The following is a 72,089-nucleotide window of genomic DNA, read 5'->3' as shown; positions in this document are numbered from 1 at the left end:
AGAAAATTTAAATATATTACCGATCGTTGAAATTGCATATCCGAGTTTGTCACGAATTTAGCAAAATTGAACTTAAACTGAGGGAATTCAATCTCATTATGTGCTCCACTTCGAAGATCTTCTGGCAGACGTAAAAAGCATGGAGGGGATGGAACTTGAACTTGCCCTATAAAGTTCCGTGGAAATAATTCCTCAATAAAAAATTGAGCTCCTCCCAGGAAAGCTAATTTTAACCACATTCTATTAGGTTGGTCATAATAGGTGAGTAGATCCAACCATCCTTCGGTAAAGTAGAGATTATTGCCCCTTCTTTAAACGCTTACATCCATGTAGTTGGAACCCGAATTAGTGAAGACAACTCAATGAGGTATTTCATGGATGTGATATATTGTAAACGATTGTGGTAAAAGACAATCGAACTAGAACATTAGACGATAAGAATAACTTAGAGTAACAAAAATTAATAAATAATCAAAAGAATAATATAATAGAATGAATATATAAAAAATATTATAAAAAATTATAAATTGTACCTTAAAAGGATCAACTTCAATAAAAAACGAAAAATACATTCTTATTCTATAAAGTAGTAAAAAAAATATAAAATTATGAGTTGACTCTCAAATTTAGATTCATGTACCACAAAAAAATACTATATATAGACTTTAGTAAAACAAAAATAAATATGTAAATTATTTATTATTAAGGTAATTTTTATTAAATACAGTAATTATGCATCATATATTAATTTTGTTAAAATTATATAATTTTATCATATCATAATTAGAATCATTATCTTCTATCATGATCAGAGAAATTTCAGACAATAAATAAAAATATTATACCTAATATATACAGATTGAAATAAAAAGGGAGTAGAGTTATATTATCATGGACGGATTTAATAACTTAAAATGTTTGAAATAAGTATCATAAGAAAATAGATTTATAACGGGTTAAAGTAATAAAAAAATAATTGTACAATTATTATATGCTAATGTTAAAAATAATTTTAATCCTATTATAATTTTTACAATTACCCGTAATAAATTATTATAATTTTAAGTTGTTACTTTACCCACGTAATAATTTTAATTTTATCAATTACAATTTATTATTATTATTATTATTATTATTATTATTATTATTATTATTATTATTATTATTGAATAATGAATAATGAATAAGAATTAAAATTATATTAATATTTTTATAATTAATATAATTAAAATAACTAAAAATATTTAAAATCAATTTGCATTATTAATATTATAAGATTGGATCATTTTATGATTAGAATCAAATATTCTTATCATGATTACCATGACCGGTATTATTATTATTATTATTATTATTATTATTATTATTATTATTATTATTATTATTATTATTATTATTATTATTAAAATGATTAAAAGTATTTTTAATTGATAATTGAAAAGTAGTTTAATAGTGCATTAAATATTGATTTGATATAATTATAATGAAGATATGTTCCTAAATTAGTATAATTATATATTATTCATTAAATATTAATTATAATATAATTATAATAAAGATATTTTTTATAAAATAATTTAGAATAAATGAAAAATTTCATTCATTTTGGAAGAAAAACGGACTCACGAGAGATCGACACGTCACCTTTATTAGTTGGAAAAATCCAATTTTAATATATTAAGTAGATACCTAAAATTCTTCCGTTAATATATACTTTGAAGATACATATTAATTTTATTGTAGTAAAATATTAATTTTTATTTTAATAAATAGATTGTATACTTAATTGAATTTAAAATATCTTTTATAAAAATTTCATTAATAGTTTTAACATGGGTCATATAGTATATATTAACTGAATACTATTTTATTTTTTATAGGATAAACACAAACATAGGTAGGAAAATGAAGGCATGATAAACTAAGCATGAGAATGGGCTTTTTTTTTTAAATTAAATAAAATTAATTTTTATTTATCAATTTAAATTAGGATACAAAAATTTATCAATGAAATTTAGTTTTATTTTCGTAGCTAAAGACTACAAAAAATAAATTTGTATGATGTTTAGTGATTGTGCAGCAAAAATAGCACTGTTTTTTTTTTTTAAATGTTTTTGCTATTGCGGCTAGCGAAAATGAAATAATTTTTTTCTTAATTATTTTTTAATTATTGTTAGAAAAAAATAAAAAATGGAGAGAGAGAGAGAATCATTGTTAGTCCATTTCCTTGAGTGACCCCTTCTGCGTAGAGTATGTCCCTTTCGGAAGGTTCGTATTCAGTACTAGCTAGATATCTCTACAGCCTGTAAGAAACAAGAACATTATTATCTAGCGGTGTGAATATCATTCATTTTTCTAAAATCCTAAATGCAAAATAACAACTTTATGCGAATAAGTGAATAACTCTTTTACATATTGAGTAAACAACTAAGAGCCTCACAAAAGAAGGGAAAAAGGAGAGTTAATGTTCACTTTAGTTCTTAAGATTGACGAGTTGTATTGATTTAGTTTTTGATTTTTTAATTGTTATAATTTAATTTTTTAAATTTTAAAAAATATACTAATATAATTTCTCGTGTATCTTTTGTTATTAGAATTCAACATCATTAATGACGTAGCTCAAACATTGCTACGCTAGACATATTAAAACGACGTCATATGCGTTTTGGCACTAAAGAAGGCACTAAATAACGTCGTTTGAAAGTTTGAACAATACTAAAACGTTACTCTCCTCCTTTTTAATTTAGTATTGTTCAAATATTGAAATGACATTATTTAATGTTCTTTTAATGCTAAAATATGTACAACATCGTTTTAATATGTCCAACATGGTAAAACAAAGTGGGGCTTAACTTGAAAAAGGACAACGAAAATAAGTCACCATAATGAAAGAGTTTATAAATTTATAAACGCTTTTTTTTATTTTATGGGAATAATATGTTGTGTCATTGGATTGGTCAAGAGATAAGTTAATTTATCCGACTAAATCCTTAAAGTGGTCCCCCAGATTCGATCCGTATACCAATTTAACTTTTGAAATTCTAATTGCACCAATTTAAACTTTTAGATTGAACTCCGGACAACATACTAATCCCTCAATCTATTTTCGACGTGAGTTAACAGTCGAAATGCAAATATAACACCACTACTGTCACGTGGCATCATCACTCACCCCACATCATCATCCCTATCTCCATCTCTCTCTCTCCCTCTTCTTTTCCCACTCTTTACCATCTCTCCCTCTCCTTTTCCTCTCCCTCAAAGAAGATGACGATGATATGAGTGATGATGTCACGTGTTAGTAGTGGTGTCACATCAGTAATCCAGTTGTTGACTCATGTCGAAAATAGACTGAAGGATTAGTATGTCACATGGAGTTCAATCTAAAAATTTAAATTAATGCAATTAAAATTTCAAGAATTAAATTGGTATACAGATCAAATATGGAGGACCATTTTAAAAATTTAGTTTAATTTATCTATTTTTCAATGTTCAAGTTTTAGAAATGAAAATAGTCGAAATTTCTACTTTTTCACACCAAATTAGACAAATACTATTTACCAGTTATAAGGAAAAATTAGGAGTCAATATTTTTAATAAAAAATATAAAAAATTAGTCGGTGTTAACTTAAATAATAAAAAAATCTAGTATCTGGTTTCTAACAATAAATTTATATTACGAGAATACTATTTGTTTAATTATTAGTATTTAAAATCCCTAGTACCAAAAAACACGGCATTGTAAGTTGTAACCACAAATTTATACTGAGCAGTGAGCAGTGAGCAATTGAGCATTGTAGCACTTGGTGACGAAGAATTCTGCCAAATTTATGACTGTCATTTCCATATGGTTCCTCTTTCATGAGACTTTACCATGTCCAATTGTCCATGTGACATTAAATGTGCCATCATGAAATGACTTAGTAACTTGCACAAACCCAGGCATTTCTCTATGACACCAATGTGTTTATTTTCATTTGGTAGTTCCCACCCACTTGTCTGACACCTCTTATGTGTAGTCTCACCTTCTCAATTAATGCACCAATTGCTAACTCAAGTAATTGCTCTTGGATCTTCTACAATCTATACCACCAATTTCTGATTTTGATTTTTTTGGTTTGATCCATCAATTTTGTTTGAATTAGATCGGTTTTAAACATCTCTACCCGTCACATTCTCGAGATATAGTGCCTGTTACACTCATAAGACATAGTGTCCATTGCATTTTTTGAGATAAAGTGTTCTCACACTCTTGGGATATAGTGCCCGACACACTATATCGTAAAGTGTGTCGGGCACTATATCTCATGAGTGTATCGGGCACTATATCCTAAGAATGTAGGAACACTTTACCGTGAGAAGTGTATCGGGCATTATATTCCATGAGTGTGACAGACACTATATCCCGAGAGCGTGGCAGATGCTATATCCCAAGAGTGTAGGAACACTTTATCCTAGGAAATGCGATGGACACTATATCTCATGAGTGTGGCGGGGCACTATATCCCAAGAGTGTGGAGGCATGTCAGAGAGACGATATCCGGGTTAGCTACCGGGTGTGTCGGGTTCTGGCAAAGCAACCGACATGTGAGCTCACAGCCAGTAGGAAAGCCATACATCATATGCATTTGTCTGTCTTGTTTGAGTTTGCATTACTTGAGTTTGCCTATTTGAATATCTATACTTATTTGCTATATGTTTCACTTACTGTAACCGCACTCTATCTGTGTTTTTCTTGTTTGTTTGTATGTCTGTGCATTTGAGATGCTCCTCGTCTGGCGGAGAAGTGACGAGGGCAGTTTCACCAGAGTTTTAGAGGATTGAAGGAAAGAGAAAAGTGAGGGATCAAGTTAGGATCGAATTAGAACCTTAAGAACCTTAGAATACCTACCTTACTTATGGTTTTCAGTTATAGTTAAGTTTTAAATCTGAGTGTTAGAGTTTTAGGATTGCCTTTGACTTTTCTGAGACCTTATATATTATATACGTTGGTACCTTTACCATGCTAAGAACTCCCGGTTCTCATTCCATACCTATATTGTTGTTTTCAGATGCAGGTCGAGGGACACCTCAGTGAGCATCTGGAGTTCCCTGTTGCAAGCGAAGTTGGGATGCTATATTTTGATATTTTGCCATGTATATATATGTGTATAGACTTCTCTTCTATATATGCTTTACTTTTGTTCCTCCTAAAGGTTTTCATGGGAAAATCGGAGTTTGTTTCATGTATTTTGAGTTGTTTTGGGATGTATATATACGTATATAAATATTCTCCGGCTGGCCTTGACTTCACAGGTCGAGCTTGGGGCTTGATATTCTGTATCTTTTGATATTCCACTCTTTATGTATATTTCTTTTCCTTGCTTCCTATTCAAGTTTCTGTTTATGTGAGCGTTGCGCTTTTCGTTTTGTGACTTTTGTTTAAACTTTCCTTCAAAGCTCCTCGTTATGAATTCCTTTCAACTATTACTATGTATATATTTTATTTTAGAGGTCGTAATACCTCACCACCTCTGTAAGCGTTAAGTTCTATGTAGTAAGGTATTACAGACCTCACCCCTGATCCCAATGAGAGGGAATGTCAAAATCAAAACCCCCTAGCTTTGGTCGTCAAGAAGGTCAAAACACTGGGGCTCGGCACTTCGTCGGTCTTGGAGAAGATTATGTCCATGCTATGCAAGAAATGTGTCATCGTGTTCAAGAATTGGAACGCCAACTTGCAGAACGATCACAATCGCGGCAATCCCAATCTCGAAGTCGTACAACGAGAGGCCGGCATGATAGTTGTGATAGAAGGACCCCGGAACAAGGCCATAGATGACGTCAGGAAGATGACTATCGTCGTTCTCACTCATCCCAAAAGAATAGGAGGGAGTCTCGTCCCGACGTAATAAAGGATGTCGTAATCTAAAAAGGAGGTCAAGAACTGAATCCCATTCGACTCCGTCTAAAAGGAGGAGAACTCCGCAAAGGAATCCAAGTCCTAAAAGGTACAGGGACACCCGACAAGATGTCATCATGGGACAGACCTCATTTTCTACTCACGTCCTACAAGTTTGGATGCCGAAACACTTTGACAAACCAACAAATATGAAGTATGAGAGATCGCTAATTCTCAGAAGCATGTTGATTCCTTTGAAGCAAGAATGAACCTAGAAGGATTAGAAGATGCTATTCGATGCAAAGCTTTTCCGGTAACATTATCTGGACTAGCAATGGCATGGTTTAACTCCCTACCCTCTGGAACCGTCTATTCTTTTGCCGACATCAAGTCAAAATTTCTTGCACATTTCACCACCAAAAGAACTCAAGCGAAGCATTCGATCTCGTTGTTTGGTGTCGAACAAAGAGTTGGAAAAGCATTTGAGATTATTTGGATCGCTTCAATAAAGCGTTGCTAGAAGTTAACATACAAACTCTCAAGGTTGTGTGTTTATGTCTTATCGCAGGATTATTGGAAGGCGATTTCAGGCGACATTTGACCTCCAAGGATATTAAGTCTATAGAGAAAATCCACAAGATCACCTTAGAATATATGCAAGATGAAGATGTCTCAAAGGTGGTGTCTACTAAAAAGAAAGAATCCGACTCTATCACCTAATAAGGCCAGTAGCTCGAAACAATCATCTATGCCGAAGGCTACAACACCACGAGTTGAAAAGTTCTCCACCAATACCCTTTTGGTAATTTCGTTGACTAAGGTTTATCAGCCAGTGTTACAGAGAGGTATTCTACCTAAGGTAAGACAGATCCGATCTAGAGTTTCTTTGAGTAAGTCACAATATTGTGACTATCATAAGTTCTATGGTCACCAAGCTAAAGATTTTATAAATTTAAAGGATGCGTTAGAAGAAGCAGTTCAAAATGAAAAGCTATCAAAGTTTGTTCAACAAGTGAGACCGCTCAGAAAGTATAATAACGATGAAGTTTGGAAAACAAAAAACTCTAAAAACACCCTATCTATGTGCTTCAAGATAATACTGCCGAGGTCGTGGTGATCGTGGTGAATGTGATTGTGGAAAAGACGTGCCAGTCCCCAGTATGCCTGTCCTTTCCATATGGTCCCTCTTTCATGAGACTTTACCATGTCCATGTGACATTAAATATGCCATCACAAAATGATGTAGTGTGTGTTTGAATTAACGTTTACAAATGGAAGTTTATATAAAATTGATTTTGTAAAATTGATTTTGATCAAAATTGAGTCAGTATAATCTGGTTTATGTTTAGTAATTTTTATTCAAAATAAATTTTATAATAAATTAAATATTATTTGTATTACATTATTTAAAATCATTTTTAGATAAAAAATTATAAAAAATGACATGAATTTAAATAATTATTTTATGTTATCTTATAATTTTATTTTAGATATTTAAATAAATTTTAATATTCTTTTTTTAGTACTCTACTCTTTAATATTTTAATAGGATTAATAGAATTATAATACAAAGCGAATAAAAAACTCCATACAAAAAAGAAATAATAATAACAGTAAAAGAACTCATATAAACAAAAAAATAGAAGTTTTATAAAAAATAATAATATGTATAAGAGAATATTAGAAAAAAAATATTATAAAAAAATAACAAACATATGAATAAGGAAGGATAAAATTGGTATATAGAACATAAATTTTAATACAATGTGAAAAAGTGAACGGAAAAGTTATAATTTGTAGCTTTTAGGGATCGTTTGAAAAGTTTTAAAAGTAACTTTTTTGAGCTTTTGACTTATGAAAAGTAATAATATTAATGTCTGGTACAATTTTCAAAACCAAATTGCGGTTTTCTAAGAACCTATTTAGGAGTTTATAGTGAAGTTAAAAAAAATAACTTCTCTCGTAATACTACTACTTTTTATTATATTTCTATAAAATAAAAATTCAAACACAAAATAACTTATTTATAAGATACTTTTAATATAATTATTTATTGTTTAAACTATTTTTTTAGAAAAACTTAATTAAACTGTTTACCAAATTGGACCTTAGTAAACGTGGATTGAAAATAGAAATCACTCTTACGTTTAGATGATAAAAACATGGTTTAATTAATCTGTTGATCCCTATAGTTTCGCGAAATTTTCAATTAGATCCCTATACTTTTTTCTCTTTTAATTGAGTCCTTGTACAAATTTTTTTTCAATTGAGCCCCTACATTTTTTTTACTTTTATTTGAGTCCCTGCACCAATTTTTTTTAGTTGGGTCCCTATACAATTAAGACAATTACTATCAAGAGAGACCTAATTGAAAAAAAAAATTGGTGCAAGGACCCAATTAAAAAAAATATAGGAACCTAATTAAAAATTTCGCGAAATTATAGAGACCAACAGAATAATTAAACCTAAAAACATTGTCAAACATAAAGATAAAGCATTCAAAGAAGGTTTAATTATTCTGCTGGTCCCTATAATTTCGCGAAATTTTCAATTAGGTCCCTATACTTTTTTTTCTTTTAATTGAGTCATTGCACCAAATTTTTTTTTAATTGGGTCCTCACACTTTTTTTTTCCTTTTATTTAGGTTCTTGTACCAATTCTTTTTTTAGTTGGGTCCCTATAAAATTAAGCCAATTACTACTAAAAAAGACTTAATTGAAAAAAAATAGTTCAAAAACTCAATTAAAAAAACGCAGTTACCTTTTCTCCAAAACCAAACACACCCTATAGTAACTTGCAGAAACTCAGGCATTTCTCTACGACACCAATGTGTTTATTTTCATTTGGTAGTTTCCACCCACTTATCTGACACTTCTTGTTTATTTTCATTTGGTAGTTCCACCCACTTATCTGACACCTCTTATGTGTAGACTCACCTTGTCAATTAATGCACCCATTGCTAACTCAAGTAAATGCTCTTGGATCTTCTATATTATAGTTCCCACCCACTTATCTGACACCTCAGGCATTATTAAAGCAATAGAAGATTTTTTGGCAATAGAAGGAATGCTCGGCAGAAACAAAAGAAAGGAACTTGTGAAAGTGAATTAAAATGGCTGTATCTAATAAAAATTCCAGGTATATAGTAGTATCATCACTCTAAAGCATAAAAATAGCCTGCTTCCAACTGAATCCGATGTGTCTATGCATGAAACTATAGAACCAACAATTTCTAAGTGGAGTATAACTGTATAAGGGTCTGCTCTGTCCAGCATTCATTCAAAAGCAGCAGATAAAACCAAATGAAGCACATATACTCGGCTATAATTCCCATGTGAGTTGAAAGCCTCTCGTTTAAAGAGAATAGTATTTATGTAAAGAGAATATTTTTAATATATAATTTTAAATATAAAAAAATAAAAAAATTAAATGGTATTAATATCTATATAAAAAAAATTTAATCTCTCTCTTTATCTATTTTTAAAATATTTTTTAATAATTTTATATTTGTGATCATTTTTATTAATTAATTACTAATAATAATTCTTAATAAGTTAAACAAAATTTAGATAAACTTTTATTGAGTTTTTATTTTCTATAAAATATGCATATTTTGGGCCAAATAAAAAATATGCATTTCAGTCAATGGTATAATTTTCTTGTTAAAATGACATTATTATATATTACTAAATTTATTAATATTAAATTATTAAAAAGAATTTTATATGATTAAAATTTTAAAAATAAAAATATTTATAAAATTTTTGTATTTAAATAATATGTGAATAGTAAAAAAATAATATTTTTAAAAAAGAATTTTAAATTTATAAAAATAATTGTAGGACTAACTTGATTCATAACTTTTAATTTCAGAAAGTAAATCAAAAGCGTCTTATAAAATTTAAGAACCAAACTAAATTGTTTGTAATGATAATATGTCTGAAATGAGGACAAGTAATGTTATGACATATGGTATACTCTGTAACGTGACACCACTATTACATTGACACCTAAATGGCACATCATCACCCTATTATACTTAGACGAATAATATTTTGACATATGATATTAATGGTTTAGATACTGTTAACAAAAAATAATCGAATAACTAATGAGTCACGAATGTAATTTTTAGGAAATAAATGTAGTAAATTGAAACTCTAAGAACCAATTTGAGGTGTTAATACAACTTGAGAAATCAATTTAAATATTACCTTTATAAGTTTATGTTGTAAAGTGTGATATTTTATCACATATTCTTTGTGTGAGATCAAGAAGATAATTTTAAGGTATGATCACAGTATCTAGAATCTTAGTTTAATTCCTAAAATCTTTTAATATTAATATTTTCAATAAATTAATCAATTTTTTAAAATTTATAATAGGTCTAACGATTGTATGATTTAGATGTTATTATAATTGTTACGTTGGGTAACCGGAGATAATGGGCTGGACTCGTTAGGTTGGCCCAATCGTTTGTGGGGAGAAACCTTTGAAGAGGATCGCGCTTCTGGGCTTCCGTCCGACTTGTGAGTATGAGTGAATGGGAGTGGTACCTGCAAAGACACTCCGATGCCTAAGTCAGCAAGGGTGCAAGCAGATCTAGAGAGTATTGGGGCTTAGAGATACCTGAGGGATGTCAGTGTATTTATAGTGGTGAACCAATAACCACTGTTGGAGTAGTTCCACTTTTTAGGGTGTATAACCGTCCCTTTATCTTAGGGAGGTTACGATATGGCTTCTGGAAGTGGGTAGAGAGAATTTAGGGGCAGTTACTCATTTGAATGAGTGATTATCTGCCAGCTAATCTTCGTTCCCGATTTCTTCAGAGCAAGTCGTGATAAGAACCGACTTCGTAGGGCAAAGGTCGGTGTAGGGTGAGGCTCAATCTTGTGGACTGGGCCTTTTGTTTAGACCTGGGCCTTAGCGTTGGGACATGGTATGAACAGTGCCCCTACTCGAGCCCAATTTCTTTCAAGACTTGGGTTCGAATATTCTACCCGGGGTCGTAGTCGACCTGTGAGGGAACCGACGTAATCATTTGGAACCGACGTGACTTTTGATTTTCACAGTTACGTCTAATCAAACGTCGCGTCCGTTAGAGGTTCGCATAGGGATTAATTATCTTGGTAACGGTACACCCATTAATGACCGCTTCCGTTTTTACCATTATGCCCCTAACGTGTTTATAAATACTTTTCCTTTCTTTCGTTGTTTCGTTTCTGCGATTTTTCAAATTTTCTTCTCATCTGTTCATGGGGAATTCTTGTTTGAAGGCTTTCATCTTTCTCTATCCCTTTTCCAGACAAAGGTTAGTTTTTTCTCCTCTTCTCTTTTATGAAGTGCTTTTGGTTTGCATGCTTTATTTTTTAGAGAGAGGAGTTGATTTGTAGACTTCTGTTTGATTCTGTGCCCCCTTAGAGACCTTGTTCTTGATCTTTTTCTTTTTTTCTTTGTAGGTTTCGTCATACCCTTTTTAGGAAAGAATGTCTTCCGTAGAAACCCTTACTCAATGGGTGGATGTTACCGTTCTGGGGGAGGAACCCTTTGTAGATACCGAGTTTATTACCAATCTTTGTACTCATCATAGGATTTGTACTCCTGAGGAAGATGAGCCGAAGTATGAATTGGTTATCCCGGGTCCGGAAGACCGGGTTTGCTTCGGGAGGGCTACTGAAGCAGCCCCTCATTTCTTCTACATGTATGATAGCATGATTACCCGTTTGGGTGTTTTTCTTCCTTTTTCTGATTTCGAAATGACTGTCCTACGTCACTGCCGAGTTGCTCCTACCCAACTACACCCCAACTCTTGGGGTTTTCTGAAAATATACCAGTTCATTAGCCATGCTTTAGACTTTCCGACGTCCTTGAAGGTTTTCTTTTTTCTCTTCCATATGACTAAGCCCTTTAGTGGGCAAAATAACAAGCAACAATGGGTGTCCTTCCGAGCTATACAAGGCCGGAGAGTCTTCACCCTTTTTGATGAATCTTTTCATGACTTCAAAAATTATTTTTTCAAAGTTCAAGCCTTAGAGGGTCACCACCCCTTTTTCTTGGATGAGAGTTCTTCTCCTCGCTTTCCTCTGTACTGGTTAGAGGCCTTCCCCTGTGAGAAATATGGTTTGGATGACCTGGACGAAGTGGAGGCGGCCATTGTGGCGTTCCTCCGAGAAGTGTGGGGGAGGGCCCCATATCTGGATAGTAAAAAATTTCTCCAGGGGGCTCCGGCCTTTGTGCAGGCACAATTAGGTAGCTTTTGATTTATTTATATTTTCCGACTTTGCTTCTTCCGATTTGTTTTGCTAACTTTGGCTGCTAATTATTTTTTACAGAGATCGCAAAGAAGAATTCTAGGGAGTCCTACCAGAGAGTTCAGGAGGCCCGGGCAAGGTCCCGTGCCAGGACCGGCGGCGCCAGGGTAACTAGCTCCTCTCTTCCTGCTCCTCCCCCTTCTTCCCAAAATTTGGGGACCCCTTCTCGACCTATCGTTATTTCTTCCTCGGTTTCTTCTCAGCCGTCCCCTCCCCCCCCCCCGATCTTTCCCTGAGCCAGAAAAGAAGAAGCGCAAGACTTTAGAGTCTAGCTCTTCTTTTGAAGGTGAGGCTAAAGTAGATGCGCCTCAGTTTGTTCGGAAGCATATCTATCCTCATACCCGTATAGGTATGGATGATGTTTCTATCTGGAACCACCTCACTATTCTGGCTCAGGAGAGTATTAGGGCGGCGGGGGTGTGCACAAAGTTCCTCGATATTTTTGAGAAGACTCCCCTTATCTCTCTGCGCTCATCCCAAAGGGTTGAGGAGCTAGAGGGGAGGATTCTTTTGTATCAAGAATCTGAGAGGAGTCTGAAGGAGGAGGTTGTCAAGTTGAGGGAAGTGAGGGATAATCTTCGAAAGGAGGGGGAGAGGCTGATGGGCCGATGCTCTATGGCGGAGGGCCTGCGACTGAAGGCGGAGCAGAGCTATTCAAGTTTGTTCCAGGACCTTGTGGAGGTCAAAAAAGATCTGATGAGGGTTCAGAATGCTTATGTGGAGCTGGAGGACTCTATTGCTGAGGGATCCGAGGAGGCATGGAGGGTTTTTAAGGAATAGGTTGGAGTTATTGCTCCCGACTTGGACCTCTCACCCTTGGATCCGGATAAGATTGTAGTCGATGGGGCTATCGTGTCTCCTCCTCGACCTGTCTCTGAATCCGAGCTAAAGACTCGGGGTCAGAGAATCATAGAGTCTCCTCCCCGACCAAGTGATGCTCCGAGTTCCTCCAAGGCTCCTGAAACTTCTTCTCCAACTCCTATGGAAGTCTCTCTCCCTGACTCTGGTGGTGCTCTGACTACTCTTCCAGGTGGTGATGGTGATGCCCTTTGAAAAATTATCTCTGGATATATGGGGGCCCGGCCTGTGGGTCCCCCCTTTTTTTAAACTATTTATTTTTTATGTGTTGTGGTAGTAGGCAGTTGACACTTTTTTGGCCTTCTATGGCCATAAACAAAATATTTAAAAATACCCTTTTTTGGATAAGGGTTTAGGTTATTTTTTGTTGGTTGTGTGCATGCTCTTTCTGTTTTAGGTTTTCGAAACCTTTTTTGATCTTTTTTTATTTTGAAAACCTTTTCTTGGCCGGCTGTCTCTTTTAAGCTTCTGGATTTTGAAGTTTTGAGGCAGTCTTTTATTGCTTTCATGAGTTTTCTGACCTCTTTTCGGTATTCCTTGTGCTTAATTTTGGTATTGAATTTTTATAACATAGGTTATTTTTGCGATGCATTTCTTTGTTTCTCGAAATGTCCGATTTGTTAATTTCCGAGTTTATTCACGATCGACTTGTATAACCTCTTTACGCCGACTTGTACCTCGTTGTTTTATCCTGACGACCATCTAGGTCGGTTGATGGGATTTTCACGCTTTGTCGAGCTTAAGTCGGCGCATTTCGTAGAAAGCGAAAAGGAATTTATAAGAGATATTTGAAAAAGATCTTTATTTATTTGCAAAGGTACTTTATCGCTACTAAGGGTCTCGGGGTGTCTGTGACCTCTTAGTCTCTACTATGATGCCTCGTTAAAAACCCTTCTTCAGAAAAAACCCTTTTACTTAGGGAAAAAATCATGAAGCTGGGAAAAGAATACATCAGGGAGTAGAGTTCGCTTTTTAACTGTAGTACCTTTTCATATTACAAGCATGCCACGACCTGGGTAACACGGTGCCGTTTAAGTCAGTCACCTTATAATAACCATTTCCTAGGACTTCCCTAATCTTGTATGGCCCCTTCCAATTAGCGGCAAGCTTTCCTTCCCCAGACTTGTTGACTCCTATGTCATTTCTGATTAAGACCAAGTCGTCTACGGCAAAACTCCTTCGAATGACTTTCTGGTTGTATCTGTTTGCCATTCTTTATTTCAATGTTGTTTCTCTAATATGGGCTCGTTCGCGAACTTCAGGGAGAAGTTCGAGTTCCTCTTTGTGCCCTTTTATGTTTCCAACCTCGTCGTAGAAGTTCACGCTTGGGCTTTGCTCGTTGATTTCAACCGGTATCATGGCTTCTATGCCGTAAGCGAGTCGGAAGGGTGTTTCTCCCGTGGCAAACTGAGGTGTGGTCCGATAAGCCCAAAGCACTTGTGGGAGTTCCTCGGCCCATGCTCCTTTTGCATCCTGCAATCTCTTCTTCAACCCTGCCAATATGACCTTGTTTGCAGCTTCGGCTTGTCCGTTTGCTTGTGGATGTTCCACTGATGTGAATTGATGTTTGATTTTCATACTGGCTACCAGGTCTTTGAAGGTCGAGTCGGTGAATTGAGTGCCATTATCTGTGGTGATGGAGTGGGGTACTCCATACCTGGTGATAATGTTCTTGTAGAGGAATTTCTGACTTCTCTGAGCGGTGATGGTGGCCAATGGTTCTGCTTCTATCTACTTTGTAAAGTAATCTACTCCCACTATTAGATATTTTACTTGCCCCGGCGCTTGTGGGAATGGTCCTAGCAAGTCCAATCCCCATTTTGCGAAGGGCCATGGGGAAGTTATGCTAATGAGTTCTTCGGGATGGGCTACATGGAAGTTTGCATGCATTTGACATGGTTGGCACTTTTTTACGAATTCCGTGGAGTCTTTTTGTAAGGTCGGCCAGTAGAATCCAGCTCGAATTACTTTCTTAGTTAACGACCTTGCTTCAAGGTGATTTTCGCAGATCTCATTGTGTACCTCTTCTAGCACCTCGGTTGTCTTTGAGGTCGGAACGCACTTCAGTAATGGTGTTGATATCCCCCTTTGTAGAGGATATTTTTCACCAACGTGTAGTTTTGTGCTTCCCTCCGGATTTTTTTGGCTTCTTTTTCCTCTTTGGGGAGGATGTCGAATTTCAGGTATTCGACAAAGGGCTTCATCCATCCGAGGTCTAACCCGGTGATTTCAAAGACATTTTGAGCAGCCTCCGTTTTGTCCACGGAGGGTTCAGGGAGAGTTTCTTGGATCAGGCTTCTGTTGTTTCCTCCTGGTTTGGTACTTGCTAGCTTGGAGAGGGCGTCTGCTCAGCTGTTGAGATCCCGAGTTATATGCTTTACCTCGGTCTCTTCGAAGTGCCTAAGGTGCTCCAAGGTTTTGTCCAAGTATTTTTTCATGTTGGATCTTTGGCCTGATACTCTCCGTTTATTTGGGAGGTCACCACCTGAGAGTCGCTGAATATTATTACTTTTGTCGCACCGACTTCTTCTGCCAGTTTTAACCCTGCAATCAAGGCTTCATATTCAGCCTGATTGTTGGAGGCTGGAAACTCAAACTTGAGGGAAACTTCTATTTACGTTCCCCCTTCGTGGACCAATATTATGCCTGCCCCGCTTCCAGCTTTGTTGGAGGACCCATCTAAATATAACTCCCATGTAGTGAATTTTTCTTCTTGGTCTCCCGCGTATTCTGCGAGGAAGTGGTGAGGCATTGAGCTTTTATTGCCGTCCTGGCCTCGTATTTCAAGTCGAACTTGGAGAGCTCGACTGCCTACTGAACCATTCTCCCTGTAATGTCCGTCTTCTGAAGGACCTGCTTTATGGGCTGGTTTGTTCGGACTTTTATCGTGTGTGCTTGGAAATACGGCCGTAATCGGCGTGAGGCTACTACTAAGGAGTATGCAAACTTTTCAAGTTTTTGATACTTTAGTTCTGGGCCCTGTAGAACTTTGCTGGTGAAGTATACAGGATGCTGCCCGACTTCATCTTCCCTTACTAGAGCTGATGCTATAGCTTTGTTTGCTACTGACAAGTATAGTATGAGCTCTTTCCCAACCACCGGTCGGGTCATGATTGGAGGCTGGCTCAAGAATTTTTTGAATTCTCGGAAAGCTTCTTCGCACTCCGGAGTCCATTCGAACTGGCATCCTTTTCTTAATAGGGAAAATAGTGGAAGGGATCTTAGTGCCGATCCTGCCAGGAACCTGGAAAGGGCGGCCAGCCTTCCATTTAATTGCTGGACCTCCTTCAGGCAAGTCGGGCTTTTCATTTCCAATATAGCTTTACATTTATCGGGGTTTGCTTTGATTCCCCTTTGTGTAAGCATAAACCCTAGGAACTTTCTTGCCTCCACCGCGAAGGTGCATTTTGTGGGATTTAGCCTCATCCCATGCGACCTTACGGTGTCTAAGACTTGCGAGAGGTCTGTCAGGAGGTCTGCTTCCTCCTTAGTTTTTACCAGCATATCATCTACGTAGACCTCCATTAATTTCCCAAGGTGGGGGGCGAACACTTTATTCATCAATCTTTGATACGTGGGCCCCGGCGTTTTTTAACCCAAATGGCATCACCACATAGCAGTAATTTGCTCTAGGAGTGATGAATGAAGTTTTTTCCTCATCCGGCTTGTACATCGGGATTTGGTTGTATCCCGAGTAAGCATCCATGAACGACAAGTATTGATACCCTGAGCTTGCATATACTAGGGTGTCAATACTGGGGAGTGGATACGGGTCTTTGGGGCATGCTTTATTCAGGTCAGTATAGTCGACGCACATCCTCCACTTGCCGTTTTGCTTTTTAACTAGCACTACATTTGCTAGCCATGCCGGGTACTTGACCTCCCGGATGAAGTTGGCTTCCAAGAGGGCTTGTACTTGCTCTTCCACCACCTGAGCTCATTCTGCATCGAGCTTACGCCTGCGTTGCTGTATGGGTCGTGATCTGAGGTGTACCGAAAGCTTGTGGGACATGAGTCGGGGGTCTATCCCTGGCATGTCGGAAGCTTTCCAAGCGAAGAGGTCAGAATTTTGTTGTAGGAGCTTTATTAGCCTTTGTTTTAGACGTTCGTCTAGGCTGGCCCCTATGTTGGTTCTTTTTTCTTCCTCTTTTCCGATTTGAACCTCTTCGGTTCTTCCACCCGGTTGTGGTCGCAGCTCTTCCCTTGCTTTGATTCCCCCGAGTTCTATAGTGTGGACTTCCTTGCTCTTTCCTCGGAGGTTTAAGCTTTCGTTGTAGCACTTTCTTGCCAATTTTTGGTCTCCTCGTACCGTCGCTATTCCCTTAGGTGTTGGGAATTTCATGCAAAGGTGAGAAGTTGACACCACTGCTCCGAGCCGATTTAATGTAGTCCTGCCGATTAAGGCGTTGTACGCTGATCTAACATCAATGACGATGAAGTCAATGCTCAGAGTTTTGGAATTTTCCCCCTTTCCAAAGGTTGTGTGCAGGGAAACATATCCCAGTGGCTTTATTGGCATGTCTCCTAATCCATATAGGGTGTCCGGGTAAGCTTTTAGCTCCCTTTCATCCAACCCTAACTTGTTGAATGCAGGCTTGAAGAGTATGTCTGCCGAACTCCCTTGGTCCACCAAGGTCCTGTGGAGGTTGCCATTGGCCAAGATCATGGTTATCACCACCGGGTCGTCATGCCCGGGTACGATCCCCTGCCCGTCCTCTTTGGTGAACGAGATGGTTGGGAGGTCGGGAGAATCATTTCCTACTTGATAAACTCGCTTCAGGTGTCTCTTGCGAAATGATTTGGTGAGTCCCCCTCCCGCGAATCCTCTAGAGATCATATGTATGTGTCTCTCGGGAGTTTGTGGCGGTGGGTCTCTTCTGTCTTCATCATCTCGCTTTTTTTTTCCATGATTGTCTGTCCTATTCGTGAGATATCTATCAAGTCGGCCTTCCCTGGCCAACCTTTCTATCACATTTTTGAGGTCGTAGCAATCATTTGTTGGGTGACCATATATCTTATGATATTCACAGTAGTCGTTGTGACTCCCCCCTTTTTTGTTTTTAATGGGTCTGGGAGGCGGCAATCTTTCCGTGTTGCAGATTTCTCTGTACACATCTACTAGGGAAACTTTCAGAGGAGTGTAGGAGTGATATCTCCTAGGTCTGTCGGGGCCGACCTCCTCTTTTTTCTTGGGTTCCCTTTCTTTTTCTTTTGCTGAGTGAGGGGGTCCCAGTCGCCAGCTGGGTTCCCGTAGTTTGGCATTTTCCTCCATGTTGATGTACTTTTCCGCTCTCTCCTGTACATCGCTCAAAGAGGTCGGGTGCCTTTTTGATATGGACTGTGAGAAGGGTCCTTCCCTAAGTCCATTTACTAATCCCATGATAACTGCTTCTATGGGCAGATCTTGAATTTCCAAACATGCTTTGTTGAATCTTTCCATGTAATCACGCAGAGGTTCCCCGACCTCCTGTTTAACTCCCAGGAGGCTCGGCACGTGTTTTACTTTATCCTTTTGGATGGAGAACCGCATTAGAAATTTTCTTGAGAGGTCCTGAAAGCTGGTAACTGACCTTGGAGATAGGCTATCGAACCACTTCATCGCCGCTTTCGACAGGGTGGTCGGAAAAGCCTTGCAACGTGTTGCATCAGAAGCATCAGCCAGATACATCCGACTTTTGAAATTGCTTAAATGATGCTTTGGGTCTGTAGTTCCGTCATAGAGGTTCATATCAGGGCTTTTGAAGTTTCTTGGAACCTTTGCCCTCATTATGTCCTCGCTGAACGGGTCCTCTCCTCCCAGGGGCGACTCTTCTCGGTCGCCGCGGGAGTTCCAGCTTTTAAGGGAGGATTCATGTTTTGTGAGTTTTTCTTCCAACTCTCTTCGCCGTTCTATTTCCTCCCTGAGGTTTCGCTCTGCCTCTCGTTGTTGTTCTAGTTCCTGTTCCAGTTGCTCCAGACGACCTTGGTGGCCGTGGACCAGCCCCATTAGTTCTGTTGCATGGGGTGGCCCTTCCTTTCTGGACTCTCGTCCTTCCGAGGAATTTACCTTTGGGTTTTTAAGCCCAGAGGTGCCTTCTTTATGCTGGTCGCTGGTTCCTTGATGAAGGGTCAAGTCTGCATCATTATTTCCAATATCTGGATTTTCTTGCTCAGAATCAGATGCTGTATGACCATCTTCTGGTGAGTTGTCCGCCATTACTGGTTGATCTCTCGGGTCCCCGGCAACGGTGCCAATGTTACGTTGGGTAACCAGAGATAATGGGCTGGACTCGTTAGGTTGGCCCAATCGTTTGTGGGAGAAACCTTCGAAGAGGATCGTGCTTCTGTGCTTCCGTCCGACTTGTGAGTATGAGTGAATGGGGGTGGTACCTGCAAAGACACTCTGATGCCTAAGTCAGCAAGGGTGCAAGCAGGTCTAGAGAGTATTGGGGCTTAGAGATACCTGAGGGATGTCAGTGTATTTATAGTGGTGAACCAATAACCACCGTTGGAGTAGTTCCACTTTTTAGGGCGTATAACCGTCCATTAATCTTAGGGAGGTTACAATATGGCTTCTGGAAGTGGGTACAGAGATTTTAGGGGCAGTTACTCATTTGAATGAGTGATTATCTGCCAGCTAATCTTCGTTCCCGACTTCTTCAGGGCAAGTCATGATAAGAACCGACTTCGTAGGACAAAGGTCGGTGTAGGGTGAGGCTCAATCTTGTGGATTGGGCCTTTTGTTTAGACCTGGGCCTTAGCGTTGGGTCAGGGTATGAACAATAATATTATATTTTACATCTTTAATTTACTTTTTCGATTTCATATAAAATCTAGATTTCTCTACCTTAGGTATGATATTATTGGAATCAATTATGTTACATGTACACAAAAAATTAGTCACTAAATTAGTTATTAATATAAAATAGGGTTAAGTACAATTTTGGTCCCTAAGTGTTCATACCCTGGGTCGAACTGTCCGACCCAGGATGACTAGCGATAAAGCGACCGATCTCTTCAGATCAGACCACCCGACCTCTCTTCAAAGAAGTCGGCCGGATCGACATACAAGCCCAACAAAGGGCCCAGGAAGAGGAACACGGCCTGAATCCAAAGGTAGCCCAAGCCTCCAAAGGGAAGGGCGGTTCCCATGAAGATAAGCTGACCTCACCTAAAAGGTAAGATAAGATAAGATAACTAACTTATCTTATCTAAGAAGGTCTCGCCTCATCACTATAAATACACTGGAGCACCCAGGTATAACTCATACTCTGATTCTACTCAATACCTGCTTAATACCCTTGCTAACTTAAGCATCGGAGTCCCTTGCAGGTACCCCCCACCCTCCGAGGACGAAGGATCAGCATTCTCACCAAGTCCAACGAGTCAGACACAGCGACTCCAGCCGCCACCACCAGATCGAACTCCGCAGCTCCGGCCAGCATAGAAGATCTCATCCGAGATCGACCTATAGTTTCAGGTAACCCCGGAACATTGGCGCCGTTGCCGGGAAGCCTGGAAGTCATCCCATCACCATGACGGACGACCACGACAATGACCACGATTCAGATCTAGAAGATAGAACGCCGCACAAGAACGCGGATGTTATACTCAAAGATACTCTGGAGCCCAACGGGAACAAAGATTCATCAAATCCAGGAGTGATAGAGGCGCTTCAAGATCGATTAAAGCAACTCGAGAAAGAAGCCCAACATCAACGAAAAAAAGAAGAGGATCTACATCGGGAGATAAGGAGACGTCGGGAATTAGAAGATAAACTTCTAAAACTCGAAGGCGATCTCAAAACCAAAACTACTCAAACCACTCCAGAGGATAGCTCTCGCAAGGATCAAGATCCATTCACCAGGGAAATCATGAAGACCAAAATTCCAAAGGACTTCAAACTTCCGGAGATGACTCTGTACGACGGCACTTCAGACCCCAACCATCACCTCAGTAATTTCAGAAGTAGAATGTACCTCACTGACGCTTCGGATGCAGTTCGCTGCAAAGCCTTTCCAACAACTCTTACCAAGACAGCCATTAGATGGTTCGACAGCCTACCTCCAAAGTCCATCTCGAGCTTCGACGACCTGGCCAAAAAGTTTCTGGCCAGATTTTTCATACAAGAAGATAAGGCTAAACATGCCCCCAGCCTACTAGAATCAAGCAAGGAGATCGGAAAAGTCTTCGTAACTACATGGAAAGATTCAACAAAACATGCATGGACATACAAAGTCTACCAACAGAAGCTGCCATTATGGGCCTCGTAAATGGCCTACGAGAAGGACCTTTTAGCCAATCTATATCTAAGAAGTACCCTGCATCCGTAGACGAAGTACAAGTACGAGCGCAGAAGTACATCAACGTGGAGGAGAATTCTCAACTTGGGGAAGCCTCGCGGTTCGGTTCCGCCTACCGAGACAAAGATAAAGAATCCAAGAAAAAGGAAGATCGCTCCGGGGAGAAAATAAAAAAATATCATAACTACACCCCTCTTAGGGTATCCTTGGTAGATGTTTACAAAGAAGTCTGCCATACAGAAAAAATACCCCCAGCTCGGCCACTCAAAGGCAAAAGAGGAGGAGGAAATCGGAATGAATACTGTGAGTATCATCGAGTCTGAGGACATTCCACCAACGAATGCTTCGACTTGAAAAATGTCATAGAAAAATTAGTAAGAGAAGGAAAACTAGATCGGTTTTTAGCCAACCGGGATGAAGAGCTAAGAAAAAGAAGAAGGGATGAAGATGCCGGACGGACTGAGCGATCACCTCGCACACCGGAAAGACACGTCCACATGATACACGGCGGATTTACGGGAGGAAGAATCTCCAAATCATCCCGCAAGCGATACCTCAAAGAAGTATACCATGTCGAAGGAAAGAAGGAGGCCCCAGACATCCCAGCAATTACGTTTACCAAAGAAGATGCATCCGGAATCATCTCAGGACACGACGACCCCATGGTCATCACTATCACACTGGCAAACGCCAACCTCCACCGTACATTAATTGACCAAGGAAGCTCTGCCGACATCTTATTCAAAACTGCCTTCGACAAGCTCGGTTTAGAAGAAAAAGAGCTAAGAGCATACCCGAACAGCTTGTTCGGACTTGGAGATACCCCAGTACAACCACTGGGATACGTATCGCTACATACAACCTTTGGAAAGGGGAACTAAGCCAGAACACTCAAGATAGACTACATCGTGGTCGACGTAAGATCAGCCTACAATGCCTTAATAGGTCGGACAACATTAAACCAACTCGGCGCAATAGTTTCAACTCCACATCTATGTATGAAATTTCCAACTGCAAAAGGGATAGCTACAATAAAAGCAGATCAAAGGATGGCGCGTCGCTGTTATAACGAAAGTTTAAACCTCAGAGGCGAAGGAGAAGAATTCCACATAATCGAATTTGGTGGAATTCAGAGGCGAGAAGAACTCCGGCCACAGCCCGAAGGTGAAGTAGAGAAAGTTCAGATCGGAGACACCTCGGATAAGACAACTAATATTGGCACAATCCTGAAAGGAGACGCAAAGGAATCACTCATACAGTTCCTACAAGATAATGTTGATCTCTTCGTATGGAAAGCTGCCGACATGCCAGGCATAGATCCCGAATTGATGAGCCACAAGTTGGCAGTCTATCCGGGATCCCGGCCGGTACAACAACGGTCTCAGGCTGTAGCAGAACAAGTGCAAGCACTGTTAGAGGCAGGGTTCATAAGAGAAGTTAAGTACCAACTATGCCTAGCAAACGTCGTCTTGGTGAGAAAGTCAAATGGGAAGTGGCGAATGTGCTCCGACTACACTGACCTCAACAAAGCCTGCCCAAAGGATCCTTATACACTCCCAAGCATCGACGCTCTAGTAGATGCCTCATCTGGATACAAGTATCTCTCGTTTATGGACGCATACTCGGGGTACAACCAGATCCCAATGTATCCACCGGATCAAGAAAAAACCTCGTTCCTAACACCCAAAGCAAACTATTGCTACGTTGTAATGCCTTTCGGCCTTAAGAACGCGGGAGCTACTTATCAAAGGCTAATGAATAAGGTCTTCTCAGACCACATCGGGAAAATCATGGAGGTCTACGTGGATGACATGTTAATAAAGACACAAAGTGAAGAGACATTACTGTACGACTTGGTTCAAGTGTTCGACACCATACGGAAGCATGGCATGTGACTTAACCCACCTAAATGCACCTTCACAGTGGAAGCAGGTAAGTTCTTGGGCTTTATGCTCACACAAAGAGGAATCGAGGCAAATCCAGATAAATGTCAGGCCATACTCAACATGAAGAGCCCAACCTGCGTCAAAGAGGTACAACAACTCAATGGGAGATTGGCGGCCTTGTCCAGATTCCTAGCAGGGTCAGCGATAAGATCCCTCCCCTTCTACGCTACTTTAAGGAAGGGAAAGAACTTCGAGTGGACAACGGAATGTGATCAAGCCTTCCGAGACTTCAAAGAATTCTTGGGACGGCCACCTATCCTATCTCGACCACGAGAAGGAGAACCATTCATATTGTACCTCGCAGTAGGAAGTCGAGCAATAGCCTCAGCACTAATTAGAGAAGACGAGGGTGGGCAACAACCTATCTACTTCATTAGTAAAGCACTGCAGGGGTCAGAACTGAACTACCATAAAATAGAGAAGTTTGCCTACGCTCTCATACTAACATCCCGATGACTTCGCCCGTACTTCCAAGCTCATACCATTAAGGTACGGACCAACCAGCCCATAAAGGGGATATTACAAAAAACAGATCTAGCAGGAAGAATCCTACAATGGGCAATCGAGTTGTCCGAGTTCGACCTCCAATACGAGGTGCGGACATCCATTAAATCACAATACCTAGCCGACTTCATTGCAGAATTCACAGACACCCCGGAGATCCCCATAGAGTGGAATATATACGTAGACGGTTCCTCGAATAAAACCGAAAGCGGTGCAGGTGTGATAATCGAAAGAAACCAAGGAACCCAACTTGAGCTTTCCCTCAAAATCGGATTCCCGACCTCAAACAACCAAGGGAATACGAAGCGTTATTAGCTAGTTTGAAGCTGGCTAGGGAGGTTGGAGATCAGAAACTCAACATCTATAGCGACTCACAAGTCGTTACCTCACAAATAACAGGGAGCTACCAAGCCAAATATCCTACCATGAAAAAATATTTGGATAAAACCAAGGAACAGTTCGGACAACTCGGGGAATATAGGATCTGCCACATACCCCGCGAGCAAAACGTCCGAGCTGACGCACTCTTAAAACTAGCCAGCACCAAACCAGGGGGCAACAATAGAAGCCTCATCCAGGAAATACTGCAGAACCCGTCAATATCGGAAGAAGAAAAGGTCCTAGCCATAACTGGTCGGGATCAAGGATGGATGACCCCCATAATTAACTACCTCAAAACAGAAGCGCTCTCTACAGATGAAAAGGAGGCAAAGAGGTTGAAAAGGGAGACACAGTACTACACTATCATAAACAACACCCTGTACAAAAGAGGGATCTCAATACCAATGTTAAAATGCGTACCGACCTCCCATACAAAGGAAGTCTTGGAGGAAGTACATAGCGGAATTTGTGGTAATCATCTCGGAGCACAAGCACTCACCAAAAAGGTACTCCGAGCAGGATTTTATTGGCCAACTCTACAAAAAGAAGCCACCGAATTCGTAAAGACATGTCCACCATGTCAGAAGCATGCCAACCTTCACATTTCCCCACCAGAGGAACTCATCAGCGTGACCTCACCCTGGCCGTTCGCAAAATGGGGACTCGACCTTCTTGGACCCTTCCCTCAGGGATTGGACAAGTCAAATTCCTCATAGTAAGGGTAGACTATTTCACAAAATGGATCGAGGCAGAACCCCTAGCCAACGCCACTGCTCAAAGAAGCCAGAAATTCCTATATAGGAACATCGTTACAAGGTTTGGGGTCTCATACTCCATCACCATAGACAATGGCACCCAATTCACAGATGCAGACTTCAGAAAACTAGTGGCTGACTTGAATATAAAACACCAGTTCACCTCCGTCGAACATCCCCAAGCCAATGGACAAGTCGAAGCGGCCAACAAAGTCATATTGGCCAGGCTAAAATGGAGACTGCAAGAAGCAAAGGGAGCTTGGGCCGAGGAACTTCCACAAGTCCTATGGGCGTATCGAACAACCCCCCCAATTCTACTACAAACGAATCACCATTTCGATTAGCATACGGAGTGGAGGCAATGATTCCAATAGAAGTCGAGGAAGGGTCTCCCCGAGTAGTCCACTACAATGAACAAACTAATTCTTAACTTCAAAGAGAAGTGCTCGACCTACTTCCGAAAATCCAAGAAAGAGCTCGGCTCAGAGAAGAAGCACTAAAGCGGCGAATGGCTTCCAGGTATAATCAAAAGGTAGTGCCAAGAGGTTTCGCTGAGAATGATCTCATTCTAATCAGAAATGATATTGGAACAATTCGACCCAGAGAAGGAAAGCTGGCAGCCAACTGGAAAGGACCCTACCGTGTCATAGAAGTACTTGAAAAGGGCTACTACAGACTGTCCGAACTCGAGGGACGAGAACTCCCCAGATCATGGCACGCCTGTAACCTAAGAAGGTACAATAGCTAGGAAAGGTAAAAGATCTCAGCACAAGATGCACTCTTTTTCCTGAAAAGGTTTTTTAATGAGGCATCAAGACTGAGATTTAATCCGACTTAAGGGTACGAAAAACTCCCGCATGTATATATTTGCACTTTCTTTGAATAAAATACATTTCAGATACTCTACAAACTCCCAAGACGCATTAATCTGAAGCATTCATCATCCAATTATAAAGCAACAGATCGACAGAAAGTGAAGAACAGATTCACTGTACGATCTCGATAGGAATGATCGTCCGACGAAGGTGAAAACGCGATTCACCTAAAGGACGGTCAAACTGGGACAGAAACCACCATCTACAAATCGGCAAAGATGAACACAGAATAATGCAAGAAGTTATCGAAAGTGATCCCTAAAAGAACCTGACGAGGTCTTATGGATCGCTATATAATAACTTAAAAAGACTGGCCGACACTAAAAAGTCAGACCAAGTCAACCCAAGTTATCAGCAAATCCCTGGAAAGAGGTCTGGCCAACCCTATTAAAGAGGAATTGCTATAACTTAGAAGAGATCGACCTAACGAAGTCGGTCTCTTACAAGACAAGTTATAAAAGTAATCCCTGAAAGAGACCTAACAAAGGTCCAAGAAAGAGGATTACAAAAATAACTTAGAAGAGATCGACCTAACGAAGTCGGTCTCCTACAAGACAAGTTATAAAAGTAATTCCTGGAAGAGACCTAATAGGTCCAAGAAAGAGGATTACAAAAATAACTCGGAGAAGCCCGACGCAACGAAGTCGGCCCAAACGACAAGAGTTATAAAAGTAATCCCTGAAAGAGACCTGAACAAAGTCCAAGAAAGAGGATTACAGAAATAACTCGGAATAGCCCGACATGATGAAGTCGGCCCAAAGCGACAAAGAGTTATAAAGTAATCCCTAAAAGAGACTTGAACAAAGTCCAAGAAAGAGGACTACAAAAATAACTCGTAAGAGCTCGACATGATAAAATCGGCCACCCGAAAACTTCAAAAAGTAAATCCTAATAGAGACCTCACAAAAGGTCCGACCGAAAAGGATTGCTAAAGATAACTTCGGGACAAAGAAGAGGGCCAACACGCAAGTTATTTATCGAGGTCAAAATAAAAAAGGGTAGCAGGCAAATATGTCATCAAAATAATTGAACTCAAGAGGTTATCAGGGGCAACCCCAAAAGCTCGGAAGCTACTTTGTTTTTCAAAATAGAGTTGCTAAACAAAGCAACTAAAACAGTAGCAGAGTCATAAAATATTATCCACAAAGATAAAAGTTTAAAAGCCCACAGGCCGGGATTTACCAAAAAATAATATACCAAGCATAATTATAGAGAGTTCGGAGGTCCATCAGTAGCGACATCAGCACGAGGAGAAGGAAGACGAGTCTGGAGAGGCACTGCATCCACTGTCCCGTCCTCCCGGTTTAAGATCTGGCAATCAGGATCTGATTCAACTCCGACCGAAGGGGCTGAAGAGGTTGGCACATCAGAAGTCTTGAAAGAAGGCGCAGGGGGAAGCTCGACGTCATCTTCATCAGGGTCATCCGGGACAATCTTGCCATCCTTTACCACATTATCAAGACTAAAAAGGGTCAAGTCGGCATCAGGGGCAAGAATCCAGACCTGCTTCTTCAGGTTCTCATAAGCAGCAGTCACGCTGCCTACAAGGTGACCCTGGAGCTCGGCATAATCAACCCGAGCAGCCTCCAAATCGTCCCGAAGACGCACCAACTCCCTATAGGCTGAAACATAGCTGTCCTTGTGCCTTAACGCTGTGTCCTCAGCCAACCTCACAGAAGCTGCCAAGGCGACGGAGCTGGCCCTCTCACCCTCCAATTCCTTCTCTACTTTTGCCAACTTCACCTCCAACTCCTCTTTCAGACCCTTGATCCGATCAAACTCTGATTTTGCCTCTTCCATGAAGGATTTTGTATCATGAATCGGGATACCCTGAGCAGTTCAGAATATAGCCGCACTCATATGTGCCATCTTCACACTACTCCTAGTGATAAACTCTAGGTGGTGAAGAATAGACACATCATCCGTGGAAAGCACACCATAGGGGGCAATCTGCTGGTCGACAAACTCGACAGCATCAAAATCAGGGGCATCCAGGTTAAAGGGCTCAAATGTTTTCTGCTTTTTCGAAGGAGGAACGCCAGAAGCAGCAGTAGAAGTTTGTGGAGGATCAGCCAAACGAACCCGAGGAGTGGGGACCACCCTCCTCGGCCCAGGAGAACTCGGCACGGGAAGTTTTAAATGAGCTTGAGAAGACCCCTCTCCAACCGTCTTAATCGAGATGTTCTGTGCAGCAGCCGCCTTCTTGGCCTTCTTGAAAGCCTTCATGGAATCATTGTTCTTCGACATTTCTGAAATTCAGAAAGGACAGAATTAACAACAAAGTCATGGACCACAAATACAAATAAAAAAGAAAACATGTCAGTCAGTACCCAACACATCTCGGACCAAAGAAAGGTCCCCCAGAAACCTCTTGGTATCCAGATAAGGAGGGTCCCCCTAGATGTCCTCCAAGACACTCACAAAGGCATGTTCGACCTCGTCCAACATCTCCCAAGTATACCGAGACACCATGACATTCTTTTGCCACTCAAGAGGAAAAGCAGGTTCATCATTTTCATCAAGAAAAAAGGGGCGGGTCCCCTCAACAGCTCGAAGTTTGAAGAAATAGTTTTTAAAGTCCTTAAAAGACTCGTCATACATGGCAAAAACTTTGTGCCCTTGAGAAGATCTAAAGGAAACCTAAGAGGCTTTCTTTTTTGAAGAAGCGCCTGGCTTAGCCGAGACAAAAAGATAGAGGAAAAGAGTCAGGGAGGGCTTGATGCCTAACTCCTGACACAGTAGCTGGAAGATTTTTATAAAACCCCACGAATTGGGATGAAGCTGGGAGGGGGCAATATTACATGACCACAACAAGTCGATTTCAAAAGCAGAAAAAGGAAAGGTAACATTAAATTGACTAAAGAAGTACTCATAAGCATAAAAATAGGGACGCTCTCCCTTGACAGAAGTAGGGAAACAAACTCTCTCATCAGAACTGGGGACTACAAGCTCATAATTCCCCTCCTGAGCACTACTACCACAGAGCCTATGATACTTTCGTAGCTCTACACAGAACTCGGAATCCACCACCGAAAGGCACAGGAGAACCATAGAATCCACCCAATCAGCCATGCCCTCAGGGACACAGGAAGACGTCTCAACAATGTTTTTGCGAGAATCCATAAGGTAAACTAGTCCTACAAATAAAGAAAAGGATATTTGATTACTAAAAATATCTCGATCAATAGCAAAACAACTCGGCTACACAACCCAGCACAATACAAACAACAAAAGGAGACCCCAGGGCTTACACTAAAAATTCTGGGGCATCCTTTGGAGGTAGCCACAGTACAAGAATCCAAAAAGATTGACAAAAGTCCACCCCAGCAACAACCCTTTTCTTTCAAGTTAGAAACAATACTCGAAGCAGAAAATCATCAAGAAAGCATCATCTCCATCAAAAGAAAAACCACCAACAGAACCTAAACCCGCTAAAGGAGCAACCTTTTTCGAACCTATTGAAGGAGCAACTTTTTTGAAAATAAGCGACAATATGCAAAACCCTAGAGACGCTAAACTACCTTAAAATCTACCCGAAGACATACGGAAAGACGAAGAGAAGACCACAAACATACATCACAGCGGCAATCAAGCATGGTAATACGAAAAGATTCAAGCTTTCGTAATATAAGACTCAGGCAAAATCAAGAGTGCATTGAAAAATCACATTTCGAAGCAAGTAAAGAAGCATGAAAAAGAACCAACCTGGAAGAAGAAGAAGCGCTGAAGAAAACGAAGAAGGAAGGAAACCAGAATCGCCCCTCCAAGAGCAGCGCCAGACAATCGCCAAGCAAAAGTTGCAGAAGGAAATGAGAAAATCACAGGAAAACAGAAAAGAGAGAGAAGAGGGAAGTTACAGAGAAGAGAAAGGGTTTTTCCCAAATGGCAAGTTCAAAAACAAAAAGGCCCAGAGAAGTGGAGCATTAAAATTAATTAATGAGGGAATTAAAACCCTCGCATCTTCCCAAGGCAAGAAACGTTAGAAAACGCGCGCTTTTAAGGAGAAAAAAATGATCCGCATTCAAAGGAAGAGCTCTACAAGGAAGAAGTCGACAAAATGCCCGAACTCGGCTTCACCCAATAAGGATCAGAAAGACCGAGCTCGAGCAGGGGCACTGTTCATACCCTGGGTCGAACTGTCCGACCCGGGATGACTAGCGATAAAGCGACCGATCTCTTCAGATCAGACCACCCAACCTCTCTTCAAAGAAGTCGGCCGGATCGACATACAAGCCCAACAAAGGGCCCAGGAAGAGAAACACGGCCCGAATCCAAAGGTAGCCCAATCCTACAAAGGGAAGGGCGGTTCCCATGAAAATAAGCTGACCTCACCTAAAAGGTAAGATAAGATAAGATAAGATAACTAACTTATCTTATCTAAGAAGGTCTTGCCTCATCACTATAAATACACTGGAGCACCCAGGTATAACTCATACTCTGATTCTACTCAATACCTGCTTAATACCCTTGCTAACTTAAGCATCGAAGTCCCTTGCAGGTACCCCCCATCCTCCGGGGACGAAGGATCAGCATTCTCACCAAGTCCAATGAGTCGGACACAGCGACTCCAGCCGCCGCCACCGGATCGGACTCCGCAGCTCCGACCAGCGTAGAAGATCTCATCCAAGATCGACCTATAGTTTCAGGTAACCCCCGGAACACTAAGGTATAAGCTGAAATTTTTTTTCGTCCCCAACTTTTTTTGTATACAAAATCGTCCCTAAAGTTTAAAATCGACATTTTTACTTAAATCTTAAAATTTTGGACTAAATTACCCATAACAAAAAAATTATAAAAAAATAAAAAATAAGAGAAAGATGGTGTTTCTGCTCCTACGAAGGGGGAAGAGAAAAAGAAGAAAGGGAAAGGGAAGAAGAAAAAGAAGTTATCCACGATCTACCTTTGTCTCCATTTTTTCTGTCAAAAATTTAAAACCAAGTTAAACCTTAGGATGATTTTAAAACTAAGTTAAATCTTAAGGATCATTTTGTATACAAAAAAAGTTGGAGACGAAAGATACTTTCGTCCTATACTTTAGGAACCAAAATCTTACTTAATCCTATAAAATACATATTGAATACAAAGGACATATTGAAATGAGTTACACAATATATGCCTATGAATATATATACAAATATATTATAACTTATTTAGTTATTGATTTATTATGTGTACATAGAATAGAAAAAGGTAAGAATAATACAATTAAAGGAGAGAGATAATGTAAGAAAAAGGTTTTAGAATAGAAAAGAATAAGAGAGATTTTGAGAAAAATTAAAAGAGAGAGATAATTTTATTCAAAAAATTTTTAAGAAGAAAAGATACAATTACTAATTTTTTGTTTGTCAATTATATTTCTATTAAGATTAGTAGTATCAAAAAACATTTCAAATTTAATATTATCAAAAAAAATTAAAAAAATTATATAAGAACTAATTTGATTAATTTTTAAAATTTTAGTGATGAAAATGACTTACGTCTAAACTTTCAAAGACCATTTTTATTATAAATAACTTTTTTACATGTCAATTGACACGTGGCGTCACGTGTCACTGATCTGACACGTCAACTAATCATCTTGTGACACGTGGCATTAACCCACCACGTCATTATGCCACGTGACACTTAACATGACATATCATCATCTAACTGACGGAAGGACTAATGTGACCAAGTCATGTATCTTTCGGGGACGATTTCGATTAATTTTGTCTTTCGAGAACCAAAATGGAGATCGGAGTATCTTTTAGAGACGATTTTGACTATTAACTCATATTTTCATAAAATAAAATTTATTATTCAAATAGGATATTAAATATTAGAATTTAAACGATTGATATGAATTAATTTATTTATAGAATTTCTTTTTAGAATTAGATAATTTAGTGTGTGAAATTATGAAACTAATGTTAGGTTGATTATATAAATGCTATTCTCTAAGATAATATAAATATAATTCTAAAATAAATAATTTTTTCTAAGTTGTTGCAATGGATAACATGGCAATTTCATATGAAATTTAATATATAACACATATTTTATAAAAATTAGGTATATAGTGAAGGAAGTGAGAGTTGAACTCACAACCTCCCTTATGTAATAATTTACAATAAGTGAACAGCTACTAAACTAGTTAGTTAATTTATTAATTTAGAGCATTAGTTTTTATTTTATATGTTATTAATATGTATAAAATCCGAAATAATTGAATTTTATATTTACTTTGAAAAATTTGATAATTCTGCAGGTAGGGTAGGGTTTAGAACTTTAGGGCATGGATAGGGTTATGGTTGAGAGATTTTCAACCCGCAAGTAGGGTAGGATAGAGTTTTAATGAAATTTTTAACCCGCGAGTAGGGTTAGGATAGGGTCTAAACCAAGGTTCTGAAAACCGAACCAGTCATCGAACCGCTCTAGCTATTGGTTCACTGGTTTATAGGTTCAACCGGTTCAACCGTGGTTAAACCGAAAAAATCGTTTTATAATAAAATAAAAAAAATATAAATACATTCTGCGGAAAAATACCATCCAAGGTTCCTGTTCATGCATCTAAAACGGACATCACCAAACAGAGCCATATAAATCAATGGCACCAGACATCCAAAGAACTTGTCTCTTGCCAAAATTTCATTTCATATTACAACATATGCAGACAACAAATACGCGAGTGATATGGAAACTCTATAATGGTGTTATTGAACATGCATGCTCTCATGAACACTAATCAACTAATCAAGTAATCAATGCCATCAATGCCGCAGGTGCTACTCCACACTGCACCATAGCTCCGATCTAGCAGCTTGCACTTAAAATTCTCAGTCTGCATAATAGTTATATGTATGATCAATATTACTAGCTGCTAGTACCATCCACAATGAAAGAAGTCTAAGAGTCAACAATTTTAATTCATATTAGCTAACACTTTTAGTCAACAGTTTAATGCCTTTAGTTTAATAGTCTAATACAATATTTTTAACCAACATTTTTATTTTTAACCAACATTTTTAAATATTACTGACTAATTGTTCAATAATGTTTTATACATATTAGTTATATACTAAGAACTTAATTCTTACATACATATATATAACACAATAAAGAGTTTCCAGTAATGGTTTTTGTGAGGGTGTCTATTTAGTGATTCCAATACAATATATATGATGAGAAATAATTTTTTGAGTCACAACAATAACCACTATTTCATTACATAGGATAGTAGCATTAGTGTAAGATGTTGAAGACTCAAATTTTAACTACTCTTGACAATAATTGCTTGATTCAGCAGAATAATTTAGAAGTAGGAGAATGTGTATATATAGTATACCTCACAAAGCTGGACAGTAATTATGTCTCTAATTCCCTGTTGATACCAAATCACAAATGCCAAGTAATTAGGGTTGCTACTACTCTCATCTATCTTGAATGTTATGTTCTCGTGTGGATAATTGCAAGCAACCCTGCACACACAGATACAGAAAACTATAAGCATCTTAGCTTACATGTGTGCATATATAAGGATCTAATTAAGCAAAAATGTTAATTATTAAGGTTTAGCACCCAACAACTAATCAATTATCAATGCTTCAACAATTAATCATGCTTCAAGCAATTAACAGCAAGGGTTAGACTTTAGAACCAAAAATTAATCAATGCTTCAACAATTAATCATGCTTCAAGCAATCAGCTTCAACAATTAATCATTTAATCATGCTTCAAGCAATCAACTTCAACAATTAATCATGCTTCAAGCAATCAACAGCTAGGTTTAGACTTTAGAACCAACAATTAATCAATGCTTCAACAATTAATCATGTTTCAAGCAATCAATAGCAATGTTTAGAACCAACAATAAATTAATGCTTCAACAATTATTATTACAAAAAACAAAATTTATACCTAGGGTTAGTGGAAGACAGGAAAGAGTGCAGAGCTGGCGGCGACAAGGACAATGGCTGGGGTGGAAGGGTCGAACAGAGCTGGCGCCGGCGAGAAGACTGCGCGACGGCAACTGGCGCTGGCGGTGGCTGCGATTTCGACGGCTGAAAGGAAAGCTGGCTGCGCGAACGGAAAGCTGGCTTAAAGGAACTTACGACGGTGAGTGACTTCCAAGGACCTTGCGATGGAGGCGGTGGCTGGACAGAGGTTGCGCTGGAAACTCGCGGTGGAGACTGGACATGGTGAAAGCGAGAGGTGAGAGTGGAGGGCTGGAGGGGAGGCTCGAGAGTGGCTCTCTGTAGTGTGGGTGTGTGCGTAAAAGAGTGCTAGGGTTCACCTTTTGGCAAAATCAAAACGCGTGCATTTTTTGGCAAAATAAAAAAACCGGCCGGGTCACGGTTCAGTTCGACCGACCGATTCCTGACCGGTTCGACAGTCCAACTACGGTTTTTGAATTTGACGGTTTTGTCTTCTGTTCGAACCGTATTTGCTAACGGTTTCCAGTTCGACCGACCGGTTCGAACCAATTTTCAGAATATTGGTGTAAACCCTACCCTACCCATTGTCAGCCCTACTTAAAACTTTATATGTCATTCATTTACTATGACACTATTTTGGAGTTTCCTTTAATAATATACTATAATTGATAGATAGTATTTATGTAAAGAGAATTTTTTTAATATATAATTTTTATATTATTATTATTTTTGCAAAATAAATTGCTATATTATAAATTTATTGAAATATTTTTTATTATGTGATAAGAATTTTATTTAAGTTATGTGAAAAAAAATATATGAAAAATTAGTAAGTTAAGAAAAAGATTGGTCTAGGAACCACTTAGATTTACAATTTTTTATTTATGGAATAAATTGAGTTGTTTAGCAAATTTTAAAAATTAAATTGAGTTATATAAAAAAATTTAAGGATAAAATTGAATCACCTATAATAATAATATCAATAATATTTGAAAAATAATAAAAAATTAATTCAAATAGTTTAAAGTTGTCTTATGTGACATTATTTTATTATCGTTAGAATAATTATATAATTTTAAATATAATAAATATATAATTATGAATATTATGTATATAAAAATATAAATATTATATTATACAAGATAATTTTAAATATTATATTTCAATATTATGATAATAACATATTAATAATACGTGGATAAATTATTTTGTGACACTTGAACAAACTAAGTTTTGCCATATCGACATGCCATATGTTACTAGTTGTCATTTTAATACCTTATTATATGTGGTTGAACATATTCTCATATTGATTGCCCACATCAACATGGGAGCACTTAGTTTTCGGATAAATTTAGGAGTGTTTATGGATTGAATCGTATCTGTAGATTCGCGGTAAATATTCGCATCTGATTCGAAAATTGTGAATACGATTCAATCTGCATATTGATCGGATTATGGATATTTACTCTACGTCCGCATATCCGATTCGCGGATCCGTAGATCTACATAATAATAATAATAATATATATATATATATATATATATATATATATATATATATATATATTTAGTATTATATTTACTTGTTTGTATGTTTTAGTTAGTAATTATTATTCATATATTGTATTATTTTATTTTTGTTATTTAGAAAAAGTTTAATTAAAAATATTTTAAGAATAAATAAGTTTAAAAGTGTGAAAGAAATATTTTATTGAATTTTTTATATAAAAATATGATTAAGAAGAAAAAATTCAATTATGGATATATCCGATATCCGAAAAAAAAAATGCGAATATCATATCCGATCCGATCCCATAAAAATTGTGTGGATTGAATCGAATTTTTGACTATATTCGATCCGATCCTATTCGGGTACACTCCTATAGACAATAATGGAAGAGGCATGAATGTAAATTTTGAGAGTAAACTGAACAAGGGTTAACTATTTAACTATTAATTTAATATTCAAAAATTTAGCTATCGATAAAAAGATCTCCGATGTTATCGAAAAAATATTGTTTAAATAGTTAAAATATCATAAAAAATAATCAATAAATATTTTTTTTAAATAATAAAATTTTTTTGTATTTAACAAATAATTTATCCTTTTAATCTAAATTTTTGTAATAATATTTGAATAAATATTTAAAAAATTAAAAAAAATTCAAAACAAAATTTAGTTTTTAAATTTTTTTATTTTTTAAAAAATATAATCATTCACACTAAATTTTTTATCTAAAAAATTCACTTTATATAAAATTCTTAAATTTTAAAAAAATTATTTTTTAATAATAATTATAAAATTTTATATTAAAATCTAATTTCTAAAATGTATTTTCAAAATATATATTTACTATTTTTAAAAAATATTTTTATTGATACAAAATTTTAAATACTATTTTGATAATTTAATTGTGGAATAAATTAGAACTTCCAAAAGACGAGTATTACTCCATGTATTTCCTTAGCTTAACCCGTGGTAGAGTATGAATACTTGAATAGTGACTTTTCTGATTCAAGCACTAACACAAACCAAAATACCAAAGGAAAAAAGGGCAGCAGCAGCATGGGTGACGGAGCCTCGTTTCGGATTCCCTCGGGGAAGCAAATCAAATCAGTTATTTTCCGGCATCAGAAGGGATCCCAAAAGGAAAATTCGGAATACGAGGACTTGCTGGAGAAAAGCAACATAGTCGGAGCAATCCATAGAGAAAAGGAAGAAAAAGAGATCATAGAAATACTGCTGAAAGAACCTGCTGGTGAAAACGGTGTTCCTCCTGTGGTTGCCATTACGGGGATTGCAGGAATAGGGAAGACAACACTTGCTTGTCTCGTTTGCGAAAACGACAAGGTCAAAGACCGTTTCGGATCGCCGATTTGGTTAAATGCCGCTGGCAAAACATTTGATGATCTGGCATCCATTGCAGGACCTGCAAGGAACCCCTCCTTGCTTGTGCTTGACGATTTAAGAGCTGAGATTAGTAAATCAAAAGTGAGCGAGTTAAGGAAGCATGGTGTCTCCGTTGGAGCAGGAGCAATAATCGTAACTACACGTCGCACATGGCAGAGTTTTGATGACAAAGCTATGCATGTTTTGCCCTTGAAGGGCCTCGATGAAGAACAGAGTTGGTCTCTGTTCACAAGTCTCGGAAGCAGTAACAAACACAAGGAAGAAATAAAAGAAATTCTGCACAACTGCCTTGAAGTCCCACCTCTAGCCACAAAGCTTGTGTCGAAATTTCTCGAGTCCAGGGCCGGGACTCTCGAAAAAGATAAACTCAGCAAATGGCTTCAGTTTTGTCTCCAGCCTCTTGCTGTACAGTTAGTTGCTTATTTGTCCCTTTTCCCTGATGACTATTTGATCCATGCTGATAGATTAATTCATCTCTGGATCGCCGAAGGATTCGTCCCGCCGGAAAAATCTTGCCGTCAGGTTTTCGATGACTTCGTTGACTCAGGTATATTCCAAGACGTGAAACGAGAGGAGGATGGTGACGGCGTAGTGAAGAGCTGCAGAGACATGCAGGAGCTGGCATGCTTTGTCGCCAAGAAAAAGAAAGACGAGTTTATCAGCACCGGCGTGGAGGAGGAGCCGCTTCTACGAGCTTCGTTTGATATGAGGTTAGCCGATTCCGTTTCGAAACTTGAATTGTTCCTTAAGGAGGAGAAGAGAGCGAAGGATCTGAAGACCATTCTTTTTCATGGAATGGTTGAGTCTCCTCTTGTACTTGGCAACCAGGAGCGCATGAATGAGTACACTTGCGATAAGGTGTTGTCCACTTGCAAGGCCCTGTGCGTGTTGGATCTGCAACATTTGGGGATGAATATGGTTCCGAGCTCAATTGGAAAGCTGAAGGGCTTAACATATCTTGATCTTTCCCATAATAACACTGAGAAGCTTCCCAATTCCATTACCAAGCTTTCCCAATTGAAGACGCTGAAACTTTCCCAGTGTCACCTCCTCAAGGAGTTGCCCAAGGACTTGAAGGATCTAACTAAGCTCACACACCTTCACATCGACGGTTGCGTTAATATTCAGAGCATGCCGCGTGGAATAAACAAGCTGACTTCTCTTCAAACTTTGTCCCACTTTGTTGTTGGAAAGAACGAACCTATGGCATGCGAGGAACTTAGGAACCTCAACGAGTTGAGGGGGCACTTGGAAATTATGTACCCGGAGAGGTTGAAATTCCAAGGTTCATCATCAGAATGGATGAACAAAAAAGAGCACCTTCGCCGACTCACTTTTAGGTTGGATCAACACGATAAGGGAAACGAGCAGGACCAGAAAAAAGCGCTGCAAGCTCTTGAACCGCATACGAATCTGACCGAACTACACGTTGTAGGCTACAAAGGTAACGAATTTCCTAGCTGGATTCCTTCCCTCGATTGCCTCGTCAAGCTCAGTTTGTACAACTGTTCCACACCGGAACCTCTCCCCTGGCTGGATAAACTTCCAAGCCTCGAGGTTCTCGAGCTTCGGAGGATGCATTCTCTGAGGTTCGTTGCAGAAAAATGTGACGACAGCGTTCATCCGTTTTTTCCATCCTTGAAGAAGCTAACACTCTGGGACTGTCCTAAACTCCAAAGTTGGTGGAGAAACAATAATAACACTGATGGAAAAAGCAGAAACTCAATCATCTTCAGCTGCATATCAAGTTTACAGATCCACTACTGTCCTAACTTGACTCGCATGCCACTATATCCTACTCTTGACGAAATTTTGGAGTTGGTGGATTCAAGCGTGGAACCAATGCGGGATACAATATACTATGGAGAATCCAAAATGGGTTTTAAAGAAGCAAAAGTAGTTCCATTCTCTAAGTTGAAGTGCATGTTCATAGCAAGCATTCAGAAATCCCCACCGGAGCTTTGGCTCGTGAATTTCACTTCCCTTGAGAAACTCCACATTCGAGATTGCTCGCAATTAGAGGCTCTGCCCTCAGGTTTCAAGCATTTGAGGTCGCTGCAGAGCCTCACCATTGAGACCTGCCCCGTTCTTGATCTTGACCAATCCCCTGACGAATGGGAGGGTCTAGAAAAGCTTAATTGCCTGATCATAAAGGAAATCCCCAAGCTCAAGTCCCTTCCAATGGGACTGGAAAAGGTTAAGTCTTTGCGAGAAATCAGGCTTCATGATTGTGCGGGGTTAACCTCTCTGCCGGAAGCGATAGGCAATCTCACCTCACTTGTTAGACTAGAGATTTGTCAATGTGAGCATTTGGCTTCCTTGCCCGAAGGAATTAAAGAGCTCATATGTCTGAATATTCTGATCATTAAGGACTGCCCCTTGTTAATGCCAAGGTGTCAACCCGATACCGGTAATGACTGGCCAAAGATTGCTCATGTGAAAAATATTGTGGTGAAACAAACTTCTCAAAGACTTTGGGCTGGGAAATTAAGAATGTAATAGTTTCATTACTGCATTTGTATTGTACATTATCATATGATTGTGTTATTTATTGCAAATTATTAATGAATTTTTGACATCACTGATCACACCATGTCTCTTTCTATTTCTCTCGAGTATGATTGCAAATGATTGAGATTCTGAAATCGTGTTATCAGTAATCCTTATTATTAGTAGATAAAGAAGATTATGAAACTTTTATTAATGGCCAACTTATCTCCAATCAAAGCTGAGATGATAAGTAAAGACAGGTTAGTGACTCGGCTTAAATCTCATTCAAAGAACCTAGCCGCAGACAGGGGAATGTTGATCACTTGATAAATTTTCTTGAGTAAAAAACCTTCAGTTCGTCATCAATTTAATGAAATAATGGATTCTGCTTTTTCATTCTGTTTGGTTCTTTATAGAGTAACTTTTTCTTTTCAAAATGGGTGATGAACAAAATGAATGCTGAATACAAACTACAAAGGTCTCCCTTTCTGAATGGGACTGCAAATATCTGATCTCATTGTAGAATCGAAAATCTGAAGGGAAAGGTGCAGCTGTGATGGCATGAATACCATAAGTGGAATGGTTGCAAGTACCATAGCAAGTATTAGAAACAGATGATCTTCTCTTAGCACTGAAACAAGTGCTGCACAAAATGCAACCATCATGGATACCACGGACAAAAGAGCGCAAAGAGGCCAGCTAGAATTTTCCATGGCAAGATCCTGAGGAAATCTCTCTCAGCATAAAGCAACGTAAGGATCCAAATAAAAATCAAGACGGAAGTAGCACAAGCAAAGAGAGACGATGCATCTGTTATGATTTTTAGGATCAGCCAACGGCAAAAAAGTTGTTTTAACAGATTAGTTCATTTCCTATGCTGACACCACCTAACAATTGAACCATATAAAAGATATGGTAATGGAGCAGGAATCAGAGCGGTTCACTTTTCCCCCAATGAATTTTTTGTACAGCAAGTCATATGATGGACAAGACTAAGTTTCATTAACAACTACATATAACTTTAACCCGAAACACTAGCTTTTAAGCTGCAGATAAGTTAAATAGAATTCACTCTCTACAGTCTACACACAAACCAAGTAGTTTTCAGGAAAAAATTGCCAAATTAGGAATGAGGGATCATATAACATAAACAGAACCTAAGAGACTATAACATGGGTCAGCTTTAGTACAATTTGAGCTACAAGCTATTCCAAAACAAGGACTCGCTCTTGGCTATTAGTGTTAGGTTATCTTCCTGCAAATGCCACATGTGGCGGCAAGTATATATTGTTCCTAATTGCCACCCTCCACGGCCTCTGCCTGTCCGCTCTGTTGAGGGTCATCAGCCGCAGGCTGATCATTCATTGTTCTGGACCTAAGATCATCAGTCCCAGGTAGTTCGCCAAGTCTCTCCTGTAGATTATATTGTATTTTTAGTCAGACATCACAGGCAAATTTTGCACAAGTATTTTTATTTGCTTAATAAACATTCAAATACACATAATTCGTTTCCATGGACCTATCCTTTGCTGCCTATTACTCTAGCCTTTGCTGCCTATTACTCTAGCGAGTGCTTATCAATAGGGCTGTACATGGTTTGGTTAATCCAAAAACCAAATGTCAAAGAATACATGCTATGCTCGGATACATGGATAAGGTATAAGGAAGAGTAAGGAGAGAAAAAGTAACCTAAATCCTAGGTCACTGGATTTTTATTATTTAAGGGGGAGAGAAGAAAGCTTTCCCCCCAAACTTAAATACTCCTTCCCTTGAATTTGGAAATAAATAGGGGAGAAGTGCTTAACCAAGTTGATGGGAGAAAAAACTCAATCCCCTACTTTTCTAGTGATTTAAGAAATTAACATCACCTTGAGAGCTGCATTCTCAGAGGCTAGCTGCTCATACTCACTTCTGATCCGACTAACTTCTGACCGCAGAGAAGCATTTTCTTCTTTCAAAGCCTCAGCACGCTGAGCTAGCTCATCACACTCAGCCTGGAAACAGCAAACTCAAACAGGAATCAGGCACAGGGAAATTATATGATAATCAACCTTCAAAGAAAAAGGATATAGGTTATTCTGTCACCTGCTTGCGCAATCTGGATCTTCGAGCAGATTCCCTGTTAGACTGCTTCCTCCTTTGTCTTTTAAGCTCTCTTTCGTCCTATAAGGTAACAAGAATATATAAAGGTTAGAAGAGGTTCAAAGAGTAGTGTAACAACAAAACTTTAAAAATAGGTCTGAGACAAATGTTAAGAGCAGTATACCAAAGTTATTAATCCGTGAAAGTCCAGATAAAGGCAATTGGTAGTTCAGATCTTATACTCGGGTTATAGTTACATATAAGAAATTAATTTTTTTTCTTCTTGATAATATGTTGTCAAGGAAGACACATTATTGATTTGTAGTTAGAATTAACCTGTAGCCAAAGTTGTGACTGAACACTATCTCGTGATCCAGCAGCAACCATCCCTCCAGCAACTGCAGTAGACGGAACCTTTCCACGAAGAGCAGGAATGTTGGATGCTGTCGGTGTGCCCCAATAATCCATTCCTATATTCAAGTTTGTTGTGGGACCAGGAACAGCTCCAGGAACACCGGCTGCAGTGATAGGTATGACAGACATGGTTTGATTAACAACCGCATGAGGTGTATTAATCCCCCCATTTTGAGGAGCATGCGCCGAACTGCCATTTTGAGATGGTTCATCTGTAATCCACCAAAAAATGACACAGTTCAGCTATAACAAACATACTTTGCAAGTTTATATACAATACCGCATTCCTACATATGAGCCTATAGTAGAACAGGCAACAGCAAGGAGTAATTTATGCCAAACCTTCATAAGAATCCTGTCTTCCCCCTGATTTCAATTGAGATTCCTACCCAACAAAAAAGTAAAAAGAACATCAGTCTGTATGGGTAACTAACTGGTATTGTAGAGCACAAAACACAAATGATATATACAACACATCATCAAAGATAATCATTAAAGATTTCAAAAGATTGGAGATTTCAAAAACCCAGACCCATTTCATTATCTTCATCCCAAGCCCCCCAAAAACAAATGCCTTTAAACATATTTAACATTTACAAATGATGTAAATCATATATCTTATATATTGACATTATATAATAACAGAATTTTTTGCATCCATTAGTAGGTTGATTATTGAAAAAAACACAAGCCACTTGTACTATGCCTCATGATATGTTATGCTGTTTTATAACAAACTTTTAATAAAAGAAAATTTTTCTTCATTTTCTCAGACATGCAATTCAATGGTTGTAATTTCCTATAGTTTAGAAAGGAAATATTAGGAAATCTGAAGTTGTTGGATGTTCATGCCTCTATAGCATTATCTATATTAGGTAATAACAGTTCTTATTCACACTAGAAATTTCCTAATGCAATTCCATTTCAGCAATACATGAATGTAGTATGCAGAACAACTCTCTCTACTCTTGATCCTGAAATCAACCAAGTTGGCTAAATATTTCTTTACATATCTTATAGTCCTTCAAGTTTATAATTGATGAAAGAAATCCACAGAAACGTCTTGGAAGTACAGTGGTAAGCTGACAAGTAAACTAACTTACATTCTGAGAATTAGCATCACTTCCTTCACTGCTACCTTCACTTGCACTCTCACCACTGAAAACACGAGATTTCGTATCAGTGTAATTAGTCAGTATATATACCACACTGCCAATCCTTCTAAAACATTTCAATCTGTCACTCTATAGGACAGAGGCAGCATATTTTTGCTATAAGTTCATAATCACCCATCCAATTCTGAAGACAAAATTGTGCTCTTGAACATGTGAGGCTAGAAAAGGGTTCCATTAGGTGCAAAACTTTAGTCTACCAAATGAATTTTGGACAAGTTCATTTATCTGGCTTGAGAAACATAACACTATAATACTATTCCATAACCAAAGGGAAAAAAAAAAAGCATTATCTTGTCTAGTATAACCTCAATTATTTAGCAGGAATTTAGGAAGCAAGTGCATCCTTTTGGAAACACCAGATTACTATATTGAAATAAGAGGACATAGTTCAACAGTTAGATTCATCAGCAAGACAAATCTTACCTCTTTGAATGAATTCCATTAGCAGAAGTCCCTGTTTTACCGGGCTCATTATTTTTCCCTGTAATCATGTTCAAACTGCCCAAACTTCCTTTTGATCTTTTGATTGGCAGTTTTTCCTTCACCTCAGGAGGCTTTCCATCAGCTTCCATGCTGCCAGGAGTATTTCCCTGCATGCAGACTCATAGATTACTTTTTCAATGCATGGACAAGGACAAGTTCTTCAACAAAGAGAAAAATTTCAATGCATGGACAAGGACAAGTTCTTCAACAAAGAGAAAAAGATATAGAAAGCAAAAGAAACAGTAAAATGCAGAAGGGGGAAAACTCACTGAAGCCTCAGCAATACCGTTTGGAGAAGGCATGGGAAAAGGGCTAAAAGGATAAGATCCCTGTATAAATAATGTGCAAACGTGGTTGGTGAACTAGTCAACTAGCTATTCAATATCAAAAACATAACTTCAATGAACATTTTGGAAACAATACCGGAGGCATGGATGGATGAGCATATATGCCACCATGGGGATACATTGCAACATAGGGATGTGTTGGAGTGCCGTAGGGAGGCATAATATGCTGCAGATAAAAATTTTATCAATTAGGAAGCACAAGGCAGAATTCGAACTTGGATATTTCATAACTTTACAAATTAGTACGATGAAGTACAGATTAGTGGCAACATAGCAGAGAACAACACAAAGGATGAAGGATGATAAAGCCAAAGAATAAATTTGTGAAGGATCTTACTAAATGTCTAAACTCCCTGCTATTAATACAGTATTATAGGAGTTTTTCGTAAACTTTCAACAATGAAAAACTAGGGGATTCAGCTTTATAGATGAATTAAATTTAAAAATAGGCAAAATCCTTGTGAATGATGATTATAATAGGGCTCACACATAAAAGGCCTGCTGTAACCAAATCATGAGGCAAATTTCTCCCAAAGTGGTACGCTAGTCCATTCTGTCAGCATATACTGACAAAACAAATGTCCCAAAAATCATAATATTTCAATTTTTTCTTGATTTGTCATTGGGCTACAGCTAATGTATAGACTATTTAGGTCTAGTTATGCCTATAGGTTTGATCAATTATACACAATTTTATTGAGTTAACTTACAATGTTCTAAACTAATGTGTGAATGAACCCATTACCTGGACACCCCACATATATGGGGCGGCTTGGGGACTTGATGCCATAAACCCATGTGGAGGTATAGGAGAATATGCCTGTAAGTGAGCTAAGAAATCAAAATTGAATCTTGACAGCAATCAGAATATGATAAACCACCACTGGCAATTTTTTCATTAAATACCTGAAAACTGGACCATTCGGGATTAACGGCTCCGGTACTGGTGGCTGAAGATTGCTCCTGAAAAAACAACAAATGTTTCTGATGCGACACACAAAGAACCATCAAGTGCCAACGCAAATTAAACATGCAAAACTCATTAGACCTGTGAAGCAGGTGGAGGAGTCTTTGACTCCTTCTCTTTTGGTGTTTTATCCATCTCACTGCTGCCCATAATTTTATGCCGCTATCTTACAAATGTTTACAACTTTACACTTAACCATCCTGTACCATAAACATAGCTTATATTACAAGGCAGCTAAAAAAGACACCATTCTCCAAAACAGGCAACCAAATTCCACCACTGTAAAATCAAGCCTATTAGATAAAGCACATTTCTATTGTTCAGTGCTGAATTTTTCAACAAAGATACAATTTTTTTATTATACTGCGAGGAAAACCAACCAGTTACTCCATTTTCCCTCCCAACAAATGCCAAATCATCCAAATTCCAACCGTTGATGGAAGCATATGTTATCCACAAACCCTGCATGGCACCTATAATTTCTGTTCACCCTTACCAATAGACTAGTACATTATTCTACATCAAAACTTACAGAGTAGTGATAACCAGATCTCTGAAAATCCAGCTGAAATTGAAGATTGGGGAGTGATATTCAAACAATTCAACAAGCTGAAAATTTTAACAATCCAATCGAATTGAGCACAAATTAGAGCTGAGAAATTTTCAAATTACCGCTCAGGGAAACTGAGGGATCCTCCAAAGCAGGGGCAGAAGAAAAATCTGAACCTGATCTGAAAAGGAAAACAACCAATCGAGATGCAAGACAGAACAGTGTGGGGGTGGGGGGTAGAAGGCAAAATTTGAAATTTGTTTGCCTAATCGTAACTGATATTTGGGAATTGCAGAAAAGATATGATTTTGACTTCGTAAGATAGTGGTGGATGAGAAGGGAACAAAGAATTGCGAAAGATCACGAATTAGGGTTTGTTTTGGTGTTTACAGAGACGAACTATGGGGTCGTGTACGGTGTTCCTGGGCAGTGTAATTTTCGAAATTCCCATTACCTCCTCCCTTGCCCATCGTAATTGTTTTTTTTTTTTATTTCAATATTCTTTTTTCCTTCTCCACCTCATATATGTAAAAGAGTGTACATTACTATCTAAATGTATTAAGCCTTCTCACGTAAATAAAAAATAATAATTTTAATAATTATTAGTGCATTAATAGGCATAAGTGTATTTATTAATTCATTTTTATAAATAAAACATGTAAAATAATTACAGATATAGGTTTAATAAAGATGATAAATATATAATATTTTAACTAAAAAGTTTTGTATTTTTAAATCTTCAAAATATGAAAAATATATTTTTTATAAATGGTTAATGTTAGTTAACCAATAATTTTCTTAAACAATATGAATAACCACCAATTAAATTAAAATACACTACACTTCTAAATTACCCACATAAATCTTAATATTAGAATAACTATCCACACACCTAATGAAATGAACATCTGATATATCTATTATTCACATTATTTAATATTTTCATTGTTTACCTATACTTTTTTTTATAAATTATATACAATAAAAAATACTTTTTAAATAGAAAGATTATACACCAATTTTTTCTTATATTTTCACTACATATAATAGATATCTTAAAAATAGTTATCTTTACTTACATCTCAACACCTAATTGATTATCAATATAAACTTTTTACACTTAAAATGCATAACAATTAACATATATATATATATATATATATATATATATATATATATATATATATATATATAAAAGAATCGGCTATGTTTTATGATACGGAATGTTAAGAAAGAGCACGAACATAAGTTGGGTGTGGAAGAGATAAATATATTGAGATGGATGAGTGGTCATACGCGATTGGTTAAAATAAGGAACGAAGATACAAGGGAGAGAGTTGGAGTAACACCCATTATAAAAAAAAATGGTTGAATCGCGTCTCAAATAATTTGGACATGTGAGAAGAAGACCGAACACTTAGTCGGAGAGTAGATAAGATAGAAGATAAACAATAAGTAAAAGGCAAAAAAAGACAAATGGTCAAATGAATGTAAATAGTCTCTCTATAAATATGATACATGACAAAGCACAATAACGTTATTTAATTCATGTAGTCGATCTCACTTAATGAGACAAGATTTTGTCGTTGTTATATATATATATATATATATATATATATATATATATATATATATATATAGTCAGGAAAAATAATTATTGTTTTCATTTCTATGTTTTATTAATATTGGATAACTTACATAAACTTTTATATTGTAAAACAATTTTAAGTTGTAACTTAATAGGTGAGTGTATATTTTGGGAATTTTTAATAAATAAATAAATTAATTATCAATTTACGTAATATTAACTATTTTAATTACAATTATAAGGAGATAGATACATTAGGTATCTCATTTACAATTATGTCAAAAATGCTTCATCTATATAAGAAGATACATTTAATAGTTATCATCACCCTTATAAAAATACATTTACTAGTAGAATTTCTAACAACTAACAATATTTTAAGAAGATTGTGATAAGTGTATATATAAATACGTATACGTATAAAATTAATAGAAAAAATGTAGTTACTTTGAATGTGATAACCTAATTTTTATAGACATTATTTATGTTAGAATATAATTAAGATCAATTATTATATTCTAACAATTTATGCAAATTTTTTGTCCGAATTAAAGAACTTAATATTAATAAATATAAGTATACATGGTACGAATTTTTTTTTTACTTAAAAACGATGATTATATCGGTTGATGCTTATCATTTTTGATATAATTATAGCTCAACAAGTGATAAAATCCTATAAAAAAGTAAGTGATCTAGAAAATTGTGACCTTTTCAACTTAATATATTTATTTACTGAAATAGTATTTAAAAAAAATAACATAATATATTTATTTACTGAAATAGTATTTAAAAATAATATTTAAAAAAAATAACATAATATATTTATTTACTGAAATAGTATTTAAAATTCATTTTCATGTATTTTAGTTTTCAAAAATCAAGATATAATAACAAAGGCAATTTGTGTATGGCAAATTTGCTTTATGAAAAGTAAAAGAAAAAAAAGATGAATTCACTTTTTTAAAATAAAAAAAAAATTGTAATCCATCTCCAATGATTTTGTTTCTTAAATTTTGTTTAAAAAAATTACAATTTGTCATTCTATTTACCTTCGTATTTCTAAAAATTATCAACAATCTTATTTTTTTAGAGGTTTATTTATTTTATTTATTTTTATAATTTTATCAAATTTATAATTAAATTTTTATATTTTTTGAATTAAATCTTTATATTATCTTTAATTTTATAATTAAGTCTTTGTCAAAATAAAAAATATTAAAATTAACAATATTTTTTCATAAATTAAAAATATTTATAATTAAGAATTTAATTACATATTTTTAAAAAAATATTTTATTAATTTTAATATTTTTTATTAATAAAAAATTAATTATAAAATAAAAAATAATACAAAAATTTAATTAAAAAAATATAAACTTAATTATAAATTTAGTCTAAATTAATAGAATAATTAAAATTTTGTAAGATTTCACAACCCAACAAATTATTTTTTTCGTCATTGTACGAAGTCTTTCAATTTTGAAATTATTTTAAAAATTGTGAAAACTGAATAGGAGAGAGCTGAATAGCGGATGGGTTGAGCTGTTGAAGGGTTTGCAGGGTGCAGCGGTAAACATCCCCTGCCACTGAGGCCGAGACACCGTTTCAACTTTCAAGTTTCCCAATATATCCAAAACGACACCGTTTCTTCAAATTCCAAACTTCCAATGGCGGCACCCACAAAACGAGACGAGCAAGAAGCTCTACGCCTCAAGTCCCTAGCGGACTCCAACTTCACTTCCTCCAGAAACCTCAACGCCGCCTTCAACTACGCCAAGCGCGCTCACCGCCTCGCCCCAAATCTTCCCGGCGTCACAGAGACCCTCGCCGCCCTCACCGTTCTCCGCGCCGCCGCCTCTAAGAACTCCCCTTTCCCTGACTGGTACGCCGTCCTCGGTGCTGAGCCCTTCGCCCCCGCCTCCGTCCTCCGCAAGCGCTACAAGCAGCTGGCGCTCCTACTCCACCCCGACAAGAGCCCCTACGTGGCATCTGATGAGGCATTCAAGCTCGTCGCCGAGGCCTTCCGATTGCTCTCCGACAGGGCATGGAAGAGGGACTACGATGTCAAGCTCAGGTTATGCACAGTTCTTGATAATAGTTAGTTAGGAGTTTGTTAAGTTAGTTAGATTCAGTTGGATGGTTGTGCTATTGTAAATAGGGAGCATTGACACCATGGTGCTCTTGTCTTGTATATGTGAAGTGTATGCTAAATTGTTAATGATGTATGAGCTAGCTTTATTGATATTGTCAAGTTTAATGCAGGTTGAGGATTCTGGATGAGAAGGAGAAGGAGAAGGTTGGTGAAGAGGACATGGATACATTTTGGACTGCATGCTCCACTTGCAGGCTCTTGCACCAGTTTGAGAGGAAGTACCTGGGACATAATCTGGTATGCCCCTCTTGCAGGAAGAGTTTTAAGGCTGTGGAGGTGGGTAGTGACGATGATGGGTCTGAAGAAGAGGAGGAGGAGAAGGAGGAGGAGGAGGAAGAAGAGGCAGAGAGAGCTAGGAAGGGTAGCGTTGGGAAATTGAAATCAAAAGAGGTGGTGGATGATGATGAGAGATTGGGGGATTTTGTGTCAAGGAGAAAAGCCAAGAGTGTGAAAGGGAAAATGGGCGTTGAAAAAGATGGAGGCTTGAGGAGGAGCCAGGGTTTGAAGGGTGGAATTGAGGGTGGTAAAGTGAGAAATGAGGATTCTGAGAGCAAAGGAGAGGGTGTTGCGGGAAGCTTGAGAAGTGGGGATTTGAGAACGCGGACTAAAGGGAAAGTAGGTATTGAAAAAGGTGGAGGCTTGATGAAGAGCAGGTGTTTGACGGGTGGAGTTGAGAGTAACGAAGTGGGAAATAAGGTCTTGGAGAGTGAAAGAGAGGGTATTGGAGGAAGCTTGAGAAGTGGGGATTTGAGAAAGAGTAAGCGTGGGGAGGTGTTGGACAGTTCAAAACCCAAGAGGGTCAAAACTGGGGAGGAAATGATGACATTGGCTGAGTTTCAGTCTGAAGTAAAGCGAACAGCTCGGCAGAAGATGAAGTTGAAACTAAAAGAAAATGGAGAAGATCATGAAACAGAGAGGAGGAGCGAGCGGCGGGAAAGACTTGGTGAGTTGAAAAATAACAAGGATTTAGAGGCTGGGGAATGTAGGAGTATGAAGAAGAGTGTGAAGCCATTAGTCAAGGGGATGAAAGAGGACTCTCTGAAGAAAAAGGAAGCGGGACCTGAGAAGCACGGTGATTCTGGTGGAAGGGACTTGGAGACTTTCACAGTGGTGGATTCGGATTTTTATGATTTTGACAAAGATAGAACTCATAGAAGCTTTAGGAAAGGTCAAATGTGGGCTGTATATGATGATATTGATGGAATGCCAAGGCATTATGCCTTGATTGATGAAGTTTTTTCAGCAAACCCTTTTCAAGTGAGTATAAGTTGGTTTGATCTACAAAACAATGGGGTTGAAAAGATTATTAGTTGTGAGAAAATGGGGTTTCACATGCCATGTGGAAGATTTAAAGTTACCCAGAAGGCTTCCATAAATTCAGTAAATGTATTTTCTCATGTTGTGGACTGTGATCGAGCAGCACGCGAGGTCTACCAAGTTTATCCAAAGAAGGGCTCTGTATGGGCACTTTATGGTAAGGCAACTCTTGATGCAGATGAACAAAATTTTGCAGCCAATGGTAAGAGATGCTATGACATTGTTGTATTCTTAACAAGTTACAGTGAAATCTCTGGTCTGAGCATGGCATATCTTGAGAAGGTTGATGGTTACAAGACTGTATTTAAGAGACAAGAGAGGGGAAGTCATGCTATTAGATTTCTTGGAAAGGATGACCTGTGGTTAATTTCTCATCAGATTCCTGCTCGAAAATTATCTTGTAATGATACTCCTGAACTTTTGAAAGATTGTTGGGAACTTGATCCTGCTTCACTTCCCTCGGATTTACTTACTATAGGTGGCATAGATAATTGAGGTGAATAAACCTTTTTGGTTATGTAGTTCTAAATTTTCAACTGAAGGACTCTAGCAGCTTAATTGTTGGTCCTACTTCAGTTACTTCATGTATTCTTGTGGTGGATTACTTAATGATTTTAGGAATCATTTTTTCCAAAAAGGAAAAAGTAGAAAATATCTTAGGAAAACTAGCTGCCTTGTATAGCCTGAATTAGTTAGATTTGCAGATTCTCTGTTCATATACTTGATTAACTGTTCATTTTGTCTATTTTTACTACTAGTTATGGTGAGGCCATTCTAATAGTTTATACAGTCTCCACTGACAAGGTACAGTGGTCAAAAGTTTTAACACATCAATATCTGCCTTGGCCAATGCAAAACTTTGTTGCATCCGTATGCATGGACACAATGCAATGACATCTTTAAAACTATGTAACCAACCCGACCTAGTGGAAAAAGCTTCGTTAAGCAAGAGTAAGTAAGATGGAAGTCCTTCATGTGTAGAAAATTTGGATGACTAACCAAATTTTACTTATCTGCAGTTCTCTTGAAAGAACATGTGGTTTTAAACAAAATCTGATGCATTTAGCTTCTATTCTGTCTGTTTTGTTCTCTTCTGTAATCAAATGAATTCTCTCATTTGTAGTATATCAAAATCCAAGTGTCTCTTTTTGACCTTTTCATATCAGTTTAGTGCCTTAGTGGTAAGTGGTAACTGATGAGAGCATGAGCAGCTTAATTGCTATTAAAAACTTGATGCTATCTAATTTTGTTCAAATCATGGTTGGTGTACTTTTTGAAATGTTTTTATGAAACTGCGCATAAGAATCCACAGTCAACCCGGTTTGTGTCATATGTTCACTTGCTAAATCTTCATCAATTTTCAATAGTCTGTACAAACTGACCACAATATGATGATCGATATAGAGGCAAGTTGAGATCAATAGCTTCTGTTTGTGAGAGTGCTAGATTATTAACATTTGTGCAACTGTAAATGTTTCTGGTAGAAATATGTAATCAAATGTGTTTATTAGTTTTTCTTGATTAGAATAGCATCATTTACTGATTATTAGGCAAGAAATTAGTTTCTATTATCTTAGATGACTATATTTTTTTTGTTAGCCATAAATAGCAGAGCATGTGTGTAGTCTAACTCATTTTTTTAAATCATTCTCAATTAACATGATACTTAGTACTTTATGTATTATTCATTAATCATATTCTTGAAAATTTGTTGTTCATTCTTCATACTTCACACATCAGTTAACAACAGTAACTGCTTCTAAATCTCGTGTCTAGATCACACTTTATATTTAGCACATGATTGCTCTATCTGGTTTTCACACAAAATCAACTTACTAATATTGCCTTCATTGCTTATGCATATTATATATTTCCCTGAACAACTTGATATTATGATGACTGTAAATCTGAAATACGGGTATTTATTTTATTTACATGTTTGGGATTAATGTTATGATAAACAGTTTGTTAGAAGATATGTTGTGTTGTTAAACTTGTAAATGATAAAGACTTCCTACCAGCTCAAAATTCTTTTGCCCCTAATGTAATATCAGTGTTAAAATTGTCACCAATGGAATCCATGTAAAGGTATATGTCTTGATTCTTGTTTATTTGCCTCATCTGCACATCATTCAGGTTTACTGCAACTACTGGCTAGTATTGTAAAGCCAATGATATCTAATGCTCCTATGCAATGTGTTAAAGCTTATTCTGCAGATCAGTATTGCAATGCACTTAAGCACAATTGTACTGGACTGAAGGCAAAATTGTGTTACTGGACAGAAGTGAAGACATGAATTGTTCTTCTTCTTTGGAAGGTAATTTATTGTATGTCAAAGAGGGATATGTAAGAGATGTTACATTTGTATACAACATTTTCAATGCACATATCATCAGTATAACTCTATTTTCTTTTCAAAGTAATCATGAACCTTTGCTTAAACAAATAAACGAATCATATTCTTAGCCATATCTTCAGGGCTTAAGGCTATAGTGTTACACCTTTTAAGAGTTATATAATATATAGTTATATACTACCAATAATAATAAGAACAAACTTTCACCGAAATAATATGTATATATTATGCCCCGACTTAGTTGGTGTGGGGTAGCTAGACTTGTATATATATTTTTCAAACAAAGTGACATAATAGGTTTAGAGTGGTTCACAAGCTAACCCTTCAAGCTTTGTACTTGCTCCAATTCTAGGTGTCATTAAATTCAATAATTGATTCATGCATGTTACCCCTTCACAAGCCAAAATTTCTCAAACTATATGCTTTCTTGTATCTTTATATTTGACTTGGGTGACGCTTCATATCCTAATGGGAGCAGGTTGGCCATTACTTAACAAAATGTCTAACAAATCTGCATAGTATTATAATTAAACTTTGGTACAATACTATTATGTATTTTATACTTGTTGACAAATGAATATATTATTCTAGAATTTCTTTTAATTATATATGTGGATTCTAATTATTGCATGGGTTGTTTTCACATCAACTTTATTATCTGAATAATATTGCCCTCAACTTTTGTAATCAAGAAGCCTCTGTCATATAAGCTGGCATGCATCCATATTCAAATAAGTTAGTTATGGCTAATTAATTGTTAATTGTGAGTGTTACTCTTAATGAATAATAGTGGCAGAGAATTGTCCACTTCTGTAGAGTAGAGCATGCTATAGAAACTATGATTGAAAGTGGGTCCATTGATGGCATAAGCTAACCAAGGATGAGATTGAAGAAGGAATTGCATTGGTTATTATGAATGAAACAATGGTTTTGGAATTCAATTTTAGTTTTCTTTATTCACAAGCTAAGCTAAGATAACACCTACACTATGCCTATAATAAGAACATCATAATAGATATGACTTATAATGACGAGTATACTTGATCCATTTGTTGAAAACCCTATCCATTCCATTTTCATTTATAAAAAGTTAAATGGCAGAATTAATGAGTACGTTAATTAGTAAAAAAAAAAAACAAAAATAGAAATAAATCATTTTGTTAGTCCAGCAAAGTTATTAATTTTAAAATGTTGTAATCAACTTTGGCCTTTGTGAAATTTTGATATTGGAATTGTGATTTATTGACGGACTTTCGGCCGCAAATAGTGAATGAACCATTCTGCCCTCAACTCTCAATTCTTTACAACTTTTCTCTATTCTTTATTCACGGACTTTTCATTATTGTAACTTAGAAGTGTCAAACGGTGCACCGAGTTTGAACCTGTTCGTTATGACTTGGGAGCGACCAGTCAAAATTAGAAAAATAATTTAATTCATATTTTAAATTAGTCAAAAAAATATTAACTTGATTTAACTCGTTTGAGTTGATGAGTTAAATGGATCAATTCGTTTGATTTTTTTAATTATTTTATAATTTTAGCAATTTTTTGCTTAATATTTATATAAATAAAAAAATTATCATACATTTATATATTTTTGTAGTAAATTATTTAGAGTCTAAATAATTAGTTAACAAAAAAATATTTTATATATTAAAAGAAATTTTATATAACAAAAGATTAAAATAAAATAAAAAATAGTCAAATGAGTTTAGAGCAATTCAAATCAAATTGCGAGTGATGACTTGTTTTGACGGATTCTTCTTAGTTCTTAGAGTTATGCAAAAATGGTTGCTTGTTTTTTTTTTTTATCAAAGATAGAGAGATTTAAATTTGTGATCTCTTAGATGAGTATGCGAAAATTATGTCATTTGGTAAATGGTTACTTATTTTTATTTTGTTTATTAATTGTCTTTTATATAGGTCGTGTAAACTTATTTTAAAATATTAATAGATAAAAAAATAATATTAGAAAATTAATAGTATAGTAGTTAATTTCAATCAATATATAAATTGTCAAATAAGTTTAATACCAGAGGTGGAGCCAGATATAAGGAAAGGGAGATAATGGTCTTCCTAATTTTAATTTTTACGTGTAAATTATATATAAATTTTAATTTAATTTTTTTTTTAAATTTTATTTTAGTTTTATTTTATTGTGTAAATATTTTTTGTTTCTCTCTAATATTTTATCTAGTTCTGTCCCTATTTGATACAAATAAATTTTTAATTTTTTATTGACTTTGAATTTTAAATCTTTTTAATTAAATATAAAGTTTTAGATTTTAAAGAATTTTAGATTTTTTTATATTTTTTTCTACACACATTCCCAAAGTACCCCTCGCACTACTGCCTTTCCATGCAAATTACGGCCCATACGTGTTCACACACGCATTGTATCTCATTTCTCACTGTTGGCTTTGGCTACATACACCTTTTAAATGGACGATAATGCCCATGAAAAACCAATAGTTTTACCGTATTCTTCCTTATTCTATGCCCACCCCTCCATACTCCAAAATAATAATTGTCATATTTCATATTTTATATTCTCCAACTCCTCCTCCTCCTCCTTTAATTTGGTCGAACTTTTGAGCCTGAGTTGTCCAATATTCATCTCATCAGAGTCACAAGCTTGGTATCTGATGAATATTATTCTCTAGTTCCCAATTCACGAAAGAAATATACCCATATCAATTGGTTTTCTTTTTATCATAATATAATTGACTTTATATATATTTGTAATAATAACTAATAATGATAATGATGTTACAATATGTTTCTTAGTTTTAATCAAATTCTATATATATACACAAGTGACGACCTTGACGAAAAACAACTCATTGGCTCATAGTTTGACAAATCATGCATTAGAAACCTTAGGTGGCAAGATATAATAATCTTACTTATTATCTTAAATCTTAATTATTAAGAAAGATGAGAGGCCACGACACTTTGTTGTACACGTGTGAAGTAAAATGGGGCCCACTACCGCCCTCCACTAGAGAATTTTTCTTTTAATTTGTTAGGAAGTTTAATAATTATTTTCTCATATAAATATATGATAATAATTTTGATATATTCACCATCTAAAATATTTTATACCGTTATATTTATATAATTATTTTTTAGATAATTATTTATGTAATTAATATAAAAGATAATTATTTTTAATTTATTAATATGACGTTATATAATTAAATATATATGAAAAATAATTTTATACCAATCGTGTATTAAAATTAAATTCTAAAAATATATACAAATTAAAATAGAAAATAGAAAAAAATATTGACAAATATTGATATAATTAGGTTTTCATGAAGATGATGAATGATTATTTTAATTAATTCAAACTTGCAAATGAAACCTGACTTTGGCATGATACTCAACATAATGTACAATACAAATTATTGAATGGTCCTTATCATTCTTGGTCACCACCCCAACATAATTTAGCAGGTTCATGAAATAGCATCTTACCCTAAAACAAATAAATAAATTATTCAATCCAACAATGATAGCAACAACCTAACGATAAGCACATATTCTCTTCTTAACAAAAAAAAAAAAAACAAAACAAAACAAAACAAAACAAAAAATATAAAATTTAACCACCACTCTGCATAGTTCTTCCTCACACAGGGGCATGCCTCGTAATAACGCTACAAAACAAAGGGCAATTTCGTGCATATGAAGAAAATGATTTTTAATATTTTTTTGGTGACAAATGATTTTTAATATAAAAATATTTATTAGTTACTGCCGTTCACAACAGTGGTTTTAATAGTTAACAAGTATTTTTTTTAATTTTACCAATTAAAATATAATTTAAAAACACAACTAACTAATTATTATTATTATATTTTTATACAAGTATGAATAATATTTAAGTATAAATGGAATTTTTATTAAAGAAAATATAGAAAAAGGTTCTCAAATTAATATCTTTAGATAATTATTCATCGAAAAAAAATTATCTTTTACTTTGTATATAAAAGTAGTTGACTTGATGTGATTATTGAATATCCTAATAAGAGTGCCAAAAATATTTAGCATATAAATGATATATACTTTCGTTAAAGAAAATAATATAAAAAAAGGTTATAAAATCAATCTTTTTAGGTAATTATTCATCGAAAGAGTTAGTTTTTACGTTGTACCTAAAAATATTTACCTTAATGTCATCACTCAATATCCTAAAAGTGCCAAAAATATTTAGCGTATATATGGTATTTTCGTTAAAGAAAATACAGAAAAAGTTTTAAAATTAATCTTTTTAGGTAATTATTCATCGAAAAAGTTAGTTTTTACGTGGTACCTAAAAATATTTATCTTAATGTGATTATTCAATATTCTAAAAGTGCCAGAAATATTTAGCGTGCGTATAAATGGTATTTTCGTTAAAAAGTATAGAAAAAAATTGTAAAATTAATCTTTTTAGGTAATTATTCATTGAAAGAAGTTAGTTTTTACGGTGCACCTAAAAATATTTAACTTTATGTGATCATTCAATATCCTAAAAGTGCCAGAAATATTTAACGTGTGTATAAAATATAAATGGTATTGTCGTTAAAATATATAGAAAAAAAAGTTGTAAAATTAATCTTTTTAGATAATTATTCATCGAAAGAAGTTAGTTTTTATGTTGTACCTAAAAATATTTAACTTAATGTAATTATTCAATATCCAGAAAATGCCAAAAATATATAGCATATAAATGGTATTTTGTTAAAGAAAAATATAGAAAGTTTTAAAAATTAATATTTTGGATAATTATTCATCCAAAAAATTATTTTTAAGTTGTACATAAAAATATTTGACTTATTGTAATGATTCAATATCTTAAAAGTTTTATAAACAATTGAACAAATTTTTTTCTTTTAAAATAATAAATATTATTTTATTAAAAATAATCTTTACAAAATTAAATTCAATCAGTTGAATAATTAGCTCACTTGTTTAATTAAACAAGTAGTCGTTAAAAATTTAAATCTTAATGCATCTATGATAAATTAGTCTTATTAGAATAAAAAATTTACTGTACATATTTTTTATTTTGACAAATCAATGACTGATTTATCACGAATTTAAATTTTTTTAAAAAAATTTGTTACTAATTAATAAATTACTACATACAAAGATATAAAAGAACGATTAAACTGATAATTCGACCAACTCAAGTTAATTATTTATATTATCAATCTAGGGATCATGTTTTAATTAATTGCAAAAGAAAATATAGACGTAATTAAAAATTAAATAAAGGAATAATGAAAGTGGCATCCAAAACTAATTAATTACAAGGACGTCAAAAAAAGGAAGATAAAAGAAATAATAAAAATCCAAAAGCAATGGCATATGATGAGCAGCCAAAAAAGACGAATACCAATCTTCTCTCTCTTGCCCCCTCCTTCCATCACGGTCTTGTGTATATAAATATACAGTGTAGAACTCACAAAACTGAGGTTTCCAATTTTCCATTCCATGACAGAGAAAAACACACACACCACTGCACCATAACAATAATAATACTAATATTTATTTAATTAAATAATATTAGTACACATAATAATATATGGATCATAATAATACTTTACGTCGTTTTGGGGAAATAATACCCAAAACTCATCGTAATCATAATTTTCTCTTATCACTCTTTCTCTTCTTCTTCTTCTTCTTCTTCTTCTTCTTCTCATCACACGCAGCTTTTGACCTAGCTACCATCCCCTTCAACGATGGCTATTCTCCTCTCTTCGGAGATAGCAACGTCGTTCGCTCCGATGACGGCAACGGCGTTAATCTCCTCCTCGATCGCTTCACCGGTAAATTCAATTCTCTCTATTTTCTTCTTCTTTTCATCTCTCCAAATCTATAATTTTCACAATTCCGTAAAATTGAGCAGGTTCTGGCTTCATATCATCGAGTATGTACAAATATGGATTCTTCAGCGCTAATATCAAGTTGCCATCAAATTATACAGCTGGAATTTGCGTCGCTTTTTATGTAAGTCACTAAAACAATTATTTTATTTGATTCTTCTATGAAATAATATATAAATTGAAATTATAGCATTAGCATCCATCAATCTCGGTTGAACTGCGCTTATTCCTTTAATTTCTTTATGGAAATGAATTGATTATTCCGTGTAAATCCCAAACTTTTTTCGTTTTCTCATCATGCATGGATTCTTTCCTTCCTTGTTTCATTTTTACTTTTTTTGTTTTGAATTATTCCGTTGGGATCAGTAAAACGCGCAACTAATTAAATATTAGTCAAACTTTACTGCTTTAATTAATTCGATTAAAAGATATTTAAAAATTGCTGACAATGAGTGAAAAGTCAATTGAAGATTATTATTGAAGATAGGTACGTACAATTTAAGATTTTTGCACTCTTCAACAATGGTTGCCCCATACTGTGTTCACTTATGAAACTTTAATTAGGTTTCATGATTACTTCTACATACTCATGATGATGAATTGATTATTGTAGATTTTGATTTTATTATTTTTTACTTCAATATTTTTCTTTTAAATTTTGGTAGACGTCAAATGGTGATGTGTTCGAGAAGACACACGATGAGTTGGACTTTGAATTCCTTGGTAACTTAGCGGGAAAACCGTGGCGGTTTCAGACCAACTTGTACGGCAACGGAAGCACCCACCGTGGCCGTGAGGAGAGGTATCGCCTGTGGTTTGATCCTACAAAGGAATACCATAGATACAGCATCCTTTGGACTGCCAAGAATGTTGTGTAAGTCTTCTAATTACTTTTAATTTTCCATCTACGACTATGCTATCTGTAAACTAAAATTAATTACCCAAATTAACTACAAATATAAAATATACTTTAAAATATAAATAAATACTAAAAATAAATTATATATATATATATATTTATACATAAATATATTAGTAGTTGATTTTAATAATTAATTTTAATTTATAAATAATATTTTTATTTCACCTATATATAAATTTAGAATTTAATTTTTACCAAGGTAAAACAGTTTTAGACTTTTAGAAGTGTATTTAATCATGTAATTTATCTTCTATATTGATTACACATGTTAATGTATCAAAATAAACTCATAAATTTAAATAAAAAATGTTAACCAACTAATATTTAATTTGTGAATGGATATAATATATGACAAATTTATATGTAATTATTTTTGTATAAAATTAATAGTTAAAAATCTTTGATTTGATAAGTTTGGCTAAATTATAAACAACTGTAGACAACTGTTTAATGTTTAATGTTCACCCTAATATATCCCCACAAAAATGAGTACACAGGTTATAGCTTTGCATTGCCTGAAGATTAGAATTTATATACGTTTTTTATGAGCTAAATTTTATAGTTGAATTCATGCCGTCTTATCCTAATTAATATGATTTAGAGCTTATTATCATATGATATTGTTAATAAACCACATGAAGATTAATTAACAATCATATACAAAACTTTACATCCCGAATATTAAGGGAATTCTTGTGTAGTAGTGGTCTAATGTAATTCAAAATTGCTCCATGAAGAATAAACGTGCTAATTATTAGCAAGATTTAGTTACACACATTACAAACTGTCAAAATTCAAAGTAGTGAGAAATACAAAATAGTACCCATAATCTTAAGGTTAAGAATAAATATTAAAATAGTGATGTATCGATGATATCGTGCACTTTGCTATCTGGTATTTCCAATGATGTCTTCCCTTTTTGTGCCTTTGTATTTGCCTCATGCTTGGAAAGTCTTTTCTGGAATGTGTATTTATGGAATATAGTATTAAACTTTAACGTGATGTGTTTGTGTATGTATGATCAATGATGAATCGTTTTTTTTTTTTGGACTCAAACGTGAGGAAGGGATTTAAAGTGTTTGGAGTTGCGTGTGGGATGCGTTTTTATAAGATTATAATTGAAATTTGAAGGCATATAGTTTTCGTTGCTAAAAGGATGGTTTGGAATTGAATGATATAATTTCCAGTTTGGACAAGTGCATTATGGCCCACACTGCAACTTGAAATTTTTTTTTTGTTTTCATAATTATATTATTATTCTCATTATCTTCTCACCATTATTATGGTGATCATGATAAGATATATAATGGATTAAACAAAAAATAATAATGTTCTTATATTTTTAATCACATAAATTTGTGTTTATCCTTATGTTTATCTGTATCACACATGTGACATATGTGAGAGACTATATCTTTTATTTCAAGTCATATAAATATCATGGTCCTTCTCATTATCATCATCATTTGAATTGATTCTTTAATTTGATGTGAAAGCCTAATATCCGGTGAGATTGTGGGTTGTGGGGTGAACAAAATTGCATTATTTCCCTAATTTATTAATTTCTGTATTATTACATATAATTAGTTATAATTTAATTATTTATGCTTCTAGAATTTGATTGAAATTTCTCTCCTCCAGATAAATTCAGTGGACCGTATGTGCCTAATTCATTATCCAATTAAAAGCTCTAAACTACCCATAAAGCAGGTTAATTAATTAGGACGGTGTTGTTATTGATCTTAATCCAACTGGACCTACAAAGTGTGGCATAAATAAAATTCATCAGAAAACAGGGAATTAGTTCGTCCACTATAAAGAAGCATGCATGTGAACTATGTTTTTAATTAATCTCTATGATCAATGGCAACAAAATTTAGTTAAATTAATTATCAACCAAACTAAAGCAAGCTCATAGATTCCTATACCATTTGCCAAACCTTCTTGTCCCCATAGTTCCACCTAATTGAAACTCAATACAACTAGCTGGCAAATATCTCTTTTTTATTTCATTGGAATATTTGCCTATGTGTGACAACTACCAAACAATAGGTTTTTTATTTTTATTTTTTTAAATATTTAAATTCAATAATTTCTATGTGTAGCTAGCGCAAATTTTTGGATTCTAACATTTAATTATATATTCCATGTAGTTATGAGATAGTACATAAAATAATAAGTAATTTTTTAACAAGTAAATTTTTTTATTTTTAAACAAAGCATTTTTCTATAATTTAAAATTTTTTAATTAATTTATAACTATTTAAGCAAATAAAATAACTCTTGTAAACGGTAATTTATTAATGTGTCAAATTAGAACCGCTTAAACCAATTACTTAGATAGTTGATGATCGAATTAGAGAGTATCAAGCCATGAAGGGATGTTTTATCCTTCTAACAAATTGTTAGACAAAAAAATATATTTACTTTTTTTCTAGTTTGAAATTAGGCATAAATATAAATATGTTTAATAATAATTTTAACGACTATGTATGAATTTATTTCAGATTTTACATTGATGAAGTTCCAATTAGAGAGGTGCTAAGAAGTGCTGAAATGGGAGCTGATTACCCATCTAAACCAATGTCATTATATGCAACAATTTGGGATGCATCAAATTGGGCCACTTCAGGTGGAAAGTACAAAGTGAACTATAAATATGCACCTTTTGTAGCCGAATTTAAAGACCTAGTCCTCAAGGGTTGCTCCGTTGACCCTATTGAAGAGTCCACCGTGGCCGGCCGAAGCATTTGCTCCGACCAACACGCCGATCTTGAGGCACAAGACTATGCTGCCGTGACCCCAAGGCGCCGCCTAGCGATGCGCCGGTTCCGGCAGCGTTACATGTACTATTCTTATTGTTATGATACATTAAGGTACCCTAATCCATTACCTGAATGTGACATTATACCATCGGAGAAACAAAGATTTAAGGAGACTGGAAGGTTGAAATTCGGCGGCAGCCACCGCCGGCAGTCTCGGCGGAAGGGCCGGACTACAACTCCGGTGGATGATACCGATCAAGGTGATATGTGATGAGTGACGATTGGGTTGTAAATAATAGTGTCCAATATAATTTTATATATGGTTTTGTCTATATATTTAATTGTTTGAAACCATAAATAAACCAAGTGATTATTTTTAGGTCAATTTTTTTTCTTCTTCTTTTATTTTTTATATGTTTGGTGTTATGTTAGTGTATTATATATGTGTATGTGGTTGCAGTAGGTGGAATATATATTTACATGAATGAGTGCACAAATGAATAAGTCCAAGCTTTGTGTGTGTCAAGAATTGCATTGACGGTCACTAATTATATTATTTGTGTGGTTGGTTTCTCTATTCATCAATTAATTGAGAGTGGTTTAGGTTGTATGTTAAATACAAAACTAGATTATGCTTTAACTTCGACAATTTTTTTTTATTTTAAAGACTATATTATAGGGTTAGTTAGTGGGAGCTAGGGAGAGTAAAATTAAATGAGAAAGTATGAGGAGCCAATGAAATATTTGTATAATGTGTATAATGGAGGTTTAGGGAGTATTAGAAATATAACTATTAGTGTTATCTTTTACCATCAGCTAAAATTTTTGAGATGAGTGGTATCATGACATGGTATTAAACCGCTAAATTTAAAAGATTCAGTCTTCACAGGTAAGTTATAAAATTTAGAATTGAAATGATGTTAAGAGACAATATTTTTAATGAAAAAATAAAAATTGATTAATATTGACTTAAATATAAGATAAATATACACTATAAAAATATTCATTACTACATTTCAAAAATCTGAAATTCAAATGAGACATGTAGAAAGTTAATCATATATAAAGTGTGAGTTCATCAATGATATTTATAAACATGTTATTAGTTATTACTCTAAAAATAATGTATGGTCATTTCTATGAAAGAGAGAAATTAAATGATTAAATTAATTAAGAAATGAAAATTAAAGTTAGACGATCTATCAACCATTATGAATAATGTTTTTCCTTTATCCAGTAGCTAGTAAGTGGCAAGTAGTGCGTTGTTTTCTTTAATTTTAAAAGCATTAGAATATGCAAAAACCGTCCTATTGGCCGAGAAGAGTAAGGCATAGAAATTTGAAAGTGATTAGTGTCATGAAAGTTTTTGGCTCTGAAATGACATCGAACCTACCTGTCGCTAACATATATGCTAATACTAATTAATTATATTAACCAGCTAGCTATATATAGTGCTTTGACACATCATTTGGATAATGAACTATGATTAAGCACTTGACAAAATAATAACTGCTCGATGTGATGATACATTGTTATTAGACGGAAAACTTTAAAGATGAAAAAAAGGTGTTTGATATTATATCCTACAAACTATATCAAATTATATATATGGTTATTAATTGTTAACTAGATTAATGAAATTCATATTTTTAAATTATTATTAGAATACAGTTAGCTAGCAGCTAGCTATAAGTAAAATTGTTATTTAAACATAAGGAAAAGCATAGTGGAATATACACTATTTTATTGTCAATTAATTAAGAAAATTATCCCATATAATTGCATCAATTTACGTATCCGAAGTTAATCTATAACTTAGCATGAATATAGTACTAAAAGTAAATTTGTCTGTAAAGAAAAAATATACGAGGAAGTTTCATAAAAAAGCAGTGAAATAATACCGATAGTATAGTTAGTATATAGGGTTCGTTGTACCAACTAATGTTATTATTACTTGCTTAACCAGCTGGTTTTTATCTTTTTTTCCCCAATTATTAGTGCGTGCTTGACCAGTTTTTTTTTTTTTAAAAAATAGTAGATTATATTTTATTAATTATTAAAAATAAAATATAAAGATATTTAAAAATAGGATAATATAATAAAAGGTGGGAATTTTTTAAAAACACTATACTGAAGGTATTTATCTAATGGTGTGTAGTTGAAAAATGAAGAAAAATTTTAAAGAAGAAAGAATGGTAAATCAAATTGAATGCAACTAAGAACTTGCTTCATGGAGATGACGATCTAAACTGAGAGTTCTTTGGATTTTACCGAACAACTTGACAGAACTTGCTAGAATGGTAGACGGCATAGAAGTAAAACCTTCAAAAATCAACTGGTTGCGAGCTTTCTAGCAGTTCCAGCAAATGATGGCAAGCAATTGAGGATTACGGTCAGCATTCTTTAACGGGTTAAGTATCTCTGTTGATGCAGTCCACCATGTCCAAAAGTCGTTAGAACTCTGAGGGAGAAGACAATCACGAAGATAACTTTGAGACTATACGTCTTTAATTCTAGAGCAATCGATCAAACAATGAGTGACTGTTTCCATTGCTTCATGACAGCAGGGGCATATTGGTGATATAGATGGGATGCGGTGATGAATCTAAGCAAGTACCGAAAGTCGGCCATTGAGAGCTTTCCAGATAAATAGCATAATTTTGTGAGGCAAGTTCAACTTCCATAGATCAATTCACGATTTTTTCTGCTACATATAATTAGGGCAAAGCTCCAGAGGCGGATGGTAAAATAAATAGCCAATTCTGTAACCTGAAGTTGTATCATATTGCTTGAATTTGTTCAAATCCCATTGCAATTTGTCTCTACTCTGCTGAATTTTAACTGACAAAATCCTGTTTGCAACATTTTAAGGAAATAATTCTTGAATGAGATTCTGATTCCAATTCCTATATTTAGTAACTAGATCTTTAACTCTTGGAACCAACTCAGAAATAGCCTGTCTATTTGACATGTCAAAAATCATTAAAAGATATAAAGGAGACAGTCAAAGATCCTCAAAGGTTCGGATATTCTCACCAGTATCCACAGCCCAATATTTGACCAGTTGCTATGCTAACTTATAAAATATATATAATCAGTATTCACTTTTCATTCATGCGAAATACATGTGGGAGTAATTTGATAAAGATGCTTAAAATATATTTTTTAATATTTTTAATAATTAAAATTTAATATATGTAATTAATTAAATTGTATTATTTTTGTTAAAATAAAACATTTAATTAAAAAATCGATAAATTATATTTTGAATTAGTCTAAATTAATACTTTTTATAAAACTAACAACAATATTTTTATTATAAAAAATAATTAAAATACTATTATTATTATTATTATTATTATTATTATAGGAGTATTTTAATTATTTTTTATAATAGGATTATCGTAGTCATTTTTTATAAAAAAATATTAATTTAAATCGGTTTAATGTTTAATTTATCGATTTTTCGATCAAATCAATTTATCTGATCTAATTTTAATAAAAATAATACAGTTTAATTAATTATATATATTAAATTTTAATTACTTAAAAATATCTTTTAAAAAATATATTTTAAATAACTTTATCTAAATAACTCCCAATATATATACTACAATAAAAATAGTGATTACAATACTTTAAAAAATATTTTTAAAATTAAACTAATATTTTTATTATTAAATAATATTTTTAAAAGAATATTGTTAAAAGAAATATTACCAAAATATAAAAAAATGTAACTTTAATTTTAACGATACGTGGTGGTAATCGTTGTAGTATATATATATATATATATATATATATATATATATATATATATATATATATATATAATGGTTATTGTTTCCATGGAAATTTCCAAAGGAGTAGGTGATCGTTCATTTTCTTTATTTAGTACATGACCCACAAATACGTTAGTTTAGTTCAAACGGTTTGGTTTATCTCTTAGCTTTCTCAAAATTTAATATAAGAGCATGTGTATTTGATGTCTCACATATAATTTTTCCACACCACATAATATTTGTTGAGTAAATATCTATAGTCGTTTTCGAGATTTGCATAAATACTCAATCTAATCTTTAAGATCTCGATTTTTTTATTGTAGTCTTTTAAATAGAACTTCGAGCATTTAAAGTAGTCTCTGATCATATTTCAGGTGATGAGTCATCACTGGAGTACTAACGTGACCTCGGATTACCACGTGGGAGGGGCCCAAAACATCGTCGTTTTAGTTTGGCACCTTTGATAGCCAAAAATAACGTCGTTTAGATGTTATTTAGTATGAAAAACAGTTTTCTCTCCCAACACAAACACTTCACTTCATTCGTCTCTTTCTCTTCCACCCTCTGACTTCTTCTTCATCTCTCCATCAATGGCGTAGCCGTAGGGTTGTATTTGCTGTCTTGAAAATTTTGAGAGAAGAAGTAATCCGACCAAAAGTTGTTATCGTTCTTTCCCTCCTTCACGAGAAGCACGAGGTTCTGACTTTGTGATCGGACTCAAGGTAACCTTCTTTTTTTGTTATACTTTGCATTTTCAATACAGTGTTGGTTGATGATATGCGAGTTGTTAGTGTAGTTGAGGTTATGGAGTTTTGGTGTCATTGTAGTGTCTTGGGTTTGAAGGCTGGCGGGGTTTGTGAGGTTGCTCTATTTAACCCGAATGAAACAGGGATGAAACAGGGAGATGTATGCAGGATTGGAAAAATATGTTTTCTTGTGGTGATTTTTTTTAATACATTAATAGGCTTTCAAATTCTGCCTGTATTAAGTGAAAATTTAAAATTTCTTGCAGATGGAAGAGATGTTGGACATCATATTTCATCACAGGGGTGACTTCAAAAAAAATGCAAAAGGGATTATGGTATATTCTCCAGACAACAAGGCCTGTTTAGGTGATTTAGACACTGATACTCTAGATGTCTTCTACAAACAGAACTACCATAAAGAACTTGGGTACAATGACATAAAACAATACTAATAGCATGTTCCTGAAAAAGGCTTGGATAATGGACAACACTATCAGTACAAACACAGCTAACACTAGCAACTGGGTAATCACTTTTTGCATATAGACATCCTCCTCCAGCCTTCGAAACCTCCAATCAAAGTTCATCTTTGTTTCATAATCATCACCACAAGATTCTAATTTATCAGCATGTTCCTCATTCATAAAATATGCCCACACAAAAAATCCGCACCATCTCGTCCCACTTGTCTATAACCAACAAACAATCAAAATTCAGAGAGGAGCAACAAAAGAACATTGAGGAGATTAACAACACAAGTAATTATTCTAACCCATATTATAATTGGAGCAGTCATAAAACTGTTTGTTCGAATTTGTATCTGTACCAGACCATCTGAGAACCGGCCGACAGCCACAATCGTTACCATTCTGGCGGGACCGATCTTCTGCTCTTCGTTTGCGTTCTCGTACGGTTCCAGTTAGATGGATAACGGACAGAGCTTCCGCCTGCAGTACTACCACCACCTATCATCGACATGAGTAGTGGCCCCAGACGGAAGAGTATGAACAGGAAGCAGTGTATGAAAAAAGAAGAATAAGAGATGAAGATGAAGAGGAGATAAACTGTATAAAAATTTGAGAATTTAGGGTTACATATAATAAGAGGGACTAACATGGGTACAAATTGAAAATTAGCCAGCTCAGCTAGTCGTTGGACCCCTCCAGTGTAGCAAACCGAGTTCATGTTAGCGCTCTAGTGATGGTTTATCATAAAAAATATGGCCAAAGACCACTTTAAATGCTCAGAACTTTATCTGGAGGACTACAATGAAAAATTAAGATCTTAAGAATTAGATTGAGTATTTATACAAATTTTAAGAATAATTATGGGTATTTATTCATTGAATATGATAGTTCTTCATTACAAATAAGATTTGTTGGTACATTTGAATATGCACAGTATGGTGAAATTTTCCTCAAAATAGATATATATGCTTTTGGTGTTGTTCTCTATGAACTCATATCCGAAAAGGAGCATTATCAATACAAATGAGATTGTGACTGAATCAAAAGTGCTAGTTGCCTTGGTTTGTTATTTCCTTTTTTCTCTTTATGTTGGTCTAATCACTATTTATAACTCATCACACATGTCACTCAATATATTTTCACTTTTTTTGGGAAAAATTGCAGTTTGAAGAGGTTCTTAGTCAACCAGACCCAAAAGAAGATATTTTAAAATAGGATAAATTATCCATCTAAGCCAATGACACACCATAATTTTACAATTCAGTAAAAAAATGATACATGAATCAATGAGATATACATTTTTATGTAATTTAAATTAGAGCAATTTAAATTACAGTAATTTAAATCACACTGATTCGAATTACACGTGTGATTCGAATTACACACACGCACATAAACATTAATTCGAATCAATCTGATTTGAATTATACACACTAATTTGAATGAGGTGATTCGAATTACAAACACGCTATCCATAGTAATTCGAATTGGACAGTTTCGAATTATTCAAGAGTTGTGCCCATAGTAATTCGAAAGAGAGTGATTCAAACTACACACATTTTGTGATATAATTTGCAATACTTTTCTGCCCATTTTTCTATTAAAAAATTAATAATTTATTAAAAATTAATAATTTAAAAATTAAAAAATATATATATATTATTTTATGCATTAAAAAAAACTAACAAAATATTTAATTACAATACTTTTTTAAAATATTAATGAGCTATCAATTCGAATTCCATACGCTACTCTTTTGCCTATACAATACACTCTCTTTCGAATTACTATGGACATCAACTCTTGAGTATTTCCCCAATTCGAATTATTATGAATAGCGTGTGTGTAATTTGAATCACCCATTAAAAATATATATTTTGTGTCTCTCTAAAATATTGAGACATTAATTTTTAACTTGAGACACTAATTATTTTTATAATTTTCTGTCATGTCTAACTTACCAAATAAAATATGAAACCGAAAGTCAGTGTTCACTGCTCACTTGTTCTTATTTTTTAAATTTTTTTAATGCTCTGGATCACGGGATGAATATTTGATCATTAAATGTTTTGTGATTTTATTGAAAGTTTAATTGATTATTTGATTATTGATTAACTCTGCTGCTTTACTGTGTTGTTGTTTTTTTTCTAGCGCTCTCTGTTTGGGCTCTTTTTTGTGGTTCTTTCCTTTGTCGTCGTCACTTGCTTCCTCCCCTCTGTTCGAGCTCTGCTTTGTTAATAATATTAATCCTGTGATTTTGAGTTGTTGGATTTGTTTACCCATTTTGTTAGTTTCTGATTTTTTGTAATTATTTTACTTTTTTGAAAATTTGTTAATAAAACTGATTTTTATGATTCTGAGTAGTTACTAGGTTTGTTTATTGATTTTGTTAACTTGAGTTGCTTGTTTTGAATTGATTATGTGATTCAATTTAATAACTCTGATGCTATAATTCCGAGCTATTGGATTCAATTTATTTGTTTTGAGTTGATTTAGTTTGTTAATAATTCTTATTCTGTAATTTTGGGTTGTTGGGTTCAATTTATTTTTGCTTGTTTTGAGTTTGATTTGGTGATTCAATTTGTTAATAATTCTAATTATGGGATCCTGAGTTGTTGGGTTTATCCTAAATTCCTGAGTTAATAAGAGTATAATACTAATGTTGTGAATTTTTGTTTATTCTGAGTTGTTGATTTTTTAAAATTCTGAGTTAATTTTATTGATGGTTAATTTTTATTGGTTGTATGTTGAAAATGAAACAATCAAAAAGTAATTAAATCTTTTGCTGTTTATGCTGATTTATTATGTATTTTTTTGTATTTGATTTAATTTTTTTTCTAAATTTTCTCTCTGTATCTGAACTTGCTGTTTAATCTATTATTTACTGACTGGAGACTAAATTATTGCTGTTTTGTGTTTGTGTTTTACTGTTTGTTCTGAATTTTTTTCCATAAAAAATCTTGTTTTTCTGGACCTTGCATAAAACTTCATTTTTTTTTCTTGTTTTTCGTTAGAATGTTTCAGATGAACGAGCTAAAAGAGATACAAGAATCTTCTTGAGTCATTGATATCATTATCTACAATAAATGAGCAACTGAAAGCAGTGTCACTGACTAGTGACTACTGGTAATTCCTATGTTCTTTTTTGATATGATGGTAGGTTGCTATTTTTTTAGTATAATATATTAAAAATGATTTTATTTCACCATATTATATGCAAATAATTTTTTATTTACACTTTGGTATAGTTTGAAGAAATAAGGAGTGGATGCAGAATGAAAGACAATGAAATACTAAAATTAGGAGAAGATTTGAAGGTAAAAGAGAAAACATGCAGAAATAAAAAAGAAAAGGTATTATTCTTCTTTAATTACTTATATTAAAAGAATCTTATTTGCTTGCTATAACCTCACGATTATTTAATATTAAGAAATTGTAGCTCTTATTTGTTATTCAGAGTAAGGAGTTTGAGAGAAAATTAAAAGAACAAGAATTAGTTGCAGTTACTGAAAAGAGTTATTTATACATAATGACTATTTTTTAATATATAAATAATATTTTTGTGAAATATTTTTGTATGCCTATTATATGTGCACTCTTTTATAATAAATTTTGTGTATTTTTTATGTATTCTTCTAATTTTATTGCTATGTGATTGTTGAATTCTTAAAGAATTTTCTTCTTTTAGCTAATTTTTTAATAAATGATAAAACCACGATTAAGTGATTAATTAAAGTTTAAAAATAGAGCTGCTGAAATATACCTAACGGGGTGGTGGTCGAGAGTTCGAGCCTCTTTCACCCCATTTTTTTTTCAAAAAAATTAACGCACTCTTTTAATTTTATTTTTTATGTATTTTTTACCTACTCTTTTAATTTTATTATTGTATGATAATATAATGATGATGATTAAACTTTTTTTTATATAGTATATAAACTTATTATTAATAATAATCATAATAATAATAATAATAATAATAATTAGCAATCTGTGAATGCATTTTTTGGTTATCAATTATTTGATAACGGTAGAATATATAATGATTATGGTTAATTTTTATATATTGTATATGAACTTACTAATAATAATTTATTTAACAAGCTACTATTATCTATGGTTCTCAAACTATAATCTCAAATAATTTTTTTATCAATTTTGTATATACACAAATACACCTAGGTACATACAAGCACCCCTCTTAGTTGACATAATTTTAAATTTAACATGTGATAATTTAATGTCTTATCATTAATAAATAGATAACTTATATTTAAATCTAACCATTTATATCTTTTTACATTTCATTTCAAATATTAAACAAATTTAAAAATATATCATATACTGATTATATCATACTAAAATATTCTTTTAATTAATTAAAAAAAAACTAAAATATCCATTTGAGTAATATGTAAAAGGATTGAAATACCTTTTTAATATTTTGACAAAATAACCTCTTATAATTAATTTGAAAAAACTAAATATCCTTTTAAGTTAAAGGTTATTAAATTTTATTAAGTCAGCAAAAAAAACATAAGTCACCAAAAGTAAAATTTATTAAAAATTAAAATTTGAATTTAACTTAAAAAAGACAAAATATTCATATAATCTATTATAAGAGGCTAAAATGTCCTTTTAGAATTAATTTTAAAAATACTAAAATATTTTTGTAGCCCACTTTTAATGTACTAAAATAACTTTTGAGGATTAATTAAAAAAAGACTGCAATACACTTATAAAATTAACAAAAATTAGATATATTTTAGTTCTCAATGCATTAACTTTTTAAAAGTAGTATGGGATATTATAAAACAAAATGAATATTGTTTATTAGAGATGACTATCTTGTACTTCCTTTTTAATTTCATAAATGAGCTAATAAACAAAGATCAACCTCTGGCCCTTTCCTCCAATCAAAGACCAAAAGTTTTTTTTATTACAAAATAACTTAATATATACAATAGATAAACTAATATATTA

The 72,089-nt window shown here is 34.9% G+C and overlaps 4 protein-coding genes and 1 long non-coding RNA gene across 17 annotated transcripts in view; 4 read left to right on the top strand and 1 right to left on the bottom strand.

Moving 5' to 3' along the window:
- Nucleotides 1–36,084: 36,084 nt before the first annotated feature.
- On the top strand, nucleotides 36,085–39,208 carry LOC112800061 (disease resistance protein RGA2-like). The gene has a single exon (XM_025842124.3). The coding sequence runs from the start codon at nucleotides 36,276–36,278 to the stop codon at nucleotides 39,117–39,119; it is 2,844 nt and encodes a 947-aa protein (XP_025697909.1). The 5' UTR covers nucleotides 36,085–36,275; the 3' UTR covers nucleotides 39,120–39,208.
- Nucleotides 39,209–40,029: 821 nt separating this feature from the next.
- Nucleotides 40,030–45,657, bottom strand: LOC112800062 (bZIP transcription factor 16-like). Of its 13 annotated transcripts, none has more exons than XM_025842126.3 (15): nucleotides 45,251–45,657; nucleotides 45,111–45,143; nucleotides 44,959–45,040; nucleotides 44,660–44,778; nucleotides 44,518–44,574; nucleotides 44,357–44,431; nucleotides 43,688–43,777; nucleotides 43,534–43,593; nucleotides 43,205–43,371; nucleotides 42,710–42,764; nucleotides 41,949–41,991; nucleotides 41,529–41,818; nucleotides 41,196–41,273; nucleotides 40,979–41,104; nucleotides 40,030–40,523 (listed from the first exon to the last, which is right to left on the bottom strand). In XM_025842126.3, exons 4-15 carry the CDS (start codon nucleotides 44,726–44,728, stop codon nucleotides 40,404–40,406), a joined length of 1,230 nt encoding a protein of 409 aa, XP_025697911.1. In that variant the 5' UTR covers nucleotides 44,729–44,778; nucleotides 44,959–45,040; nucleotides 45,111–45,143; nucleotides 45,251–45,657; the 3' UTR covers nucleotides 40,030–40,403. The 13 variants fall into 13 exon arrangements, with proteins under 13 accessions (XP_025697911.1, XP_025697912.1, XP_072052305.1 ...); XM_025842127.3 differs by having other exon boundaries at nucleotides 44,959–45,051; nucleotides 45,251–45,628; XM_072196204.1 differs by having other exon boundaries at nucleotides 41,529–41,710; nucleotides 45,251–45,628.
- Nucleotides 45,658–48,174: 2,517 nt separating this feature from the next.
- Nucleotides 48,175–50,853, top strand: LOC112800060 (uncharacterized). Its single transcript, XM_025842123.3, has 2 exons — nucleotides 48,175–48,793; nucleotides 48,982–50,853. Exons 1-2 carry the CDS (start codon nucleotides 48,387–48,389, stop codon nucleotides 50,681–50,683), a joined length of 2,109 nt encoding a protein of 702 aa, XP_025697908.1. The 5' UTR covers nucleotides 48,175–48,386; the 3' UTR covers nucleotides 50,684–50,853.
- Nucleotides 50,854–57,869: 7,016 nt separating this feature from the next.
- Nucleotides 57,870–62,499, top strand: LOC112800059 (probable xyloglucan endotransglucosylase/hydrolase protein 30). The gene is made up of 4 exons (XM_025842121.3): nucleotides 57,870–58,370; nucleotides 58,451–58,551; nucleotides 59,093–59,301; nucleotides 61,857–62,499. Exons 1-4 carry the CDS (start codon nucleotides 58,124–58,126, stop codon nucleotides 62,383–62,385), a joined length of 1,086 nt encoding a protein of 361 aa, XP_025697906.1. The 5' UTR covers nucleotides 57,870–58,123; the 3' UTR covers nucleotides 62,386–62,499.
- Nucleotides 62,500–69,125: 6,626 nt separating this feature from the next.
- The window catches only part of LOC140173297 (uncharacterized), a 4,661-nt gene continuing 1,697 nt past the window's right edge, over nucleotides 69,126–72,089 (top strand). The window contains exons 1-2 of the long non-coding RNA XR_011861775.1: nucleotides 69,126–70,265; nucleotides 70,358–70,462. This is a non-coding gene — a long non-coding RNA (uncharacterized lncRNA). The remainder of the gene's footprint in view (nucleotides 70,266–70,357; nucleotides 70,463–72,089) is intronic.

The sequence above is a fragment of the Arachis hypogaea genome, chromosome 5, assembly GCF_003086295.3.
Source record: "Arachis hypogaea cultivar Tifrunner chromosome 5, arahy.Tifrunner.gnm2.J5K5, whole genome shotgun sequence".
NCBI lineage: Eukaryota > Viridiplantae > Streptophyta > Magnoliopsida > Fabales > Fabaceae > Arachis > Arachis hypogaea.
Note: the sequence above shows the minus strand (reverse complement) of the source record. Positions and strands in the feature narration are given on the sequence as shown.

What these genes read in the sequence shown, in the direction of transcription:
- LOC112800061 (XM_025842124.3), top strand. Translation starts at nt 36,276, where the DNA reads ATGGGTGACGGAGCCTCGTTTCGGATTCCCTCGGGGAAGCAAATCAAA.
- LOC112800059 (XM_025842121.3), top strand. Translation starts at nt 58,124, where the DNA reads ATGGATCATAATAATACTTTACGTCGTTTTGGGGAAATAATACCCAAA. An exon ending in GAATTTGCGTCGCTTTTTAT is followed by an intron (nt 58,552 to 59,092) that starts GTAAGTCACTAA and finishes AAATTTTGGTAG; the next exon opens with ACGTCAAATGGTGATGTGTT. An exon ending in TGGACTGCCAAGAATGTTGT is followed by an intron (nt 59,302 to 61,856) that starts GTAAGTCTTCTA and finishes AATTTATTTCAG; the next exon opens with ATTTTACATTGATGAAGTTC.
- LOC112800060 (XM_025842123.3), top strand. Translation starts at nt 48,387, where the DNA reads ATGGCGGCACCCACAAAACGAGACGAGCAAGAAGCTCTACGCCTCAAG. An exon ending in GACTACGATGTCAAGCTCAG is followed by an intron (nt 48,794 to 48,981) that starts GTTATGCACAGT and finishes AGTTTAATGCAG; the next exon opens with GTTGAGGATTCTGGATGAGA.
- LOC112800062 (XM_025842126.3), bottom strand. Translation starts at nt 44,728, where the DNA reads ATGGGCAGCAGTGAGATGGATAAAACACCAAAAGAGAAGGAGTCAAAG. An exon ending in CCGAATGGTCCAGTTTTCAG is followed by an intron (nt 44,432 to 44,517) that starts GTATTTAATGAA and finishes GCTCACTTACAG; the next exon opens with GCATATTCTCCTATACCTCC. An exon ending in CTGAGAATGCAGCTCTCAAG is followed by an intron (nt 40,524 to 40,978) that starts GTGATGTTAATT and finishes TATAATCTACAG; the next exon opens with GAGAGACTTGGCGAACTACC.